Here is a 72,089-nt window from a genome sequence, read left to right as displayed (position 1 = left end):
AAATATTTATGGTATGGCTATCGTCGTGGTAGAAATTCCTATAGTGGCAGATGGTGAATTTGCCGTAGAATTGGAATTTAGTTCCAGGGAAGCTGTTATTATGACGATGAAAGATTATACCATCCAAAGAGGTGTAGACTATCGGGTATATTAGTCGGAGCCATTGATATTTTATGCCAAGTGTACACAGTATGGGTCAGGTTGTGATTGCCTGATCAGGGTTAGCATGATCAGTAGAAAATACTATTGGGTTATAAGGAGGTATAATGGTAGTCTCATGATGGTGAGCATCTTATACCCTTTTTCTAATTATTTTTATATTGTTTTTAGTTAGATTTTATTTACTTTTACTTAATTTTAGTGCAAAAATTACCTTTGGATGCTACTTTGAGTTTTTCTTGTGTTTTTATGATTTTAGGTAAAATTCAGAGCAGTTTGGAGAAGCCTGAAGTAAGAAAGGAAAATGCTAGCAGCACCCTCCCTAGGAACTGAACGCCAACCTGGCATTCAACGCCAGTAGGGGGCAAAGACCAGAAGCACGCTTGCCGCTATGGGTGTTCAACGCCCAATCCTAGAGTTGAACGCCAGCAAGCAGCCCGAATCATACTCAATTGGGCCTCCAAGTGGATTTAGCTCTTATTAGTTTTATCTTATTTTATCTTTGTAATCTTTATTTAAAAATAATATCTTTTAGGTTTAGCATTTATTATTAGGTTAGTATTTAAAGGAAGAGATCAATTAGATTTAGGATCTTCTTCCTTTCGCATTTTTTAGAACCTTGTTTTCCCTGTAAGTTATGAGCAACTAAACCTCCTGGTTAAGGTTAGGAGCTCTGTTTATTTCTATGGATTAGAACTATTATTCCTCTATTTTAATTAATGTTTGATTCAATTCTAAGGTGTTGTTTTCGTTCTTAATCTTATGAATCTGGGTGGAACAAGAGTATGATCCTTATTCTACATGAGCTCTTGTGATTCTCGAGAGAGCTATTTCGCTTGAGCTACAGCTCGAAAACACTCCTCCTAAATTGCTAATTACATAAACTAATTGGGATATGTGACAAATAATGCTGTTAGCTTTGGGTGATTAGGGTTTTTGTGGCTCTAAACTAGTTTTGTGAACTTAACCCTCTGATCTGAATTGAATGACCACAAGAGTGGCGTTTGATGAGGATTGGAGGAGATTAAATCACTAAGAGATTAGGGTTTAATCACTTATGGTTTGTCATGGAATGAACACTCATTGTTAAAATAGTTGGTAAGACGTTTTAACCTGGAAAGATAAACATCTCCGAGACCTTAACTATTTTCTCATCATTGTTTTACACCAAACCTTTCATTACTTTTCTTATTTATTTATTTTATGCATTTTCTACAACAACTCCTTTTACTGTTTGCCTGACTAAGTCCAACAGGATAACTATTGTTTGTTTAGTCCGACAATCCTCGTGGGATCTATCCTCACTCACCTGAGGTATTACTTGGATGACTCGGACACTTGCCGGTTAAGTTGTGCAAGTTCTAATTTCGCGCACCAAGTTTTTGGCGCCGCTGCCAGGGATTGTTTGTGATTGACAACTACCAGATGTCTTGTTGCTTAGATTAGGTATTTTTACTAGTTTTTGTTTAATTAATTTTCTTTTTAATTTTTGGTTCCTATTTTGTTTATTTTTCTTAATTTTCGAATATTATCTTATTTATCTTTCCCTATATTTTTGAATTTGTTCTAGTTATCTTATTTTTATTTAATTTCAGATTTTAAGTTTGATATCCCTTTAGATTTTGTCTTTTCCTTTTCAAAATTTTTTTGATTTATTCTAATTTATTTTCGAAATTCTCTTTAGGTTATTTGTTCACCTTTGTTTTCGAATTTTTTTTTAGTTAATTGCCTACTTTATTTTATTTTATTTCTTTTTAAGATATCTCACTCGGAGTTCTCTATACTATGACATAGAGAATCCCACTTTTTCTTTGTTTCTTGTTGTTTATAAGCAGGAACAAGGACAAAGAACCCCTTCTTGATTTTGATCCTGAGCCTGAGAGGACCTTAAGGCGGCGTTTGCAACAAACTAAAGCTTACAAAGCCGGAGAAAATCTCACAGAAACTTTTGAGAAGGAAGCTAAAGAGACCACTATGGCAGCTAATAGAGGGAATCCGAACGCTGAAGAGCAAGAAAGGAAGGTGCTTGGCTCATACACTGCAGCCACAGCTGAATTCTATGGGCGCAGTATATCTGTACCTGCCGTTGGTGCCAATAATTTCAAGCTCAAACCTCAACTGGTCACTCTGGTGCAACAGAACTGTTAGTTTCATGGACTCCTAGGAGGACCCCAACAAATTCATATCTGACTTCTTGTAGATCTGTGACACGGTCAAGACGAATGGAGTGAACCCTAAGTTTTACAAGCTCATGCTCTTTCCTTTTGCTGTAACAGATAGAGCAAAACTGTGGCTAAATTCTCAGCCCAAAGAGAGCCTGGACATATGGGAAAAGGTGGTCAATGAATTTCGGGCCAAGTTTTTTCCACCCCAAAAGCTAAGCAAGTTGAGATTGTATGTCCAGACATTCAAGCAGAAAGAGGGAGAGTCCCTCTATGAAGCATGGGAGAGATACATTTGATGATCCGGAGATGCCCTCCCGACATGGTTTCAGATTGGAGTAGGCTGGAGATCGTTTATGATGGCCTCTCTGAGATGGCTAAGATATCACTGGATCACTCTACAGGTGGTTCACAACACATGATAAAGATGCCTGAAGAGGCGAATGAGCTTATTGAGATGGTTGCCAACAACCAATACATGTACACTTCTGAGAGGAACCTTGTGAACACTGGGACTACTCAAAAGAAATGAGTCATTGAAGTGGGCACACTGGATGCCATTTTAGCACAGAATAAACTCATGTCCCAGCAGATAAGCATGATCTCTCAGCACTTAACCGGGATGCAAGTTTCAGCTATCAGCATCCAAGATGCATCATATGGCATAACTGAGGGTTACACTCAAGGGGACAAGTGTGATGTTGCTCAACCTACCATGGAGGAAGTAAATTACATGGAAAATTCCTTTAGAAATTCTAATAATGATCCCTATGCAAATAATTTTAATCAGGGATGGAGGAATCACCCTAATTTTGGGTAGAGGGAGCAATAGAGGCCTCAATAGGGCTTCAACAATAATCAGGGTAGAACCAATCAAAATAGGTTAAAAAACAAACAATTCTAACCCTCACAGCAGCAGATGGAAATACAAGTGGGTCAGTTGAGCAGTAGGATACGTGAGAGACCTCCCAACACTCTTCCAAGCAACACAGAGGTGAATCCAAGGGAAGAGTGCAAGGCTCTCACCATAGGCAAGAAGGCCGAACCCAAGGAGGAGCATGTTGCTGAGGATTCGAAAGAGAAAAAGGCTTAAGAGGAGACTACCAGTACGCTTGTACACGCCCCAGTGGTGATAGGAGAGCCTAAAGTACAACACCTTCAGAACATGCAAGAGGAGACCAAGGATGAGCAACTTGCTTAGTTCTTGGTAGCCTTCAAGAAGTTACAGATCAATATTCCTTTTGCTGAGGTGTTGGAAAAGAAACCTCCCTATATGGCCTGTTTGAAAAGTGTATTCTCTGAGAAGAAGGCCCTGAGGGGAGATGAAACTGTGGTGCTAACCAAGAAGTACAGTGCACTAGTGCAAAAGAAGCTACCGCAGAAATCGTCAGATCCCAGAAGCTTCTTGATTCCCTGCACTATAGGGACCATCACATTTGAAAAGGCATTATGCGACCTTGGATCAAGCATAAATCTGATGCCTCTCTCTGTAATGAAGAAGTTGGGAATCCAAGAGGTGCAGCTCACAAGGATCTCACTGGAGATGGTAGACAAGTCTCTAAAAAGGGCATATGGAGTGGTGGAGAACGTCCTTGTAAAGGTTGAAGACCTTTACCTCCCTGCAGACTTCTGATACTTGATACTGGAGAAGGAAAGGATGACACCATCATCTTAGGAAGGCCATTCCTAGCTACTGGGAGATCCTTGATTGATGTTGAGAGAGGAAAGCTAGTTCTGAGGTTATGGGAGGACCATATAATGTTTAAAATTCCCAAACCTCAACCTCTCTCAGATAAATGAGGTACTAGCATACAGCACTTAGTGTTTCAAACTTCTCTCTCAGTGACGAGCCATACAGAGCCCCCGGACATTAAACTTAAGTTTGGTGTTGGGCATTCACCACCCACCATTGAAGGAGGAGGTCCTAAAAAGAAATTATCCAAAGGCTGGAGGAACAAGAAGATTCCCACTGAAGACTTCTCACCTAGCATGAGAGTAGTCTTCACAAGAAGTTCAGTCATACCAGACACTGTGAACCGGATCCTGTCTTTGGAGCATGTTGAGTTAATTTGTGAGAGCACAGGGAGGAAGTTCACAATGAAGGGTGAAGATCTGAGCCCCTATGAACCTCCATAAAGGAGCTGTCCGTCAAGCTAATGACGATAAAGAAGTGCTTGTTGGGAGGCAACCCAACCATACGTATCCTATAGTTTACTTTTATTTTCTCTTATTCTATTTTGGTTTATTTTAGTTTGAGTTCATATTAATTTATTTCATATTAATTTTCATAGTTTTCCTCATTTTTCTAACATTTGTGATCATGTATAGCACTCATAATAGAAACAAAAAAGCACAGCAAAAAAAATAGCACACCCTGGAAGAGACCCCCTACTGGCATTGAACGCCAGGCTGACGTTCAGCGCCCAGGGGGAGTACAAGATTGGACGTTTAATGTCCAAATGGGAGCCACCTAAGACCAATTTTTGGTTCCCCTAGGGCGTTCAACGGCCATTCTTGCCGTTCAACGCTAAAAAAAAAGGATCCCCCTGGTGGCGTTCAATGCCAGCCCGGCATTCAACGCCCAGGGGGGAGGCAGAATGGGCAGATTTTTGAATTTTGAAGTTTTTTGGCCAATGGATAAAATCCAACCACCAACCACTTCCCCAATCAATCTTATCCATTCTCTCTCCCCTCTCACCCACTTTTCCATCCATATTCATCCATCCCATCACCCATCACTTCCATTGATTCTCTCAACCCACCTTTCACTCCACCCAATCACTCCTTATTAATCTCATCCATCTCTCTTTCCAACAACCCACATTCAACTTCAAATTTTCCCACCCTTCCCCCACCATAACCGAAACACCCACCTTTCCCCAACTATAAATACCCCTCATTTCGTCCACTTTCACCACACCTTCACTACTCTTCCCCTCTTACATACTCTTCACCGTACACTTTTCCTTTCTTCATTTTGCCCCCTTTCTTTCCCCAAAGGCCGAAGCCTATACCCCATCTCCTCTATCTCCTTCTTCTATTTTCTTATCTTTTTCTTTTCTTATATTTCTATTTTCTCGGGGACGAGCAAAGCTTTTAAGTTTAGTATTGGGCACTCAGCTTTTTGCTTCTTCATTCTTACCTCCATGGTACCAAATATAGCAGAATCCTCAAGGAAAAGAAAGGAGAAAGCCCTCACTTCTGAGCCATGGGATTTCACAAAATTCTTCACCAAGGCCCATCAAGACCATTTTAATGATGTGGTGAGGAAAAAGAAGGTGATTCCTAAGATCCCCTTCAAGCTGAAAGACGATGAGTACTCAGAGATCTTATACCAGATTCTGAGACGAGGTTGGAAAGTTCTGGCAAACCCCTTGATCGAGGTGGGAGTATTGATGGTGCAGGAGTCCTACGCCAATGCCTGGGTGACAAAAAAGCAAGATACAAGCGTGAACCTAGAGCCAAAGAATTGGCGCACCATGGTCAGGACACATCATGGATTTCAGCCCTGAGAATGTGAGGGTGGCACTATAGTTGCCAGAGCCACGAGATGACCCTCATTCATACACTCGAAGGGTCAACACTTATCAAAGGTTGGATCAAGTCCCTGGTGACATCTGCGTACCTGGATATCAGTGAAAGAGGGATGCTCAAGGTCAGCCTTACCAACTGGGTAGGCTTGAACTTAGGCCACTAGCTAGAGAATGGTTGGAGTTCATCCAATATTTTATCATCCCTACGAGTAACTGCTCTGAGATTACAATCGAGCAAGTAGTGATGATTCACTGTATTATGCTCGGCAATGAGGTGGAGGTGCATGAGGTGATCCCACAAGAGTTTTACAGAGTAGCTGATAAGCCCTCCACCTCTGCGAGGCTGGCATTCCCTCATCTCATTCACCGCTTATGTGCAGTAGTTGGAGCTCACATAGAGGGAGATACCCTGATCGAAAAGGAGAGGCTAATCACAAAGAAGGGTATGGAGCATGTTAGGGAGCCCATGCAAGAACCGCAGCGAAAGCCAATTCCACCACCTCCACAGGATATTCTAGAGATGCCTTAGGGGATGTACTTCCCTCTCCGTGACTACTGGGATCAGTTGACCACATCCTTAGGGGAGCTGACATCATTAGTTCATCAGCTGAGGCTGGAACATCAGGACTAGTCTACTCTCCTCCATCAGATGATGGAAGATCAAAGGAGAATGATGGAGGAGCAGAGGAGGCAGGGGCGTGACATTAAGGAGCTTAAATGTTCCAGAGGATTTCCCAGAGGGAGCAGCAGCCACCATTACTGAGGTGATCTAGTTTCACTCTCCCTATCTTTATTTAATCTCTATTTTTCTAGTATTTCATTATGTTATCTGTTTTCTATTCTAGTGTGCATGATCACTCTTAGGATTTCTTTACTTTCTAGCTTAGTAGTTTATTTTTGAAAATTTTTCAAGATGTCTTATGTATTACGCATCAAGCTTAAAAACAAAAATATATTGAAAAAGAAGTAGTAAAATGCATGAGATCTTTAATTATATTATGAGTTATTCTAATTACTTTGATGTGATGGCCTTATCTTCATTTTCTGAATGTATGAATCAATTGTGCATTTTTTATATTGGGGTTGAGTATATTGGTTCTTGAGCAACAGGAATTTAGAGAAATATTATTGATTCTCTGAAATATAAGAAAAAGATTGATTCTTGAGGCAAAAGAAACAGCAAAAAAATAATTGAAAAGAAAAGAAAAATCCAAAGAAAAAGGTCAAAGGCTTTGAGCATCAATGGTTAGGAGGGTCAAAAGTGATCTAAAGCTCAAAAGAGTAGTTTTCCTAACCATATGCTTGTGGTGTGAAAGTGTCAAGTAACCCTTGAGACTGAACACTTAAAGTCGTGACCCATTGCTGTACAGAGTATGCCTAAGGCTCAGAGCACCACTGTCTGGGAGAAATAAAAAAGAGAAAAATTCGAACCTAAAAGGTTCCCCCAGTTAAGTGCTTGTGGTATTTATGTTTTAGGTAAAACTTGAAAACAAAACACTTAGAGTCACGGCTAAGCTCAAAGGTGCAAAGCACCAAATAAAATAAAAGCTGTATTCAAGAATCAACTAGAGCCTAAAGAAGAGAATAAATAATATCATCCGAGTTATGGTTCTGAAGGACACCGATATTTCTGAGCTTCAAAGGATAGTGAAAAAAGAGTGTCATTAGCCCCATTCAGTAATCAGACCTGAGCTTAAGTGACAACTCAAGCCTTGTGTATTTTCTCTTCTTGATCTTATATTGTTTTGGTTGCTTGATGACAAGCAACAGTTTAAGTTTTGTATTGTGATCCGTGAGCATCTTATACCCTTTTTCTAGTTATTTTTATATTGTTTTTAGTTAGATTTTATTTATTTTTACTTAATTTTAGTGCAAAAATCACTTTTGGATGCTACTTTGAGTTTTTCTTGTGGTTTTATGATTTTAGGTAAAATCGGAGTAGTTTGGAGAACTCTGGAGCAAGAAAGGAAAATGATGGCAGCACACTCCCTGGGCACTGAACGCCAACCTGGCGTTCAACGCCAGTAGGGGGCAGAGACCAGAAGCGCGCTTCCCCCTATGGATGTTCAATGCCCAATCCTGGAGTTGAATGCCAGCAAGCAGCCTGAATCACACTCAAGTAGGCCTCCAAGTGGATTTAGCACTTATTAGTTTTATCTTATTTTATCTTTGTAATCTTTATTTAAAAATAATATCTTTTAGGTTTAGCATTTATTATTAGATTAGTATTTAAAGGAAGAGATCAATTAGGTTTAGGATCTTCTTCCTTCCGTATTTTTCAGAAATCTATTTTCTCTGTAAGTTATGAGCAACTAAACCTCCTAGTTAAGTTTAGGAGCTCTGTTTATTTCTATGGATTAGAACTATTATTCTTCTATTTTAATTAATGTTTGATTCAATTCTAAGGTGTTATTTTCATTCTTAATCTTATAAATCTGGCTGGAATGAGAGTATAACCCTTATTCTGCATGAGCTACAGCTTAAAAACACTCCTCCTAAATTGCTAATTACATGAACTAATTAGGATATGTGACATATAATCTTATTAGCTTTGGGTAATTAGGGTTTTTGTGGTGCTAAACTAGTTTTCTGAACTTAACCCTCTGATTTGAATTGAATGACCACGAGAATGGCGTTTGATAAGGATTGGAGGAGATTAAATCACTAAGATATTAGGGTTTAATCACTTATGGTTTGTCATGGAATAAATCACTCATTGTTAAAATAGTTTGTAAGGCGTTTTAATCCAAAAAGATAAACATCTTGGAGACCTTAACTATTTTCTCATCATTGTTTTACACCAGACCTTTCATTGCTTTTCTTATTTATTTGTTTTATGCATTTTCTACAATAACTCCTTTTACTATTTGCCTGACTAAGTTTAATAGGATACTGATGAGCGGATAATTTATACGCTTTTTGGCATTGTTTTTAGTATGTTTTTAGTAGGATCTAGTTACTTTTAGGGATGTTTTCATTAGTTTTTATGTTAAATTCATATTTCTAGACTTTACTATGAGTTTGTATGTTTTTCTGTGATTTCAGGTATTTTCTGGTTGAAATTGAGGGACTTGAGCAAAAATCACATTCAGAGGTTGAAGAAGGACTGCTGATGCTGTTGGATTCTGACCTCCCTGCACTCAAAGTGAATTTTCTGGAGCTACAAAACTCAAAATGGCGCACTTCTAATTGCGTTGGAAAGTAGACATACAGGGCTTTCCAGAAATATATAATAGTCCATACTTTGGCTGAGTTTGGACGACGTAAAAGGGCGTTGAACGCCAGTTCTACGCTGCTGTCTGGAGTTAAACGCCAGAAACAGGTCACAAACCAGAGTTGAACGCCAGAAACACGTTACAACCTGGCATTCAACTCCAAAAAGAGCCTCTGCACGTGTAACATTCAATCTCAGCCCAAGCACACACCAAGTGGGCCCCGGAAGTGGATTTATGCATCAATTACTTACTTCTGTAAACCCTAGTAGCTAGTTTATTATAAATAGAACTTTTTACTATTGTATTAGACATCTTATGATTTTGAGTTCATCTTCGGATCATATTGATCACGTTTGGGGGCTGGCCATTCAGCCATGCCTGAACCTTTCACTTATGTATTTTTAACGGTAGAGTTTCTACACTCCATAGATTAAGGTGTAGAGCTCTAATGTTCCTCATGAATTAATGCAAAGTACTACTATTTTTCTATTCAATTCAACTTATTCCGCTTCTAAGATATTCATTCGCACTTCAATATGAATGTGATGAACGTGACAATCATCATCATTCCCCCATGAACGCGTGCCTGACAACCACTTCCGTTCCACCTTAGATTGGATGAGTATCTCTTGGATCTCTTAATCAAAATCTTCGTGGTATAAGCTAGATTGATGGCGGCATTCATGAGAATCCGGAAAGTCTAAACCTTGTCTATGGTATTCCGAGTAGGATTCTGGGATTGAATGACTGTGACGAACTTCAAACTCGCGAGTGCTGGGCGTAGTGACAGACGCAAAAGGAGGGTGAATCCTATTCCAATATGATCGTGAACCTCAGATGATTAGCCGTGCTGTGACAGAGCATTTGGACCATTTTCACAAGAGGATAGGATGCAGCCATTGACACTGGTGATGCCTCCAGATTGATTGGATGAAGACAGCGGAAAAGCAGAGATTCAGAGGAACGAAAGCATCTCTATACGCTTATCTGAAATTCTCACCAATGAATTACATAAGTGTTTCTATCCTTATTTTCAATCTACTTATTATTTATTTTCGAAAACTCCATAATCAATTATTATCCGCCTAATTGAGATTTACAAGATGACCATAGCTTGCTTCATACCAACAATCTCCGTGGGATCGACCCTTACTCACGTAAGGTTTGTTACTTGGACGACCCAGTGCACTTGCTGGTTAGTTGTATCGAAGTTGTGAATGAAAAACGATTTATTAAGACATGCGTACAGAGTTTTTGGTGCCGTTGCCTGAGATCACAATTTCGTGCACCAAGTTTTTGGCGCCATTGCCGGGGATTGTTCGAGTTTGGACAACTGACGGTTCATCTTGTTGCTCAGATTAGGTAATTTTCTTTTTGTTTTATTTTCAAAAAAATTTTCAAAAAAAAAATCTTTCAAAATTTCTCATCTGTTTTCGAAAATTATTCTAAAATTTTTTAAGAATGAATTATAGTGTTTCATGAAGCATGTTGAAGCCTAACTGGCTGTAAAGCCATGTCTAAATTTATTTGGACTGAGGCCTCCACATGTTAGAGAATTGCTTGTACTGCTAAAGCTTGGCTGGCTATTAAGCCATGTCTAACCCTTGGATTGGAGCTTTAGGCTAATATTGAAAGATTCCTGGAATTCTTCTTAAAGATTTTGGATTTCTTATTTTTCTTTTTCCATATGTTTTTCGAAAAAAAAATTTAAAAGAAAATACAAAAAAATCATAAAATCATAAAAAAAATCAAAAATATTTTGTGTTTCTTGTTTGAGTCTTGAGTCAAATTTTAAGTTTGGTGTCAATTGCATACTCATCTTGCATTTTTTCGAAAATTGCATTCATGCATTCATAATGTTCTTCATGATCTTCAAGTTGTTCTTGGTAAATCTTCTTGTTTGATCTTGATGTTTTCTTGTTTTATGTCTTTTCTTGTTTCTCATGTGCATTTTTGCATCCATAGAGCCTAAGCATCAAAGATTTCTAAGTTTGGTGTCTTGCATGTTTTCTTTGCATCAAAAATTTTTCAAAAATATGTTCTTGATGTTCATCATGATCTTCAAAGTGTTCTTGGTGTTCATCTAGACATTCATAGCATTCTTGCATGCATTCATTATTTTGATCTAAAAATTTTCATACATTGCATCATTTTCATGTTTTTCTCTCTCATCATAAAAATTCAAAAAAATCAAAAAAAAATATCTTTCCCTTTTTTCTCTCATAAAATTCAAAAATTTGAGTTGACTTTTTCAAAAAATTTTAAAATCTAGTTGTTTTCTATGAGTCAAATCAAATTTTCAAAATCTTTTTCAAAAATCATATCTTTTTCACTTTTCTTATTTATTTTCGAAAATTTTTAAAATATTTTTCAAAAATCTTTTTCTTATCTTTATCTCCTAATTTTCGAAAATAACATCATCAATTAATGTTTTGATTCAAAAATTTCAAGTTTGTTACTTGCTTGTTAAGAAAGATTCAAACTTTAAATTCTAGAATCATATCTTGTGATTTCTTGTGAATCAAGTCATTAATTGTGATTTTAAAAATCAAATCTTTTTCAAAACTAATTTCAATCATATCTTTTCAAAAATATCTTTTTATCTTATCTTTTTCAAAAATTTGATTTTAAAATATCTTTTCTAACTTCTTATCTTCTTATCTTTTCAAAATTGATTTTCAAAATTTGTTTCAACTAACTAACTAAATTTTTGTTTGTTTCTTATCTTTTTCAAAACTACCTAACTAACCCTCTCTCTAATTTTCAAAAATATCTCCCTCTTTTTCAAAAATTCTTTTTAATTAACTAATTGTTTCAAAATTCAATTTTAATTTATTTCTTCTTTTAATTTTTGAAAATCACTAACCATTTTTCAAAAATAATTTTCGAAAATTCTCTTTCTCTCTCATCTCCTTCTATTTATTTATTCATCTACTAACACTTCTCTTCATCTCACATCTCTGCTCTCCTCACCCTTGTGTTTCTTTCTTTACATTACATTCTTTTCTTCTTCTTTTCTTCTACTCACACAGGGACCTCTATACTGTGGTAAAAAGGATCCCTATTATTATTTTTCTGTTCCCTCTTTTTCATATGAGCAGGAACAAGGACAAGAATATTCTTGTTGAAGCAGATCCAGAACCTGAAAGGACTCTGAAGAGGAAACTAAGAGAAGCTAAATTACAACCATCCAGCAAGCACCTTTCAGAAATTTTTGAACAGGAAGAGGAGATGGCAGCCAAAAATAATAATAATACAAGGAGAATGCTTGGTGACTTTACTGCACCTAATTCTAATTTACATGGAAGATGCATCTCCATCCCTACCATTGGAGCAAACAATTTTGAGCTGAAACCTCAATTAGTTTCTCTGATGCAGCAGAACTGCAAGTTCCATGGACTTCCATCTGAAGATCCTTTTCAGTTCTTAACTGAATTTTTGCAGATCTGTGATATTGTTAAGACTAATGGAGTAGATCCTGAAGTCTACAGGCTCATGCTTTTCCCCTTTGCTGTAAGAGACAGAGCTAGAGTGTGGTTGGACTCTCAACCCAAAGATAGCCTAAACTCTTGGGATAAGCTGGTCACGGCTTTCTTAGCCAAGTTCTTTCCTCCTCAAAAGCTGGGCAAGCTTAGAGTGGATGTTCAAACCTTCAGACAGAAAGAAGGTGAATTCCTCTATGAAGCTTGGGAGAGATACAAGCAACTGACCAAAAAGTGTCCCTCTGACATGCTTTCAGAATGGACCATCCTGGATATATTCTATGACGGTCTGTCTGAATTAGCTAAGATGTCATTGGATACTTCTGCAGGTGGATCCATTTACCTAAAGAAAACGCCTGCAGAAGCTCAAGAACTCATTGACATGGTTGCTAATAACCAGTTCATGTACACTTCTGAGAGGAATCCTGTGAGTAATGGGATGCCTCAGAAGAAGGGAGTTCTTGAAATTGATAATCTGAATGCCATATTGGCTCAGAACAAAATATTGACTCAACAAGTCAATATGATTTCTCAGAGTCTGAATGGAATGCAAGTTGCATCCAACAGTACTCAAGAGGCATCTGCTGAAGAAGAAGCTTATGATCCTGAAAACCCTGCAATAGCAGAGGTGAATTACATGGGTGAACCATATGGAAACACCTATAATCCCTCATGGAAAAATCACCCAAATCTCTCATGGAAGGATCAACAAAAGCCTCAACAAGGCTTTAATAATGGTGGAAGAAACAGGTTTAACAATAGTAAACCTTTTCCATCATCTACTCAGCAACAGACAGAGAACTCTGAACAAAATACCTCTAATTTAGCAAACTTAGTCTCTGATCTGTCCAAGGCCACTGTAAGTTTCATGAATGAAACAAGGTCCTCAATTAGAAATTTGGAGGCACAAGTGGGCCAGCTGAGTAAAAGGATCACTGAAATCCCTCCCAGTACTCTCCCAAGCAATACAAAAGAAAATCCAAAAGGAGAGTGCAAGGCCATTGACATAGTCAACACGGCCGAACCTAGAGAGGAAGGGGAGGACGTGAATCCCAAGGAGGAAGACCTCCTGGGACGTCCAATGATCAATAAGGAGCTTCCCTCTGAGGAACCAAAGGAATCTGAGACTCATCTAGAGACCATAGAGATTCCATTGAACCTCCTTATGCCATTCATGAGCTCTGATGAGTATTCCTCTTCTGAAGAGAATGAGGATGTTACTAAGGAGCAAGTTACCAAGTACCTTGGTGCAATCATGAAGCTGAATGCCAAATTATTTGGTATTGAGACTTGGGAAGATGAACCTCCCTTGTTCACCAATGAACTGAGTGATCTGGATCAACTGACATTGCCTCAGAAGAAATAGGATCCTGGAAAGTTCCTAATACCCTGTACCATAGGCACCATGTTCTGGGAATCTTTGGGGTGCAAGCTGCTAAAATCTCATTAGAGATGGCAGACAATTCAAGAAAACAGGCTTATGGACAAGTAGAGGACGTGTTAGTAAAGGTTGAAGGCCTTTACATCCCTACTGATTTCATAGTCCTAGATACTAGGAAGGATGAGGATGAATCCATCATCCTTGGAAGACCCTTCCTAGCCACAGCAAGAGCTGTGATTGATGTTTACAGAGGCGAATTAGTCCTTCAATTGAATGAGGACTCCCTTGAGTTTAAAACTCAAGGACATCCTTCTATAAACATAGAAAAGAGGCACAGTAAGCTTCTCTCAAAACAGAGTCAACCAGAGCCCCCACAGTCAAACTCTAAGTTTGGTGTTGGGAGGCCACAACCAAACTCTAAGTTTGGTGTTGAACTCCCATATCCAAACTCTAAGTTTGGTGTTGGGGAGTCTCAACAATGCTCTAAACATCTGTGAGGCTCCATGAGAGCCCACTGTCAAGCTATTGACATTAAAGAAGCACTTGTTGGGAGGCAACCCAATTTTTATTTATCTAATTTTTATTGTTATTTCATGTTTTATTAGGTTCATGATCATGTGGAGTCACAAAATAAATATAAAAATTGAAAACGGAATCAAAAATAGCAGAAGAAAAATCACACCCTAGAGGAGGATCTTATTGGCGTTTAAACGCTAGTAAGGAGCATCTGTCTGGCGTTCAACGCCAGAACAGAGTATGTTTCTGGCGTTGAACGCCAGAAACAAGCAGCATCCTGGCGTTCAAACGCCAGAAATGCACAGTGAGGAAAGCTGGCACTGAACGCCAGAAACAAGCATCTGGTTGGCGTTCAACGCCAGAAATATGCTGCATCTGGGCGCTGAACGCCCAGAACAAGCATCAATTCGGCGTTTAAACGCCAGAATTGTATACAAAGGCGTTTTACATGACTAATAGGTACAGGGATGTAAATCCTTGACACCTCAGGATCTGTGGACACCACAGGATCATCTCAGGATCTGTGAATCTCACAGGATCCCCACCCACCTCACCCTCTCTCTCTCTCCATTCATGGTCATCCCTTCTGTTTTCCATTCACCAACACATCCATACACACATCCCTCCATCTCCTCCATATCTTCTTCTTCTTCTTCTATTCTTTCTTCTTTTGCTCAAGAGCGAGCAATATTCTAAGTTTGGTGTGGTAAAAGCATAAGCTTTTTGTTTTTCCATTACCATTAATGGCACCTAAGACCGGAGAAACCTCCAGAAAAGGGAAAGGGAAGACAAAGGCTTCTACCTCCGAGTCATGGGAGATGGAAAGATTCATCTCAAAGGGTCTATAGCTCAGTGGTAGAACATGTGGCTGCAAATTAAGAGATCCCTGAGATACCTCAGGAGATACACTTCCCTCCACATAATTATTGGAAGCAACTGAGGATAGGAATATCAAAAATCACTAGGGATCAAGCCACAAAGGCAAGGAAGAGACATAGAAGAGCTCAAGGACATTATTGGTTCCTCAAGAAGGAAACGCCACCATCACTAGGGTGGACTCATTCCTTGTTCTTACATTCTCTGTTTTTCGTTTTCTATGTTAAATGTTATCCATGTTTGTGTCTTCATTACATGATCATTAGTATTTGAGTGTCTATGCCTTAAAGTAGTGAATATGAATCCATCACCTCTCTTAAATGAAAAATGTTTTAATTCAAAAGAACAAGAAGTACATGAGTTTCAAATTTATCCTTGAACTTAGTTTAATTATATTGATGTGGTGACAATACTTTTTGTTTTCTGAATGAATGCTTGAACAGTGCATATGTCTTTTGAAGTTGTTGTTTAAGAATGTTAAATATGTTGACTTTTGAAAGAATGATGACAAGGAGACATGTTATTTGATAATCTGAAAAATCATAAAAATGATTCTTGAAGCAAAAAAAAGCAGCAAAGAACAAAGCTTGCAGAAAAAAAAATAGCGAAAAAAAAATAGAAAGAAAAAGAAAAAGCAAGCAGAAAAAGCCAAAGCTCTTAAAACCAAAAGGCAAGAGCAAAAAGCCAATAGCCCTTAAAACCAAAAGGCAAGGGTAATAAAAAGGATCCCAAGGCTTTGAGCATCAGTGGATAGGAGGGCCTAAAGGAATAAAATCCTGGCCTAAGCGGCTAAACCAAGCTGTCCCTAACCATGTGCTTGTGGCGTGAAGGTGTCAAGTAAAAACTTGAGACTGAGCGGTTAAAGTCAAGGTCCAAAACAAAAACAGAGTGTGCTTAAGAACCCTGGACACCTCTAATTTGGGACTTTAGCAAAGCTGAGTCACAATCTGAAAAGGTTCACCCAATTATGTGTCTGTGGCATTTATGTATCCGGTGGTAATACTGGAAAACAAAGTGCTTAAGGCCACAGCCAAGACTCATAAAGTAGCTCTGTTCAAGAATCAACATACTGAACTAGGAGAATCAATAACACTATCTGAACTCTGAGTTCCTATAGATGCCAATCATTCTGAACCTCAATGGATAAATTGAGATGCCAAAACTATTCAAGAGGCAAGAAGCTACAAGTCCCGCTCATCCGATTGGAGCTATGTTTCATTGATAGTTTGGAATTTATAGTATATTCTCTTCTTTTTATCCTATTTGATTTTCAGTTGCTTGGAGACAAGCAACAATTTAAGTTTGGTGTTGTGATGAGCGGATAATTTATACGCTTTTTGGCATTATTTTTAGTATGTTTTTAGTAGGATCTAGTTACTTTTAGGGATGTTTTCATTAGTTTTTATGTTAAATTCATATTTCTGGACTTTACTATGAGTTTGTGTATTTTTCTGTGATTTCAGGTATTTTCTGGTTGAAATTGAGGGACTTGAGCAAAAATCATATTCAGAGGTTGAAGGACTGCTAATGCTGTTGGATTCTGACCTCCCTGCACTCAAAGTGGATTTTCTGGAGCTACAGAACTCAAAATGGCACGTTTCCAATTGCGTTGAAAAGTAGACATCCAGGGCTTTCCAGCAATATATAATAGTCCATACTTTGGCTGCGTTTAGACGACGTAAAAGGGCGTTGAACGCCAGTTCTACGCTGCTGTCTGGAGTTAAACGCCAGAAACACGTCACAAACCAGAGTTGAACGCCAGAAACACGTTACAACCTGGCGTTCAACTCCAGAAAGAGCCTCTGCACATGTAACATTCAAGCTCAGCCCAAGCACACACCAAGTGGGCCCCGAAAGTGGATTTATGCATCAATTACTTACTTCTGTAAATCCTAGTAGCTAGTTTATTATAAATAGAAGTTTTTACTATTGTATTAGACATCTTATGATTTTGAGTTCATCTTCGGATCATATTGATCACATTTGGGGGCTGGCCATTCGGCCATGCCTGAACCTTTCACTTATGTATTTTTAACGGTAGAGTTTCTACACTCCATAGATTAAGGTGTGGAGCTCTGCTGTTCCTCATGAATTAATGCAAAGTACTACTATTTTTCTATTCAATTCAACTTATTCCGCTTCTAAGATATTCATTCGCACTTCAATATGAATGTGATGAACATGACAATCATCATCATTCCCCCACGAACGCGTGCCTGACAACCACTTCCGTTCCACCTTAGATTGGATGAGTATCTCTTGGATCTCTTAATCAGAATCTTCGTGGTATAAGCTAGATTGATGGCGGCATTCATGAGAATCTGGAAAGTCTAAACCTTGTCTGTAGTATTCTGAGTAGGATTCTGGGATTGAATGACTGTGACGAACTTCAAACTCGCGAGTGCTGGGCGTAGTGACAGACGCAAAAGGAGGGTGAATCCTATTCCAGTATGATCGAGAACCTCAGATGATTAGCCATGCTGTGACAGAGCATTTGGACCATTTTCACAAGAGGATAGGATGCAGCCATTGACACTGGTGATGCCTCCAGATGATTAGCCATGCAGTGACAGCGCATCAGACCATTTTCCAGAGAGGATGAAAAGTAGCCATTGACAATGGTGATGTCCTTACATAAAGCCAGCCATGGAAAGGAGTAAGACTGATTGGATGAGATCACAATTTCGTGCATCAGATACTATTATTTGCACAGTCCAACAATCCTCGTGGGATCGATCTTCACTCACTTGTGGTGTTACTTGGATGACCTGGTGCACTTGCCGGTTAAGTAGTGCGAGTTCTAATTTCGCACACCATCTCACTTGTACTAGAGGCACTATTTCTCAAGATCATTTAAATCTGGATTCAAACACAATTACAGAAGCAATAAAGCCGTTGGTTGAGGCTGACCCTTCAATAAAGGTAAAATCAATTATTGTAGAAGTGCAGTCGAAGTTCAATTACACCATCAGCTATCGGAAAGCATGGTTGGCTAAGAAAAAGTCAGTGAAAAAAAAACATTTGGAGGTTGAAAATCATCGTACGAAGCTTTGTCCATATAATTTGAGGTCATGTTTCATAGACATAAGGAGCCATCAACAGTCGTCCATTTTGAAACTATGCCTGCATATCAAGGCGATGATTTGGTAACTGATATTCGGGTATTACATCGAGTTTTCTGGAGTTATTACCCCTACATTAGAGCATTCATACATTATAAACCGGTTGTCCAAGTAGATGGGACTCAGTTGTACAAAAGTATAAGGGTTGTTTGTTGGTTGTAATTTCACAGGATGGTGACTTAGGATGGTGTGGGACTGGTCTCTGACCGACACGAATCCATCAATGCAACTGTTGCCCATAGTAATGGAGTTTGGTCGCCTCATAGAGCTTTTCACATATTTTGCGTCAGCCATATAGAGTCGAATTTTTTGAAGAAGCTCAAAATACCGTACCTGCAAAAGCTTGTCGTCAATATAGGTAACGTAGAGTATGTCTAAGTTCATTATTAACAGGGTTACCTTTAAATAGTGTTTCTCATTTATTTTTTTCTCTTTGTTCTTTCTTATTGCGTAGGATATTGGAGGACAGTTCGCAAGTACAACATGCGTTATTAGCGTTTACGAGAACGGGGCAAGACATACACTAATTGGTTAAACAGAATACCCCGTGAACAGTATGCATTGGCATTCAATGGTGGTTACTGATGGGGTCACATGACCATGAACCCAGTGGAATGCATCAACTCAGTCTTGAAGGGTGTACGCAATCTCCCTATCACTACACTTGTCAAAGTAATATTCTACAGGCTTAATGAATCGACGCGGAGGCTCGGATTAATGCTGGACATGTTTTTTCTGAGCTTGTGACCTCAAAATTACATGCAAATTAACTTGCATCAGGAAACATCCAAGTTAATTGCTTCGATAGACAGAATGAAATCTTTGAAGTACGTGAGATGCCAAGTGGAATGGAGTATGTCGTTGATCTCTATCGACAACGATTTGACTATGGCGAGTTTCAGGTGAATCGAATTCCTTGTCGACATGTGTTTGCATGTTGTGCGAATCAACGGCTAGATTGGCATGTGTATGTTCATGATATTTATAAGATGGACCAAATTCGAAGGGTTTACTGAGCTAGGTTTAGGCCACTGGAGAATTCTACTACATGGCCTGCTTACAACGGGCCTCGATTCATACCAAATCCGTTCCTGAGACGAGTTACCAAAGGTCACCCAAGAATGACGCATTTCTTGAACGAGATAGACACACGAATGTTATGTGGTCCTAGGCGATGTAGGTAATGTGGGGCCGACGGCCACAGCCGTAGTAGATGGTGTCAGTTAGGTGGTGCAAGTGCCGGCAATAATGCTCAGTAGATTTATATATTTTACAGGTGCAAGATATGGTAGACTGACGAACAGATTTCTACTAGTAAAGAATTCACAAATAAGTTCTCGTTGCAAGTATAGTTTCTAAACTAACAATAATCCTTTCGTACCAAAATTTGGTTGTCAGAAGTAACAAACCCCTAATAAAATTGATAACCGAAGTATTCAAACCTCGGGTCATCTCTCAAGGAATTGTAGGGAGGTGTATCTATTATTGGTTATGGGTTTTTCTGAGAAGATTTTGAGTTTGAGAACAGAAAAATAAATAATTGTAATTTAAAGCAGTGCAAATTAACCAGAGAATTTATATAATCAAAATAAAAAGCCTTGGCTAGGAGAAGATCAATCAGAAGTTATATCCTTGTTGGATTTTCCAAGATTAATAGTAATAGACTGTTGTTTCTACTTAGTTATCCTTTACTAAATAAAGGAAAGTCAAGTTGGGAGCCAACTTCTATTCACAAGTCCTAATCCTCTCCCTTGGGAAGGATTAGCGTTAGTGGCCAGAAAGCCAATCACAAATTAACTCTTGAGTCTTCCAACTCAAGGGTCTCCAAATATTAATCAACTCCAAGGCCAAGTTGGAAAAATCTAACTTAAATTGAAAGCATCAATAAATTGAAGAAAGCAATCATAAATATGAAATACCTCAAATTGCATTAAATAGAAAATCAAATTAAACATGAGAATTCATAATCCAAATTGGGAAAATAAATAAACTAGAATACTAGAACAAATAAAAGTAGAAGAGAAACTAAATCAAAAGAACATTGAACCTGAACCAAAGGGAAAATTGAAAGAAGAAATCCTAAATCCTAAAACCTAAGAGAGAAGAGAGAGCCTCTGTCTCTAGAAACTACATCTAAAACCTAAAATTGTAAATAATGGGTAGTCTCAATGTCTCCTTGATTCCCCAACTTTGTAGCCTCTAATCTGTGTTTTCTGGGTCGAGAACTGGGTCAAAAACAGCCCAAAAATCGCTGGGGGCGAATTCTGCTATGCTGGATTTTTGCAGAAGCGACGCATGCGCGTGATGCACGCGTGCGCGTCGCTTATCTTCAAGGCAACTATGGCAAATTATATATCATTTTTGAAGCCCCGAATGTTATCTTTCCAACGCAACTAGAACCGCCTCATTTGGACCTCTGTAGCTCAAGTTATGGTCAGTTAAGTACGAAGAGGGCAAGCTGGACAGCTTAGCAATTCCTTCAACTTCTTGTATTCCTTCCACTTTTGCATGCTTCCTTTCCATCCTCTAAGCCATTCCTACCCTATAAACCCTGAAATCACTTAACACACATATCAAGGTATCGAATGGTAATAAGAGAGGATTAAAATTAGTAAATTTAAGGCCAAAGAAGCATGTTTTCAATCATGGCACAAAATTAGGAAGGAAAATGTAAAACATGCAATTAGTATGAATAAGTGTACAAAGACTTGATAAAAACCACTCAATTGAGTATAAGATAAACCAAAAAATAGTAGTTTATCAATCTCCCCACACTTAAACATTAACATGTCCTCATGCTAAGTTCAAGAGAAGCTATAAAGGAGTGAAGAGGAATGGTAAAACTTATGAAATGCAACCTATCTATATGAATGCAACTGAATGTAAAAATACTTCTACCTACTTGGTTAAAAGTAAACAAATTCTCCAAGACAAATATAAATCAGATTCTATTAATTCAAATCATACAGTAAATACAAGTAAATTTGTAAGAAGACAGCTCATGAAAGCAGGGAGCATAGAAGCAAGCATTGAACCCTCACTGGTAGTGTATGTGCACTCTAATCACTCAAGTGTATGGGGTACTCTAGTCTCCTCTAGTCATGCTTTCTAAACTTTGTTCTTCACCTAACCAATCAACAAATATTTAATGTACCAATGCAAACATCATGAGGTCTTTTCAAGGTTGTAATGGGGTTAAAGTAAGGGTGAGGATATATGTATGGCCAAGTGAGCTATAAATTGAATCTTTGACTAACTTGAACTTTCACCTAATACACACACACACTCTATGTAATTCTAATTCATGCCTAGCTACCCATAATTCCCACTTTTGTATCACATACTCATGTACTAAATATTTCTTTAGTTTCACCACATATGCATTGATCTTTTATTAAACTTAGCATTAGGGTAATTTTGTCCCCTTTTTTTATTTATTTACTTAATTAATTGAAATTTTTTTCTCTTTTTTTTTTAAATTATAAAAGTAAACATAACTTATCAATGCACATGGATTTTTAATTTTTCTGGTCTCACATGAGTAGGTACCCAAATTTCCAATATTTTTATCAATGAAACACTTTCTTATCAACCCAAGTTCCCACAGTTCTCCACACTTAATTGGTACACAATCTCTATCTTAAGCTAACCAAAGATTCAATTTGGGATAATTAACTTGTTTTTCCACTTAAGGCTAGTGATGTGGTAAAATATAGAACAAATGGGGATTAAAAGGCTCAAGGTGGCTAACAAGGGTAATTGAAAGGGTAGGCTATTTGGGATAAGTGAGTTAATGACAAATAATGGCCTCAATCATATGTATGCATATAAATACACCAAACATTGGACATATAGAGTGGAACAAAATATAGATTACAATTATAGAGAAGAAAACACACAAAAATAAAATGTTATGGTTAAATAGTGTAACCATGTAACTAAGCCCAAATCTCACAGGTTGTGTGTTCTTAGCTATAATTCATGTTCCAATTTATAGTCTTCAAACAAGTTTAACATAATTTTTTTTTTCAATTTAAATTAGTGAAATATTATAAAATAGAGTCTTAAAAAGAAATTTATTACTTTAACCAAGCAAACATACATGCAAACAATTACTACCATGCAATCTATCCTATCTAACAAAAGAAAAAAGAAACCTATTGGTGTTAAGAAAAAGTAATTACCTCCGGAAGTCAGGTACTAACCGACCTCCTCACACTTAAAGCTTGGCACCGTCCTCGGTGCCATCAGTCAGTAACAAAGGGAGGTTGGTGACAGCATTTCCATACTCGGGGTCGTCATGGCTCCCGGTGCCGGTAGGTGAGGTGGAGTCTGGAGTTTTTGGATCTTTCTTAGGTGGGTGGTTGCCAACAATCAGCTCCTTGAGGTATGTAAATCGGTGCTTATGCTCTTTTCGTCCCCCTCCTCGCCGATGCCTTGTTAGAGGCTTTCTCTTTACCCTTCCTGGTGGCCATCCTGAAAAGGGAGAAAAGAAAGGGACATGAAATCGAAACGCTAGAACCGGGGGGAGGAAAATACAAGTGATAATCAATGCGAAGGTAAAGAAGAATGTCGTAAACACATGGTCGCGATTCCATATAATTAGGACATCAATGGAAATATAGCATGATATATTGAGGCAATTAGATGCAAGATGTTTATCAGCAAGCCGGCAAAGGCATGAGTAGCATAGATCAAGCATTAATAGCTCAATTTGATTATCAAATGTAACAAACTAACAACCACGTTTGTGTTGACAATTATATTCAATCAATAAAAGATTGCAAGGGTTTTGTGAAAAACAAGCAGTAGAGTAGAGGAATAGAATAATAAAGAATTCACAATGCCATACGAGCTTTTCACAAACACTTGGTATGCATGTAAAATATGTTAAGGAAGGTAGGAACTCCAACATGCATGCAATCCAAAAATTAATATTAATTGTCAAATCACTCTTGATGATATCCACAAGCTCAAGTATAATAATATAAGACCCAAATAAAGTTCCAACAACAATCATAAAAAAATGCATGAAAAAGGAATGAAAAAGAAACCATAAATAACTAAGCTGAAAGAAAAATTGAAAAGGAAGAAGAATAGTAAATTAAAAGAGGAGAAGAGTAGAGGAGGAGAAGAAAAGAAGTAGGAATGAAAAAGAATTAGGATTGTGGGAGGGGAGATTTAAAATCTGGCGGTGTGCTAATTGAATTGTGCGTCGCATGCGACGCGTACGCGTACAGCACGCGTACGTGTGGGTCGCATAAATTTCAAGTGACGCGTACGCGTCAGGCACGCGCACGCGTGGATTACCATATATTGAACCTAATTCCTACCAAGATAACTGGAAATTCCAACTAATAAGAACCCCAATGAACCTAAAAAAAGGATAAAGGCCCAGCAGAAAATTGCTAGTTTTTCGAGACCCCACTATAAGTTCTACCCATATACATTCTGATCGACAACTCATATTAGATCCAGTTCTGTTTTATTGGAATTGTTAGAATAAATAAACTAAAGAACAAGGCTTTTTTCAAATAAGCCAATTCATTTGGGACCCTGCGGATCCACTCTTTTTCCTATTGAAAGATCAGCCTTTTGTCTCTGTCGCTGTGTTTTCACATCGACAATTCTTTGCAGATGAAGAGATATCAAAGGGGCTTCTTACTTCCCCAACAGATCTTCCTACATCTATATATAAACGCTGATTTATCAAGAATACACAAGAAAAGCATTTCGAATTGTTGATTCATTGCCAGAGATGGCTTGAATTTATGCCTGTAGCACAAGTCCAACGGGGGGCAGCACAACTCTCTGTTTAGCACGCTATTTGACGCCAATTTTCATACCCACGCGTACACGTCGCTGATGCTTACACATGGGTTGAACTTTTTGCAGGGGACGCGTACGCATGAGGTACGCGTACGCATGGCGTGGCTTGTGCGCCATGCACCCTTTCTGCGCGTCTCTCGGGCAACTCTCTGTTAAGGTGCGCATACGCAAATGACGTGCGCGTGTCATGGATGCTTGCGCGTCGATTCCCCTTTTTTTTATGCAGAATGCAGCATGCAGATGAATATGCATAAATTATGAATGAAAAACTTGTGAAAAAATAAAATAAAATAAAATAGAATAAAACTAGGAATAAAATGGATGATTATACCATGGTGGTTTGTCTCCCACCTAGCACTTTTAGTTAAAGTCCTTAAGTTGGACATTTGGTGAGCTCCTTGTCATGGTGGCTTGTGCTTGAACTCATCCAGGAATCCCCACCAGTGTTTGTAATTCCAATAGCCTTTGGGATCCCAAACTAGGCACATAAAGCCTTTGAGCAAGTTAAAGCAAGTGACATGGCTCTGGGAGTGTTGATTGTTGGAATGAATTCTGGGGTCCCAAACTTTGCTTTTGCACCCGTCTTCTTGTTGACCATCTCTGTTCCAACCGGGTGGTAAGCAATCCGAATTCTCACTAAGGCATCCAAACAGCTTCCTAGACCCATACAATTTAATATTCTTCCAACCATGATAATTCATCCGTGAGCTTCCTACCACAATGAATCTAGGATTGTGTTGCCAACCACTAACCATCTCCCTCTTACTCTTAAAGCCACAAAGATCTCTAAGCTGACCATTTGTCTCAAGTAGCCCATATTCAAGTGGAAAAGTAAAGGTTAAGAATAAGTATTTTACCCACTTGAATGTTGTATTGGATGGTAATGGCTTTGGGGGCAAGGTTTCCAATAGCTTTGGCAAGGTGATTTCAAGCTCCATTCCCTCGAGCTCTTCCTTGACAACTTCCACCTCTTTGCAAGCTTTTTTAATTTAAACATCTTCCTCTTGGTAGCTTTCTTCTAATTCAGTCTCTTCTTCATTGCTTACCAAGGGCATGAGAGGTTGTGCTTCTTCTTCTTGAATCTCCATCTCTTGATCAACCTCTGCAAAGTCTTCAACCATGATATGCCTTGGAGGTTGTATGCCCTCCTCAACATCAACATCAAACATCTTGGAAGGAGGCTCTATGACTGGACTTTCCCATGGAGGTTCAGCATCTCCTAAGTCTGCAACCACTTCTTCCTCTTTAATAATTGCTGCTTTGTCCAGTTGTTTTAGTATAAAATCGTACTCCTCCTTGATGATTTCCTTTCTATGACAACTCCTTTCAACTATTCTTTCATCTTCAAGGGTCTCTCCTACCGCTACCTTTAGGGCCTCCTCTAGCTTCTTATGAAGTATGGATTCGCGAAGATGATTCCTTCTCTCTTGTTCCATGTCAATAGCATAACTGGAATCATCTTGCTCTTGGATTGATGGATATGGGCATTCTTGCACAGAGGGTGGTGGTGTGCTAAAGCTTGAGGGTTGAATATTGGAGGTAGAGGATTGGTTCATGCGGGATATAAGATTTTAGACTGTAGAGGTGAGACCAATGATATTAGAGATGAGTGTGTTGTTATCCAATGAAGGTTGGGGTGGATATGAGGATTCATTTGTTGGGAGAAAGGGCTCATAATACAGAGGTGGTTCTTCTTGATAAGGATATGGAGATGGTGAATATTGAGGTGGTGGTTCTGGGTGTGGTTCATATGGTGGTTGGTGTGGTGGATAAGGATTATGGTCATATGGAGGTGAATGGTGGAAAGGGGCTTGTGAGTGTGGTGGTTCAAAGTTATGTTGAGGAGGGGGCTCATAGGCATATGGTGGGACTTGTTGGTAACTACAAGGGGTCCACCATATTTATCATCTTGGTACGCACCCTGGAATGGCTCTTGACCATAGTAATTTGGTGGAGGATGGTAGTCACGAAGAGGTCCACCATAACTATTGTCTTGGTATGCATCATGGAATGGTTGTTGGTGATAGCGCATTGGAGGGGGTTGTTGCCAAGAGGGTTGATCAAATCCTTGTGGCTCCTCCCATTATTCCAACCTTGATGCATGTTCTCATTATAGCTTCCATTCCCTACAACAACATTGGAACCAAACTCATAACGACAGGGGTGAGAATTCATAGTGGCTAATAAAAATTAAAAACAAAAACAAATAAACAAGCAAAAGCAAATATTTACAATAACCAATAATAAGGCACACGTTTGCAATTCTCCAGCAATGGCACCATTTTGACGAACGGATTTCTGCTAGTAAAGAATTCACAAATAAGTTCTCGTTGCAAGTATAGTTTCTAAACTAACAATAATCCTTTCGTACAAAAATTTGGTTGTCACAAGTAACAAACTCCTAATAAAATTGATAACCGAAGTATTCAAACCTTGGGTCGTCTCTCAAGGAATTGCAGGGAGGTGTATCTATTATTGGTTATGGGTTTTTCTGAGAAGATTTTGAGTTTGAGAACAGAAAAATAAATAATTGTAATTTAAAGCAGTGCAAATTAACCAGAGAATTTATATAATCAAAATAAAAAGCCTTGGCTAGGAGAATATTAATCGAAAGTTCTATCCTTGTTGGATTTCCCAAGATTAATAGTAATAGGCTGTTGTTTCTACTTAGTTATCCTTTACTAAATAAAGGAAAGTCAAGTTGGGAGCCAACTTCTATTCACAAGTCCTAATTCTCTCCCTTGGGAAGGATTAGCGTCAGTGGCCAGAAAGCCAATCACAAATTAACTCTTGAGTCTTCCAACTCAAGGGTCTCCAAATATTAATTAACTCCAAGGCCAAGTTGGAAAAATCTAACTTAAATTGAAAGCATAAATAAATTGAAGAAAGCAATCATAAATATGAAATACCTCAAATTGTACTAAATAGAAAATCAAATAAAAATGAGAATTCATAAACCAAATTAGAAAAATAAATAAACTAGAATACTAGAATAAATAAAATTAGAAAAGAAACTAAATTAAAAGAACATTGAACCTGAACCAAAGGGGAAATTGAAAGAAGAAATCCTAAATCCTAAAACCTAAGAGAGAGGAGAGAGCCTCTCTCTCTAGAAACTACATCTAAAATCTAAAATTGTGAATAATGGGCAGTCTCAATGTCTCTTTGATTCCCCCACTTTGTAGCCTCTAATCTGTGTTTTCTGGACTGAGAACTGGGTCAAAAACAGCCCAGTAATCGCTGGGGGCAAATTCTGCTACGCTGGATTTTCGCAGAAGCGACGTGTGCGCGTGATGCACGCGCACGCGTTGCTTATCTTCAAAGCCACTATGGCAAATTATATATCATTTTGAAGCCCTGGATGTTAGCTTTCCAACCCAACTAGAACTGCCTCATTTGGACATCTGTAGCTCAAGTTATGGTCAGTTAAGTAAGAAGAGGTTAGGTTGGACAGCTTAGCAATTCCTTCAACTTTTTGTATTCCTTCCACTTTTGCATGCTTCCTTTCCATTCTCTAAGCCATTCATGCCCTATAAACCCTGAAATCACTTAACACACATATCAAGACATCGAATGGTAATAAGAGAGGATTAAAATTAGTAAATTTAAGGCCAAAGAAGCATGTTTTCAATCATGGCACAAAATTAGGAAGGAAAATGTAAAACATGCAATTAGTATGAATAAGTGTGCAAAGACTTGATAAAAACCACTCGATTGAGCATAAGATAAATCATAAAATAGTGGTTTATCATAGACGAATCCAAGCCCAAGTTAGCAGAAGTGTTAGTAGGCCATCGATTTCCTTGCAGTCAATACGAAATGCCCTATATAACACCCTGTACAGGTGTGCTAGGCATGTCGATCCCCAACTATACTGTCCGATACTGCCAAAATCACGAAGAAAAGGCAGAAACTTCCAGTGAACAGATACCCCAGACTTGTCTCCAAACGAGATTGTACCAAATAACAATATAATGTGGCACTCCACGTACCTCTGAATACTATTTTCGTCAATCAACTGTAAACATTCTTTTAAATCCCAAAGCCACGTCAATTTTATGAAGCTTCCTCTACAGTCTGACTTTCTCGGTGCAACCCCAAATTGGTGCAAACACTCAACCTCTAAGACTTCAAAACTATGGCTTCAAAACTACTCATAGTCATTCCTGTCACTGGAAGACCGTTCGTCGGAAGACCAAGAATAATAGCCACATCTTCCAGTGTTATAGCACACTCACCAACCGGAAGGTGAAATGTGTGTGTTTGTGTGTCACCTTTCGACTAGAATATTTACCAGTGCTTTCTGATATTGAATTATTCCAATCTGAGAAACATGATAAAAACTAATAAACCGTAAATACTCCTTCACACTATGATTGTACCAATCCGGAGGCAATAGGTGATTACATGTCAAATTTCATGAACTCTATAAAAACATAGCAAACTGTTAGTCAAATTATTAATAATTACTAATTTACTACTAAAAGTTAATAATTTTCTAATAATAGTAACTAATTTATTAAACTAATGCTAAACTTACTATTAATTAGCTAATTTAGTAACTAGCATGTATGCATAAATACAATTAACCTACCCATTAGTTAACTATCATTATTAAAAAATTTCCACATTTAACTACACAAAACATATTAATTAAATACCTAACAGTTATCATTAATTATTAAAAATACCAAAAGAATAATTAATTTTACTACATCCAATTTACTAAACTCCAAAATAATAATAATTTAACTTCTAAATTTTATTAATAATATTAGAAATTATTTCGAATGCTTTTTAATTTTTAAAAATTATGATATTATTATACATATTAAATATTTTAGTCATACTATTTCCTAAAGTGAGCATTGAATTGTTTCTTACATAATTATTTATTTATTTATTCATAAATAATTTTCTAGATAATAATTCCTATTTCACTAATAATAAATACTAACTTACTATTAATAATAATAACTAATAAATAAATCCAATTCTTATTAACTAACAATGTTTCACTTTATTAAAACCTCAACTACAATAATATATTTATGTTAATTAAATATCTAACAATAAATAAATAATTATTATCGGAGTAAAAACTATATTATATTTTACAAAACCTAATTATTAATCATAACTAGCAACCGGCCTGCGCATACACGCGGGTGGGTAAGTACTCTCACTACATTTTTGCAGACCAAGTATTTTTATTTTCATGTAATTTCATATTTTTTGTTATTATTTGGTAGCATTTTTAATTTGATTTGAGTTGGTTCAATATTTGTTGCAATCTGCTGAAGCCATTAAAAAAAATTATCTCAATGAAAATTTGTTACATTTTATTACACTCCTCCATGATACATTAACTTGGATATTATTTTTAATTTTTTTTTGTATAAGCTTTGCTAAAAGTGTAATTAAAAATCTTCATCATAAACATACATATTTTTTATTTCTTTTAATATGGTGAATTCTGCTTGCTTGGATATTTTGGATTCCATTATACATGAAAACTAAGCTTCTCTTGTTTACTAAAAGAAATATCTTATTTTAGACCTACAGAAATTTACAAATGATAATTAATTTATTTCAGATTTTAGAAAGATTCTTTTCCTTTCGCAATTTGGTAAAATTTCTCAATGAGCTGTTATTGGTGAGCATTTCTTTTTTTAATATTTCAAGAGGTTTTTTGATAGGTTTTTTTTTTTTGTTAGCAGAAAATGCTAAAATATCATAGAAAAAAGGTAGTTTATGTGTTATTTTTTCAGCTGCTCTTTTCTGAAACTATACAATTGACATTGAGAAAGTAGTAATTAAAATTGTCCAAAATAAATAGTAATTTTTTTATTATTAGAAAGTTAAACAAACTTAAGCATTTTTGATGAATATTATTGAATGAGGTGACTTATTTGAGAGTGAGAAAAGGAGATGGGAGAGGAAAAGGTGGTGAATAAGTACTACTAGATCTGTTGAACTATATATTGGTAATATGAAATGAATTTAATTTCATTGGTATCATCTTAAACCCATTCAATTTTTCAAATGATGTAAAATAAAAATAAGTCATTGAGTTTGGGGTTTAATTTGAAGTATTTTGGTTATTGATATATTTTTTGAGAAGTGTGTATCAAATATGTGAATGTCTTTTAGATATTTAATTTGTTTTTGTCCTTAATTTTTAAATACTGAATAGTATCTAAAAACTTGATGTCTGGCATCTATATTATTTTTGTCACCACCTTAACATTTAATATAAACAAAAAAATTGTGGGATCAAAATCGATATTCTTAAATTGATTTTGTATCAAAATCTAAATAAATATGATAAATCACATGAGCTATAAATGAATTTTAAGAGAACCAAAAAATTATTTAACATTTTTTGCATTTTGGTGAACTTAAATAAGTATGTTAAACTATAGAATTTGAAACTTTTTAAGTTTGAAGTTTGATCTTAACAAGCTTAAACTCTTAAGATATTATGACTACAGTTGCTCCACTAGCACCAGAAGTCTTTCATGTCTTCAAATAAAAGTTTTTTGGTGGTGTTGTCGAAGAGGTAAATACATTATCTTTTTTCTACAATGTTGCTATTTCATTACTTGAGGGACAATGAGTTCTCAATCTATTGTTTACCTTAATCATCCAATCAGAAGCTAACATTTTCGTTTTCTTTTTCTAAATTGTGGTTTGAGATTGCTGTCAGATTAACTCTCTTCAATCCATTGGACAAAGATCTTTTTCGATAACCTTTCACTAGGTAAGAAGATTTTGGCTTTTTGCTAAGGAGCAAAATACAAAAGAAAGAAAAAATTTGGGAGACACCTGTCATTCTCTTAAAATTCATCTAACAATGCTAAATAGTGTGTAATTTTACTGTTTAGCTAGTTAACCATTATATATTAATAGATTTTTAAAATTATTTATACAACAATTAACTTAACTCTAATAATAATTAATTGTAATTTTTAAAATTATTACAAAAAATTCTAAACATATATTTTTTACTAATTTATTACATTAGTCTAATTCAAACATTATCATTGATTAAAATGTTCACTAACTAAATTTAAACATATATATTTGTAACTATTATTTAAACATATATTCCTAAATTTCTAATAATAAAAATAATTCTGTAACATATATTTCTAAATTTTTAATAATAATAATAATAATTCTATAACATATATCATCTAAATATATATTCCTAAATTTCTAACAATAATAATAATAATAATTCTGTTATATGAAAAAATGTTAAAAAAAATTTTACAAAATCAAAATGGCAGATATAATTGATAATATGAAGTTCAGGACGATAGGGCTGCTGGGTGGGTTCAAGAAAGAGACTTCAAAAGAAGAGATTGGATTCAGAAAAGAGAAAGAGGGTATGTTGGTATAAGGGACACCATTGTTGGGACGCAATGTATGTGCGACATGTAGCTTCATAGACTCAAATTACCGTTCGATTTCTTTTATCCGTGTAAAGCAGTCATGTACTTCATAACCGTGTTCTACACCATTTTTCTTTCTATATTTAAATGTATTGAATATATATATAATTTTACAATAACTTTTATAAAATATTTTTATCTATACCAATATATAAAGCCAATACCAGAGTTTGGTGTCCAATTTTTATAGACACTATTTGCCCTCAAATAATTTATTTTACAAATCAAATTTATGGACAAAAAAGTAATAATACATTTTTGTTTATAATTAAAAAAAAGTCATTAACACATTAAATAACTGCTGCAATCGTGAGGAAATTAAATAACTGCTCCACTTACAAATATTTCTCACAGTACTAAAATATATTCTATAGTACTAAAATTTATCTATAAATATATTCTATATTTATTAAAATTTATCAATATTTTTTTTGCATTGTTTGATACGTATTATTAAAGTCTATGTTTATTAATTGATACATATTATTAAAGTCTATGTTTATAATTTCCTAAACTATCTAAACTATTAATTATGTAGAGTATTGAATTTGACATTTATTTATAAAGAGTATTAAAATTGACATTTACTAATTTTTTAAATTATTGCAAAAAGATTAATTAATTTAATATTATTCATCTGTCATATGATTGGCATATAAAAGATGTAAAAAAATTTATACTTACCAATGGTAGAGTGAAAAATCTCTACGTATATTTTGTTAATTTTTTTCTTTATTTTTAATATGTTCTATATTAAAAAATATTATTTTTTATTAATTATTAGATTGACATATAACACAATAAATATAATAAATATAGTAAAATACGAACTTTGTTAATTAATTTTTTAAATATTCTGGCAACTTAGGATAAGAATTTTGTTAATTGATTTTGTTAATCTCTTTCTTATTTTTAATCTATTTTACATTGGATAATATTATTTTTTATTAATTATTAGATTGACATATAACATTTAAATGTGTTAAGATAAGAACTGTGTTATATATTTTTCGTTATTTCAACTTTCATGATTATTTAGTTCTCTTTATTTTTCTATGTCATAGGCCAAGTAAGTTTTAATTTATTATTTTTCTTTTATATATATATATATATATATATATATATATATATATATATATATTCTATTTTAAAAATTATTTTATTTTTTTAGGTTTTTGAATATGTTTTATTGTATTTTTCTTTTACTTTAAAAATTTTATGGTCGAAGATATTCTGTTAAACGATTCTAACCATATGATCAAGGAAGAAGTTCAAGATAATAAGTTTGAATTTTGGTAATTTATTGAGTCTAATTGAAATAAACACATTGAAATACAATAAGCAGAATCGTTAATGCAACATTTATTAATGAATAATTACTAAAAGAAATATTAGCTATACCAATATATAATGGGGATATGGAATTATGGTATCCAATTTTTTCTTCTTATTTTATCCTTATTTTCTTTTTATTAAAAATTGGCTTTATCCCATGATAGAACTTAAAAACAGATTTCAATAAAAAAAACTGCTACTACGTATTCAATTCTTTTTATTTTATTTTATTTTTTCAAAAACTGGCTTTAACCCACGACAGATTTAAAACTGATTCACTTTCAACCCACGACAGAATTTAAAGCTAATTCAGTTTCAATTAAAAAAAACTATTAATACCTACTCAATTTAAATACGATTCACTTTCAATAATAGAAACTTCTGCACCTTCAATCGTACTTTACTCAAGAGAGTTAAATATCTGTTTCACTTTCAATGGTGCTCTTGCAATCGTTTTTCTTCTTTGCGTCTTGCTACCTTATGTTCTGACAAATATAATTGAAAAATTCAACGAATCAGCAATCATATTATATCAACTAATATAATTTCTATCCCAAATCCATTGCCAAGCACAGGATTAACTACAATTAGACAAATGGTAAGAGCCATCCATCATCATCATCATTTTGTTTCAGGTAACATAAAACTTAACATGTATTATGATAATTTAATTTTTTCGGCTATAAATTCAATTTTTTGCTTAATATCTGTATTCTACTCTTTGAAAAATCTAAAATTGAAAGCGCATGATAATGGAGTTGGTCCAAATAACAGACGACGTCATAGTAACATAATTGGTTGGTATTCTATAACAAAATTAATTAAATTAATATACACTATTTATATATTTCTGATGCTTATTATTTAACTTAAAAAAAATTATATATAATAGAGCACTCCTTAATAAAAAATACAAAAAGTTACTAGAATTTGGTGTCCAATTTTTTTTAGACTTCGTATATCCTTACATAATTTATTTCATAAAATAAATTTAGTGGACAAAATAATAATTTTTTTTAATATTCCATCTTTATCATATAGTATATAAATAATTAAAAAATTAAAATAAATAATGTATTCATAAAACTAATAATAACAAATAGAATAAAGAGAAAAAAATTAACATATCGCCTATTTTTTGCCACGTGTATTTTTAAATCTGAGTGATTAAATATATTTTACAAAGTAATAAGTATAAAATGAAAATAAATTTGTTTCTTTAAATTATTAATTTAATAATATTAAATATATAATAAATTTCTAATGTGAAATGTTAACATATTAACACAAAAAATAAAGATAAATTAGAGTATAACAAATAAACTATTTTTTAAAAAATATTTCTGCAATTTTAACGGACAAAATACTCATCATATTATTAATTTATCATAATAAATTAAAAAAATAAATTTAAAAATGTCACAAATTAATGGACGATATTCAAACTTTGAAAAAAATCAATAAAAAAATTATAATAGAAGAATATTATTTTTAAAATATTCTCTATTTTAGAATAAAATTAAACAAATTTAAAATAATTAAAATCACCTTTATACGTGACATAAAAGTTAACTTTAATCATGATAACTAATTTTACTCTTATGAATTCAAATTATGCTTATTATCTGTATTGCTCTTTAAAAATATATGTCTGGAATCATATTATAATGAAGTTGTTCAAGTAAAAGATGTGGTGATGTCCTAACTGGTTAGTACCCTATATATTTAAAACATGTAATAACGTCGTTTTAAGTCATTTTGCCTATACATTAAATCTTAGTATAGAAGATTAACAAAATTAATTAACTTAATTTACGCGATTTGATTTGATTTCTGAGAACTAATTTTTAATTCTTTTAAGATAATCTACAACATATTAAGTTTGTATTTTTTTTTTGTATTAGTATAGGTCGAGACATACACCACTGCTACTAATTCAATGCCTCAATCAATCTCTTATAATGAACCAGTTACAAACAATGCTAAAAGTCATGCAAATATGAAGTTAGTACTCACTTACTCTACTTATATTTTTAATATTTTATCTTCATCGCATAATATTCATTTAAAATATTTTTTGTATTGAATAAATTAAGAGGTTTGATATTGTACACTACTATATAAAATGCCTAATGTTAAACAAAATTATGAATTCTATAATAAAAAAAATAAAACAAATAATTAACAAATACTATAAAGTTTAAATTGGCAATACATTCATAAAACTAATAATAACAATAACTTTGTAATAAAATTTTGGTAACAACATATATCTTTTAAAATTAAATAGTAAAATTAGAAAAGATCTACCTTAAACACAAAATAACAACTATTGAAAAATAGTACAAAAATATGTCTTATTTTATCTCATGTATTTATTAATGTATTGTATAAATTATATGGATCCTTTTTATTATAGAATCTTTACCCAATTAAAAATTTAATAGATAGTAAAAATTGGTCATGAAAAAATGTGTTCTAATTTTTTAAAAAATATCAAAATACTATATTAAATATTATAAGTCAATAGCTAACTAAATTAAAAATATAGATAACATTGTATATATTTTTATGAGTTACCGGACAAATTTTTATTGAATAACTAATTTAAGTACAAACTAAAAAAATGCTACTACAAATATATTATTTAATGGCAATAACCCAATACACATAACATCATTTAGTGATAAAAAATAAATCTTAATTAAATTACAGTAACTAAATAATAAGTCCTTGATGATAAAAAAAAATTATCAAATTAAAATTTAATAATGTATGAAATATAACATAAACACAAAAAAAAAACAAAATAAAATACAATGAATAAACTAATTTTTAAAAATATTTTCGCAATTTTAGCGGACAAAATCTTCATCATATCGTTATTTTGTCATAATAAATTAAAAAAATTAAATTAAAAATATTATAAATTAATAGACGACATTCAAAACTTTTAAAGAAATACAATAGAAGCATTATCATTCTGAAAATACTTTTTGTATATTTTAGAATAGTTGAGAATAAAAATTTACTCTATCGAATATTTCACCTTATATATTACCTAGAACTTTAAACTATGGCGATTTTATATTACCTCTTTGTTATGTGGTTTTATAATTTAACATTTTAAAGTGTTTTATAGTAATTTTAATTTCAACAAAATATGATATAAATAAGATCACGCCAATATTAAAATAAAAAATATTTATCTAATAAATTTAAAAAATAAATAATATATTAATAAAAAAATAAAATTAATTTCTTAAAAATAATAGAAAAGCAGGCTAAATTCGTGCCTGTTGAGCCGCTAGTATATATTAATTTGATTATTAACCCTGGTTAATTGCTTACTAGAAAGAGACGAACTAAGATTAAAGCGTTACACAGAAGAATGGATAAAAAGAAGATCCTCAAGAGGAAGCAGCATCAGCTGCAAGTGGAGGCGGAGCTCCACCGCCTCCCTAATCCGCAACCAAAATCAAAATCAGTTCGTGTTTCTTCTAAATCAGCCACCACTACCGCCACCGCCACCGCCACCGCCACGAATCCATACTCTTCTCACAGTGGCCCCACTCCACAAGAATGCCTCTCCCTACGAGACACCCTCTTAGCCCTCCACGGTTTCCCTCCCGAATTCGCCAAGTACCGCAACCGACAACACGATGACGACAACCACCACCACGCCGCTACCATCCCGCCGGAAACCGTGCTCGACGGTTTGGTCCGAACAGTGCTCTCTCAGAACACCACCGAGTCCAATTCCCAAAAGGCCTTCGATTCCCTCAAATCATCCTTCCCCACCTGGGAACATGTACGTAATTCCATTTCTATTTGTGCCCTAATAATTCACATTGGGGGTTTTTAGTGTAGTTATAAAATTACTTATCTGCTGTTCCAATTCGTTCCTCTTTTTTTTGGGTGGAAGGTGCTTGGTGCGGATTCGAAGGAGTTGGAGAATGCGATTCGATGCGGGGGTTTGGCACCCACAAAGGCCTCGTGTATTAAGAACATGTTGCGTTGCTTGCTGGAGAAGAGAGGCAAGTTGTGCTTGGAGTATTTGCGAGACTTGTCCATTGATGAAGTTAAGGCTGAGCTTTCTCTTTTCAAGGGAATTGGTCCCAAAACTGTAAATCTTCTTTTCCCTTTTGTCTTTTGTTTTCAGCTTATTGATTGCTAATGTTTCTCAATGCAGCATATTGTAGGAACATGTTTTAATTAATGCAGCATATCTTAGTTAGAAGTATTTCCTGGTAGTTTGAGCAAGATTGCATCTGTATATTGCATTAGAAACTTTGTTCTAGCAATGTGTGGTATTTGGCTTGGTTAAATAAATGGAATAGGACTTGATCAATCTGTTAACACAGAGGAGCTTGGAATAGAGGAGGCAGTTTATATTCTATCCTACAGTCCTACCAAGATTCATTTGTTATAGGGATTTGGGATCATTTGGTAGATTGGCTTCTAGGAACAACTTTTGAATAGTAGTGAAGTCCTGAGTCTTGACTAAGTACGGTCAGCTACATGGATTGACATATTTTAAGGAAAAACTTAATTACAAAACAACTAGAAAAGGAGGCTGATGGGCATGTGTCTTTATTGGGATCTTGTGTTCTGTAATTGCTGTGACTGATCACAGCACAATATTGTAGGGTTAAAATCTTGCTCTGACCATCCTTTTTAATGCATGTTGGATTTTCTTATCCAAATATGGTTTGGAAATAATCAGCTTTTCTGTCATCATATTGCTTATGTTATAAGACACTGTTATCTTCATTAATCTTTTGACTAATAGGAGGAGAATTTTCTATTCATGTCTTAATTAAGAAAGACTTCTGTTTTCGGGATATATTGGATACACATTCATTTTCCTCGATTCGTAATAGTAATGGAAATTGCTTCCTTTTTTACAACCAAGAAAAAAATAATGACTGCCTCTCATGGTATGTGTTTAATAGTTTATTGTGCTAATAATCCTTAAAACATGAAGCTAATAACAGTGATGATTCCATTTCTTCCCAGTAGTTAGTATTATCATGCTGAAATTCTAAAATTTCTCCCTCTACTCCCTTTTATTTATCACCATTTCATTTTGGTACATCTTTGAATCAATTGATTTTGATACAAATTGTATTAAGATATGTTGTTCAACTTAAACAAACAGTTAACCAATAACAAAGCTTTATCCCACTAGGTGGGATCAGCTATATGTTTCAAATGACGCCATTGCACTTTGTCATAAATCATGTCTGGAGTCAACCCATTAAGATACATTGTTCAAATAACGCACCAAAAAGTAACAGCAATAGATACAAAAGGAATAGAGGGAGTAGGATTCGATCAAACACAGATGTGTCTTCCATTTCTGGTTTATGTTGGGTTTGCTAAAGTATGGAATTGATAATAGGTGGCTTGTGTGTTGATGTTCAATCTTCAGCTAGATGATTTTCCCGTTGACACTCACGTAAGTATTATGACTTAATCATTCTTTGTACAGAACATGAATTCGTTTTTCTATTCCTAACACAGTTGAATATTTATGCAGATTTTTGAGATAGCAAAAACAATTGGTTGGGTGCCAGCTGCTGCTGACAGAAACAAGACATATCTTCATCTAAACGAAAGGATCCCAAATGAACTTAAATTTGACCTGAATTGTCTCATGTATACACATGGGAAGCTTTGCCGTAAATGCACAAGTAAAAAGGGTAACAAGCAACGAGAGAAATGTGATGATAATAACTCCTGTCCTATATTGAATTATTGTAAAGAACCAGTTTGAACTTTGATGCTCAGAACTTGTATTGTATAGAACTAACTAGTGGTAATAACGTAGGTTGGAGACTATTTTAAAGTGTTAGTTGAATTGAAAGAGAAGCTCACAATTATGTGTGGTAAGTGAGTCGGTCTCACCGTCTCAGTCAACACCAAGTGACGTCTACTAGTATTCTCAAAGGTTGCAGTTGGTTAGGAAAACAAAGAATATTAAAAACATCACAGAGAGACATTAAAATTAATATTTTTATATTTTAGTGATAAAACTAAATATATAAACATAAATTATAAAAAAATAATTTACTCATTTTTTTATAAAAGAAATTTAGAAACAAATACAATGATAAAAAATATAATTATAAAAGATTGATATGAATAATGAAAGAAAAATAAAAGAATAAGGTGTATTTTTTATAGTATTTTTGTGTTTTTTTTAATTAAAAAAATATAAAATATATTTAGTATTTTAAAATACAATGTTTGTGATTATATTTTAGAAAAATTTTCCATGTACAAGCGTTTTCTTATACAAATCTTTACAGGTGTACCTTCCTCCTTTTCTTGCGCACATTCTTCTTCCTCTTCTTCTTTTCTTTTCTTTCGTTTTTTGCTTTCTATTTCTCCTTCTTCAACCATTACTCTTCTTCTTTTCTTTCGTTTCTTGCTTTTTATTTCTCCTTCTTCAACTATTACTGCACGTTTTTCTTGCACATTCTTCTTCCTCTTCTTTTTTTTCTTCTTCTTTTTCGTTTTTTGTCTTCTCTTTCTCCTTCTTCATTTAGGTGCTTTTCTCTCTGTTTTCTTTCTTCGTTATTCTCGATTTCCATTGTTGTTTGACATCAAGCTCTGAAATCGTTTTTGAAGAAGAAGAAGAAGCAGAAGATGAGGAGGAGAAAGAGAAAGAGTTCTGAATTATGCATAAGGTGTACTTCAACGAATTTTGAGTGTATTTCTTAAATCCTTTGGGTGTAGTTTTTGTAATCCTTTGGGTGTATTTCTGTAATCTTTTAGGTTTATTTCTATAATCGTTTGGGTGTATTTCTGTAATCCTTTGGATGTATTTCTGTAATTGTTTGAGTGTATTTCTGTAATCGTTTGGGTGTCTGAAGTTCCATTATCTTCAAATTTAGAAAGAAACTCGTTTTCATGGAGGAAGAAGTAGAAGAGTCGTTTATAATGCATGGTAAGTAGTGCGCTTTGGAAGTAGGAAGTGGTTGAATAACGTGCGTTTATTTACTCTTGAATGTGGAAGTGTAATGCGTGTTTTTTGTTGAACTTGTGCCAACTTATAAGACTTGTAAACCAAAAAGACTTGTATGTGTAGCAGAACTCTATATTTTATTGGTTAAACATAATTTTGTGTTTTTATATTCATATTTTAATGTTCGTGTCCTGTAAACATGCAGGCAAAGCGATGCCTACTAGGTGGCTGCTAGCGAACTACTTAATAGAAAGTGCCAGGGTTTTTTTTTTTTTTTCGGTTTTTGGTTTACAAAAGTGGTAGTTAACAAGTTAGCAATTAGCAAAGCATATGAGCCTGATGTTTTCGTTTCGGGCTTTAGTCTAACATTGACCATCCACTATCTTACTTGACTCCATATGGTTGTTACGTTTTTGGTACATGTAAACTTATCTTTTTTTTTTTTCTGAGTTACGTATATAATCTGATTACATTTAGTACGTTGTTCAAAGATAAAATGGTAACACGTCCAAAAAAAAAAAGGGGATAAAATGGTTATGCATCATCATGAAAAATGATTTTGGATTTTATCACATTCAAATTAAATATTATGGCAAACAATAAAAAAGACCAACATATTGACGCAAACAATAAAAAAGACCAACATATTGACGAAGAATAACAGAACAAACCAGGCCATTTCATTTAGATAAAATTAAAATGAAATACCATACCAAAAAAATTAAAATGAAATAAAATAACATTGCATAAACTTTATAAATAATATTTGCAACCAAATGAAATTTTCAAAGTGAACACTTAATTACTTATATTTCTATGCTTGCCTTTTTTCAAAATAATATTTCACTATTGTTAAACCACCCCCTTTACTTTTCTTTTGCCAATTTTATTTTTATTTTTTTAATGACTGCCTTCGATTTAGCATTCATATTTTTTAATGAAAAAAAATTATTTAATTAATAGAATTTATTCTAAGACTGGTTAATCCAAAAACTAAATTTGTTTTTTGGTTAACCAAAAATTTAATCATAATTAATTAACTAAATTAATTTTTATATGATAAAATTAATTATTAATCGGTTAAAAAATTTAAAAAATAACTGATTTTTGAAAAAATAAAACGGATTTTTGAATAAAAACAGGTTTTTGGGTAAAAAAAAATCAATTTTTGGATAAAAACTGATTTTTTACAAAAAAAAAATCAATGTGATTTAGGTCTGAATGTGAGGTTTAAGTTCTTTTTTGGTGGAATACTCTGATGTCTCCTCCGGCGAAGTGATGCTATCCGAATTCTTCAAAGAGGTTAGGAGTGGTACCTATGATGGACTTTGATACTTAAATTAGCAAGTGTTTTAAGTAAATTTTTTAGTAAATTAGAGTTGAGCAATACCCAAGTTTAATGTGGTATTTATATAGTAGGAAAGATAAGTTATTATCTTCCTGTAACTTATCCACTTATAATGGTGGGTGGTTATTTTTTCTTTTATTTTAATATTTTTGAGATCTCATATTTAAATATATGAGTGTGTTTATAGGTGTAGTTAAGACTCTGCATACTAAATCAGACAAATGAGGTTGGATGCGCGCGTAAAGAGAATGGTTTTGGACTCTAAAATGAACTTTAGTCATTTTGAATTTAAATTTGAGTTGTTAAGATATGAACAAAACATAAAAATAAAAATTTATATGTAATTATATATTTATATAAAATTAATAATTAAAATTATTAAATAATATTATAGTCAAACATATGTCTAATTATCTCACGATTTTCAATTACCAATTTAACTTAAAAAGTGCAGACAGGTGCACATGAGGCCTCACCAAACTTAAAAGCATAGACCTAAAAAGAAAATGGTAGTAACAAACGATAGTTAAGAGACTAGAGAGATTTTTGTTGCGTAGAATCCACGCAGTGAATAAACAAGCCATTAGCAATATACATAACAATGTGAGACTCTCTTCTCAATATCACTTCACAATTTGGATGTGCTTTCATTATATGTGGTTCTTGCTCCTCTTAAAGTTATCTCTCTGTTGCCAGGTATTTTTTGTTGCTTCACATAACGGTTCTTTATAAAGATGGTTTTTTGTTTGCAAATCTTTTCTATTATAAAAATATTTTTAGTCCAAGAAAATTGTTTGCTTCTTATTGTCGGCGTTACTTTTTTATTATCTTAGGGATGAAATGGTTTTGCAAATTTTGCTATTTTTTAAAAAAGTGTTCCAGTTATTTCTCTGACCATTGATAAAGTTTTGTGATCTTGATAAGTTTGGAATGCACTATTTTTTCTCTTTTATTGTAGATGATTTGAAAATTGCATGTGACTTTGGAGTTCTATTTCAATTCAACCTGATGCAATTCTTATTTGAGCCTCTGAAAAAAAAAAAGGTGACAGAATGATATATGTTTGACTTTTGCAGCCTGATGAACTTAGTTGCAATGACTCTAAACAAATTATTTTGCTATGATGGTTTTTGGTTCATTTGCTAAGTGGATCAAACAAAAAAGTTGTCCCTTGAAAAAGTTTCTAATGATTTGTTGATGGTAAAGTTGTGGGACAATGTTCCTAATTCTTGTAACCCAAGAAAATTGAAATGTGATGATTTATTTGATTCTTTATTTTTATAAAATTCAAGTATAACGAAAAATGATATACTTGCCTAAAATGATTATATCGTGATGTATATTGACTCTTGCCTCCATAAATGAAAAATTTTTGGAAGCGTAATTTGTTGGAGCCAATATGATCTTGCAAAATCAAATTTTGGTGAAGGATTTTAGTCCATATGACACTTTTTAATTTAAATATGGAAGTGGGAATGGGATAGAACGCGGTTATGAAGCGTATAGGTGCTTTACGTGAGTGTGGTGTCAGGATCGAAAAAATCAGACGATCCGAGTTCAAGGTAAATAATCGGACGGTCGATATAAGGTGCACAAATAAAATCATCCAATGTGTGTCCTCCCTATCACGTGTCACACATGCGTTTCTCCCTGGGACGGTGATTCCCTTATACCCAAGGTAGTCAAAATCGCGACTTAACTCGCGAAATCGCACACTTTTGTGATTTTGCAACTCCTCTCCGTTTCGATTTTATTGTTCGAGTGACAGCAGTGTTGTTTGCGTGGAATCGCCGAGAAAAGTCGCAAAATCACTGGAATAATGATTTTGTTGGCGATCCCGTGTGTGAGGAAGAATACTCATCCATAAGCGGTGTTCTATTGTTCCCTAACCTAATTTGAAATTCACCCAAATCCAGCCCAGCACGTATAGAAGAAAGCTGAAAAGGAACCCCTAGAATGGAGTAAAGTTCTTGTAATAGGGGCATTCTTCAAACCAAAAGCAGAGAAAAGCAAAGGCATTACATACAGTGCGACTGGCGCTGTCTTCCTCCTCCGTGGAGGAGGGCTAATCGGGAGCTTGAACAGAAAAGCGAGGAAGGCGAAAGAAAATGCAACACCAACATCTCCTTCATGCGGCGGTTTCACAGTGTCTCTTCATGGAAATTGAGTGACCCAAAACCTAGGAGGAAATTGCGGAGTAGATATTCCAGAGGAATTTTATGGACAATATGCTCAACATGCCAAAGGAGATGGATTTGCCATTGGAAGGAGCTTCGTAAGCGCAGTCATGGGATATTTGGGTTGCAGTGAGTGTTATGGATCTAGGTTGGGGAAAAACGGGTTGGAAAAGGGTGCCTGATGGTGATGGGGATGAGGATGGGTAACTTATGTTGGGTCGGGTCCAATTGTGGACCTGGACCTATGTCAATAAAAACAAAAAAAGAAAGAAAAAGGAACACTAATAAATTTGTTTGTTCTGAAACATTATTAGTGAATTTGCTAATGCGTGGTTTGAATGTGCAACTCTTTTCTTTTTATGAATATATAAATATTTTGAATGTGATTATATTTTTAAATTGTTAAATAAATATCTTTTTTGAATTATTTAATGAAGCTTCTTTAATTAGTGTTATATTCAATTATGTGTAATTTTGTTATATTTTTTATATTTTTCAGATTTTATTATTTATGAATTAGATTTACGTTTTGTCTAACAATTTTACGAATTACGATTTTGCATTAGCTTTTTGAGTCGAAGTAAAAACTATTATTTTACTACCTTGCTTATACTAACATACCCCTCTCCTGAAGCTCTACTTTCCTCGTGTGTCCTTTTCTTCAACTTTTCTCTAGCCACCATTTTCCTTCTTCTTCATCACATTTTTCAAACTTTGAAAAAAAATTAATTACAATGTCAAAGAAGCATAAATGTAAAGATGTTGATTGTCCTGAACTTCATATTATCAATTATCTCTGTCATTCTGATTATGTAAGTTTGTTTTTAAATTTTTTTATATAACTGAAATATTATAAATAATGTTAAAAATTAAGATTGTTAATAATAATTACTGTAATAGTTAGAAATATATATTTGAATTTAGTTAGTGAATATATATATATATATATATATATATATATATATATATATATATATATATATATATATATTTTGAAGTAAGGAGCTCAACACAACAAGGTGGAGCAACAAAAGAACCAAGAACTAAACAGTAATAATAAACAATCCATAGTCATCTCCGGCATTGCCATCAACAACCATTTGGATCAACTCTTTCCAAACAATAGCAAAAAATCTAATTAGCCACCTATTACGTTCCTCCTTCCTTACGGTCACTCCCGTCCAGCTTTCAAAATGTTGTTTAATTATCCCTGGAACAACCCACAATCTGCCATAGTCAAACAACCATGCACACCACACCTGCCAAGTAAACTGACAACGAAGAAACAAGTGGTGGAGGTCCTCAACATCTTTTTTGCATAAAACACACATGCTATCCAGCTGATCAATAATGCCTAGCCTTCGTAATCTTTCCTTAGTATTGACTCTACCAACTAGTACAAACCAGGTGAATAACTCAATACGTGGAGGTACTAAATCTCTCCAAATGGAACTAGTGAAACTATAGCTCGTAATTTTCTTCGGAAGTGTTTTCGCCTGCAAAACCTGCACAAAGGAGTTAGTAGTATAAACGCCAGATTTATCAAATTTTCACACCAGTTGGTCCTCTCTCTCAGTTGTTAACTTGATTGATCGTAGAATTTTATGAATTTGGTTAACTAGTTCCAACTCCCATTGGGATAGTTCCTGTCTCCACTGAAAGTTCTATATCCATTCTAGCCCATCCCAAAAACCACAATTCCTATAACAGATCCGTTCTGATTTGAAACTGAGAAAAGCCTTGGGAAAGTGTCCTTTAACATACCAGTCGGCAACCAACTGTCCTCCCAAAAACGTACTTGTCTACCATTACCTACTTTCAGAGATAAACCCCGAATCATCTTCTCCCTTACCTCCTGCTCCTTGATTTGTAACTGGCAAATATCCTTCCATGGTCCCCCTTTGAAAAATACAGACTGATGACAAAGCAACACATTAGGATTTAAGTTATTACAAGAGCACACAATCTTCTTCCATAATGGAAAATTTTGCTTAGAAAATCGCCACCACCATTTGAATAACAGTGCGGTATTTTGAAGTACTGCATCCCCCACTCCCTAACCTTCTAACTTTTTCGGGACTTGTACTATTTTCCATTTCACTAAAGGTATTCCATGCTTTCTATCTTCGTTTCTCCACAAAAATCTCCTCTGCAGTGAAATTAACTTATCTGCTACTGCTTTTGGCATTTTGTACAAGTTCGGATAGTACACTGGCAAACTATTAAGTACTGATTTAATAAGCACCAATTTACCAGCTTTATTTAACGTTTTTGCTTTCCACAAACTGAGTTTGTCTTCCACTTTATGTATAATTGGTTTCCATGTCTTGACAAGTCTTGGGTTCGCTCCAAGTGGAATACCAAGGTATTTAATAGGCAAGGATGCTTTCTTACACCCTAATAAACCGCACATTCTTTGCGACCACTCCCTATCACAATTAACTAGAATTAAGCTGGATTTATCAAAATTAATACTCAATCCAGACATCACCTCAAAACAGCGCAAAAACCTCTTGTAATTTCTGATAGTAACCTCATCCTGTGAACAGAACAATATGGTGTCATCCGCAAACTGTAAGTGACACAATTCGATGTTGTCCCGTCCGACCAACAATAGAGAAATCCTACTATTCCTCACAACTTCAGCTACCATCCTATGGAGTACATCCACCACAAGTACAAAGAGAAAAGGGGAGAGCGGATCACCTTGCCTTAGACCTCGTTCCATCTTAAAGGATTTAGATGGCGACTCATTTATTAGAATCGACATAGACGCCGAGCAAATACACTTATTGACCCAGCTTCGCCATTTAGTACCAAAATCTATCTTTTGAAGGACGATATCCACAAAACTCCATTTGACTCTGTCATATGCTTTTTGAAAATCCAACTTGATTATCGCTGCACTTTTCTTTCTCGTTTTCAGCCACTGCACAGTCTCACAAGCAATCAAGGCTTTATTATGTATCTTCCTCCCTTTCACAAAAGTAATTTGTGTCTCTCCTACTAATTCAAACATTACACTCCTCATTTTTCGTACTAATATTTTTGATATGACCTTATGTTAATCAATGATAATGTTTGAATTAGACTAATGTAGTAGATTAATAAAAAATATATGTTTAGAATTGCTCGTAATAATTTAGAGAATTATAGTTAATTATTATTAGAGTTACGCTATCACTACAGCACATCCGCTTCTTAGCAGCGGTTTGCAGGATGACTAGCGGCGGTTTCTAACCGCCGGGAAACAAATTGCCAGCGGTTCAAAAACCGTTTCTGTATAGGGTGTGGTCATTGGATTTTGCAGCGGTTTTGTTGAACCGCTGGCACAACCGCAGGGAAACCACCTGATTGGCGTCGATTGACTTAGCGGCGGTTTCAAACCGCCGCTATTTGGCCAACCGGATTTTCGAATACATTTTCTAGCGGTTTTGAACCGCTGCTGTTTCTATTGACCGTTATGTTGTTATATATGTATTTTGCGGCGGTTTCAAACCGCCGCTATTCGATTTTCTCAAAAATTTAAATTTATCTTCGGCCATTTGATAACCGCCGCTATTGTTCCGTCTAAATGGCCGCAAAATGACTGTATTTTGCACCAGCGATCAACGCTATTTTAATTACAGAATTAATTTTTTTTAATATTTGAATTTTTTAAAATAATAGAGAACTTAATTATTTTGTAACTGAATGAATAAATTGATCGGTGAACGAATAAAAACCAAAACTGATAAAATTAATCATTAATCCAAATATCAATAAAGTGTATTCCTTACTAAGAGTTGCATAATCAACAATAAAAAAGTGTATATTTAACTTAAAGAAGACATTTCAAATCCTTAGATCTACTCTCTACTCTGTCCCTCCAATGAATTCATCCATGCAGCCACGTTTGGTGGCAGCTCCCCACCTTGCCCTCGAACTAGACACATAAGAGCACTCTCCATTGCCTTCCTTTTTAATTTCTCAGCCGCCAGCTCTGCTTGCAGTTCAAGCAACACCCTTTGGGTCTCCTCCCTTTGAGTTCCAATGCTCGATTGAGATGAGTTCGTACCGAACACTTGACTAGTAGTCGGTCCGATTCCCATGCCACGCACTCTACCTGGGTGCTCCTTTCCAAGAGCTTGAGCAAGTGAATCATTCTGAGATAACAGTCTAGATGATTCATCATGTTGCTCAATCTCCGCAATTTTTTCCTACACAGTTAGATAAGCAAACAGAAGCATTTATTAGCTAATTGCTAACCAAACAAACTCTGAACACAATTTTAACAACATAAACCTATGAGTAACAACATAGCAATTCTCAACACATTACTTACACCAATAGCCCGAGCTGCATCATGGAGATAGGATCCATTAGGTCGTTTGTGTGTTAAGACAAACAACTCCCCCCTACTAACTGGACGCCCCAGTCGTTCTGACTGCAACAACATAGCTTAAATAGTGAATAGGTCTACATAGAGAAGGTTCAATGAGTAAGTGAATCCTAAATTACCTCTTCTTCTTCGAGCCTTGCCAAGCTTTTCGATCCGCCAGTATGAGTGTATAACTGCTTCGATCGATTCTCAGCATTTTTCTTACACTTCTCCTGTTATCCCACGAAACATAAGAGCTACTAGACACTATTTTTTACTAACTCAATATGACATAAATAGATTTTTTAAAATATTAGATAAAAATAAATTACCTTTGTGTCTTCACTATTGCGATAATCGAGGAACCATCTCCAATGATCCGCAGTAATTCCCGGTGGACGGCGTCTAATATTTTCTTCAAGGGTCCGATCTGCTTTGTAAAAGTAATGATACAAATGGCTCCTCGTATCCTTCCAAGCCCTTCCTAGCATTTTTAAAATCGTACGCTTGATAATTCCTCGACTATCTTCTTCAAAATGGAACAATTCCTGCAAGAGTAGAATTAAATTGTTGATAGGCGTCGAATTAAGTTAAAATGACTTTACAAAAATATAACAATTTACCTTTACACATTCATTATATATCTTGTCCCTAGAGCGAACCTTTCTCCAATCCTTCTCACAGATTGGAAATTTGGTGTAGTCAGATCCCAGCATTCCGATAACGCCGCTTAGTATACCAGCTTCATTTCCAACTGGTTGCAGTCTATCATTGAACCTCAGAACGATCTTTCTACCGTTAGGTGGCTTCATAGCCTCTCTCACACTTAAATGAAGTTGCTTGATTGTCCCATCAGACTCTGTTTATCATAGTTAGTCTTTGTGAGTAACTACTGTGACCAAGATGCAATGAAATCATAAAGAAATTTCTCATAAAAAAATACATGGGATAAATTATTGTATACCAATCGTTTTAACATCCCAAAATTCGGTGGTCTTGCGTCTCTTGCGCTTCAGAGCCTCTGCTGCAGCAAATTGGTTGTCAATGTGTTGCTCAAAGGAATCTACCTCATCTGCCTCTTGGTCTAAGTCTTCATCAGGCGGTTCCGAGTGTTGAGCACCATTCGTAGGAGGCTCTGGAGCAGGCAGTGGTTCGGTACGGGGTGGTCGAAAGGGGCGTAAAGATGAGGTCGGAGCGGCACCAGTACCACCAGACGGGGGAATTAGGCCATCCACTTGGGACACGGATGAAGCCGCAGCAGATCCTGTTTGCATTTGCTGACATAACGAGTCTACATTTGATTTCTTCGTGAAACGACCTATCCTAGGCATCTTAATAAACTTGGTACCACCAAAAGTATCACTTAATACTATTATCAAAATGTAAACAACAAAAAAAATTCAAACAGAATTAAACATGATCATACAATTTAGACACGCTTATCAATAATATATATATGTTATAGCTCCTAAAAGAAATAGCAATAGGCTTAAAATGAGTTAATCGGAAGCAACGTGCCTTTTCAATATCAATGTTATGGGTATAATTTTCTCATAGACCAAACAAGTGCTGTATAAAATAATAATAATGCATGCGGTTCAGAATAGGAATTTTATATGTTCGGACAAATTTAATACATATAGAATAAGGTAAAAGCTCATTCGGACATATATAAAACATATACAATCAGGAGATAATAAGCAATTATATAGCTTTATATAATAAGGAGATAATAAGCAATTATATAAGCAATTATAATAAGTAATTATATATTTCTTTTCACATTTGAATGTACATTCAAATGCATGAATTACAACTTGGCTGCATTAGCATTATAAACCCATTACCTGAAATCAAATCACGTAAAAAAAATTTACGTACTCTGTGTAAGTCATGAAAATATGCATTCTACAATTCACCAAGAAATCTTATTCTAAAATAAATTAAAAACATATCGTGCTTATTCTTTCAATTAGTTAAAATACTCACTATCTTTTTCTTATCCTTGTGCCTTATTTCATAACCTGAGATATGAATGTATAAATAAACTCCTCTCCTTGACCTATATTTACATATCTTATCAATGGATTAATTATCTTTTTTCTACCTACATTAAAGTGAAAATTTATATATGGATTGACTTTGTAAATGTTAACTGAGAAAAAGAAAGGTTTTCACTTTTTTTGCGCTTCTCATAGTTAAAGTCATTACCAAACCAACTAAAATAAACTGGATAAAGATTTGTAAATTCAAAATTCTGGATAATAGAAAGCCATGAACAAATTGAATAGCTCAGTTACTTCCATCACAGTTAAAGCTATGAACTGACTAAAGAAGTAGGAGAGAAACATGACAACGATATATGACCTTATTATTAGTATTATTGTATAATTTTTGTAAAGTAGAATTTATGAAAGATTATATTTTGATCGGGTAATAATTATTTATTTATTGTGAGATATTAAATTAACATAAATATATTATAATAATATTATTGTAGTTGAATTAGATTCGTCATACGGTAGGGTTAGTTAGTTATTAACTTATTATTAATAGTAAGTTAGTATTTATTATTAGTGAAATAGGAATAATTATTACTCGATTTATTTATGAATAAATAAATAAATAATTATGTAAAAAATAATTTAATAAAGATTTAAGAAATAGTTGACTAAAATATTTAATATGAATAATAATATCATAATTTTTGAAAATTAAAAACTATTGGAAATAATTTTTAGTACTATTAATAAAATTTAAAAGTTAAATTATTATTATTATTCTAGAGTTTAGTAAATTGGATCTAGTAAAATCAATTTTTTAGGTGTTTTTAATAATTAATGATTTTTGTTAGATATTTAATTAATATTTTTTGTGTAGTTAAATTTGCAAATTTTTTAATAATGATAGTTAAATAATTGGTAGGTTAGTTGTATTTATGCATATATGCTAGTTACTAAATTAGCTAATTAATAGTAAGTTTAGTATTAGTTTAATAATTTAGTTACTATGATTAGAAAATTATTAACTTTTAGTAGTAAATTAATAATTATTAATTATTTGACTAATAGTTTGCTATGTTTTTGTAGAGTTCATGAAATTTGACATGTAATCACCTATTGTCTTTGAATTGGTACAATCAAAATGTGGAGGAGCATTTACGGTTTACTGGTTTTTATCACGTTTCTCAAATTGGAATAGTTTAATGTCAGAAAGTACTGCTCTAGTCGAGAGGTGGCACCCAGACACACACACATTTCACCTTTCGATTGGTGAGTGTGCTGTGACACTGGAAGATGTGGCTGTTATTCTTGGTCTTTCGACAAATGGTCTTCCAGTGACAGGAGTGACTATGAGTAGTCACGAAGCCTTAAAGGCTGAGTGTTTACACCAATTTGCGGTTGTACCAAGAAAGTCAGACTGTAGAGGAAGCTTCATAAAATTGATATGGCTTCGGAATTTAAAAGAACGTTTACAGTTTATTAACAAAAACAGCATTTAGAGGTACATGAGGTGCCACATTATGTTGATATTTTGTATGATCTTATTTATAGACAAGTCTGGGGCAGCTGTGCATTGGAAGTTTCTGTCTTTGTTTCATAATTTTGGCAGTATCGAACAGCATAGTTGGGGATCAGCATGCCTAGCACACCTGTACAGGGCGTTATGTAGGGAATCTCATTTTGACTGCAAGAAAATCGATGGTCCATGAAGAGCTGAGGATTGATGGTTCAGAGGTTATAATAAACTCTCGTTGTAAGTATAGTTACTAAACCACGCAATCAACCTTTCTTACAAACGTTTTGGTTGTCACAAGTAACAAACCCCTTTAAAATTGATAACCGAGTATTTAAACCTCGGGTCGTCTTCTCAAGGAAGTGCAAGGAAGTATGTTCTTATTATTGGCTATAAAGGTTGTAATCGGGGTTTAGAAGGTGAGAAGCAAGTGATTTAAATGACAGGTGAAGTAGATGGCAATTAAAGTAAATAAATACTCTAAAGTAAACTTCTGGCAAGATAAGAGAAATTGGAAGTCCAACTTAGTTATCTCTCTCAACAATAATGAAAGTTGAATCTAAATCCCACTTAGTTAACCTTTACTAAAGTAAAGGAAAGTCAAGGGACTAATTAGTTTGACCTTCGAATCCTATTTATTTCCTAAGAAAAAGTTAGGATTATTGAAGTTCAGTTCAATTAGCAAGATAACGATTATTAATTATGCTGAGTTTAATAATGTTGAGTTACTGATTTCTTAACCAAGACCAAAAGGAAAAAAAGTAAAATTGTTGGAATAAAAATGTCCTTTAAATGGAAAGCAATGGTAACACAAATTAAGGAGAAAGCAATCAATAACTGAAATACCTCAAATAATCATTAATTCAAATCATAACATGGAAAGGTTTCATAAGTCAAGTTGGCAACATTTATAAGTACGAATAAAAGCATTAAAGTAAATATTAAACCTGGATCGAGAGTCACTCTTACAAACTAAGAGAAGTCCTAAATCTTAATCCTAATCCTAAGAGAGAGAGGAGAGAACCTCTCTCAAACTAAATCTAAATCATGGAAAGTGAAAATTGGCGAGCTCTCCCTGAATGGATGCGTTCCCCCACTTTGTAACCTCTCGTCTATGCCTTATGGACTTGGATTTGGGCCAAAAAGGGCTTCAGAATTCGCTATGAGCGTTTTCTGCAATTTCTGATGCGTGGCCTCTGTCACGCGACCGCGTGACCGTCATACGACTGCGTCATTCGGAGCATTTCTTTGCCACGCGGTTGCGTCAGTCATGCGGCCGCGTCGCTGCTGATTCGCGCTTGGCGCGCGATCGTTTCGTTCATGCGATCGCGTGGATGCCAGCTTCTTCAGAAGCTCCGTTTTGTGCTTTCCTTCCATTTTTGTATGTTTCCTTTCCATCCTTTAAGTCATTCCTATCTTAGAAGATCTGAAACTACTCAACACACTAATCACAGCATCGAATGGAAATAAAGGTAATTAAAACAATTAATATTAAAGCATAGGAAACATGTTTTTCACATACATCACATAATAAGGAAGAGAAAGTAAAACCATGAAATTAATATGAATAAGTGGGTGAAGGATTGAATAAATCACTCAAATTAAGCACAAAATATATAATAAAATATGGGTTTATCAGTGCACTAACACTTCTTTTAGCTTGGGCTTTGATCCGTGTACCATTTCTTGCGCCGGTTCCTAGGAAACCCCATAGTGTTTCGCTTACAAACAGAAAACATTATCGACTGACATCGTATCTTCGTATTTAGAATCCAGGTGTGTTAATGAAATAAATCATATTAGGTGGCTAACTGGGAGCGTGCAGACCGACGCTATAGATATCTTAGTCTTGCTCACTTTAGGAAGTCATTGGATGATCTTCAGGAAGGTTAGGTATGTTTTCAATAAAGAAGTATTTGTTTCGGGTGTAGTCTTATTATTATTTGGCATGTAATTATCTGTTTCTTTTATTGTGTGCAGTTTGTGTGGGTTGCCTATGGTGTTGATCGCATTGAGCCAAATATAATTCCTATAGACATCTACATGCACTCAGTTGTGTGGAGCGCTACGGTGCCATTGGTATCATTTGAATGCATTGAGTGGCATGCAACTGATAGGTTTAGGCGACAGTTTGGTTTCATTCAGGGAGTTCCTCATCAGGAACAGAGTCTGGATAAGGCACACAGGGAAGTCTTGACTGGTCCTAAGAATCTTGACTGGTTCACAACCACGACTCATTCATTTTGGGTGATGCAGTAGACAAACAGGTATAATCACATTCTTACTGAGCTTCCTGTGCCTCCACAGCAACCCTTAGAGATTTACAAGTATTGGTACCGAACAAAGTATGACAACCACTTGAACTTGTCGGATCTTGTGGTGCAAGAGAATGATGAGGGTAATCCAGTTAGGGATTATAACAATCAAGAACAAGAGCCACAATTACCACCACCTCCACTTCCACAAGAACAACCACAGTCCTCGATCCTATATGTACCTGAAAGAGCGAAACTCTCGCGCGATCTAGAATTTTCTAAAAATAAATTCCCATTGTAAGTATAGCTTCTAGACCGACAAGAATTCCTTCTTTACAAAAGTTTTGATTGTCACAAGTAACAAACCCCTTTAAAATTGATAACCGAAGTATTTAAACCTCGGGTCGTCTTCTCAAGGAATTGCAAGGAGGTATGTTCTTATTATTGGTTATGAGTTTTGTAAATTGGGGGTTTTTGAAATAAGGAGCAAGTAATTTAAATGACAAGGAAAATAAATTAATAATAATAAAATCTCTTGGCAAGGTATAAGAATTTGGAATTTCTATCCTAGTTATCCTTATCAGGTGTGATGAGAATTGGATTTTTATCCCACTTAGTTAAGTCAAGTGGACTAATTAGCTTGATCCTCAAGTCCTAGTCAATCCCTGTGGGAAGACTAGCTTTAGAGTGATCTAGATTAATTAGGAATCTGCCAATTTCAACCACTGCTGAGTTTGACAACTCAAGTGTTACCAATTACTTAACCAAAGCCAAAAGGAAGAAAATATCTAAATTAAATTAAAAGCATTCATAAATAGAATAAAATAATCATAAATTGAAATACCTCAAATAACATTAATTAAGAAAATCATACGTAACATAGAAAATTTCATAAATTAAATTGGGAAAATAAATAAAGGAAAATTGAACCTAATAAAAAGAAACAATCCTGATAGCAAGAGGAATCCTAATCCTAAATCCTAAGAGAGAGGAGAGAACCTCTCCCTCTAAAAACTACATCTAAAATTATGAATTATGAGCTTTCCCTTGTGAATGGATGCATTCTCTCACTTTATAGCCTCTAATATGTGTTTTCTGGGCCGAGAACTGGGTCAGAAACAACCCAGAATTCGCTGGTTTCGAATTCAAACACGCTGGTTTTTTTCGCCACTGCGACGCGTCCGCGTAGACCACGCGTTCGCGTCACTTATCGTCAGAAAAACTATGGAAAATTATATATCAAATCGAAGCCCCGAACGTTAGTTTCCAACGCAACTAGAACCGCATCATTTGGACCTCTGTAGCTAAAGTTATAGCCATTTGAGTGCGAAGAAGTCAGGCTGATAGCTTTGCAATTCCTTCCACTTCTTGTATTTCTTCCATTTTTGTATGCTTCCTTTCCATCCTCCAAGCCATTCCTGCCCTATAAACTTTGAAATCACTTAACACACATATCAAGGCATCTAATGGTAATAAGAGAGGATTAATATTAGCAATTTAAAGGCTCAGGAAACATGTTTTCAATCATAGCCCAAAATTAGGAAGGAAAACGTAAAACCATGCAAATAGTATGAATAAGTGGGTAAAGAGTTGATAAAAATCACTCAATTGAGCACAAGATAAACCATAAAATAGTGATTTATCAATACCTCAAACACAATTTATCCCGTCATACCCATTACATCAGCAATATTGGAGTACTCCACAGTTTGACACAGGAGACGGAGCTTCATTTAGTCAGTTACTTAAGTTCATAGCTACAGATCTAAGCCAATCACAATCTAGCCATCAGCTTGATATGATGACGGGTAAGTATTCCTTGGACGCGAGGAATCCATGCCGCACTTTCTCGGGTACTTCTGGAGGGTTAGTATCTATAAACTATAGTAGGAGTGACAGTGGCCGAGAAATTCTTAACAGACAAAACCCACGACGTGTTTCAATGGGTCTAATTGAAGAAAAAACTAAGGCGGATTAAGCAAGAGATTGATGACTATCTAGTAGAGCAACCAGATAATAAGGATGACGAGGAGGATGAAGATGAGGATCAAGAATTCCACAATGATGATTCTGATCATGGTGATGATGTAGGTCTGAGTACAGGTTTACTTTTTTGTTGTTTGATTATGTTATATTCATATTTAGATATTCTGTTGTTTGATTATATTATATTCATATTTAGAGGTTCTGTTGATTGCAAATATTATATTCATATTTGGATGGTCTGTTTGATTAAATTATATACAGGTGGGGCACGAACTCCAAATGAGACAGGTAAAGGGTAAAATCTTAGAGTTGATCCACCACAACGTAGCGCTAATCGATTCATCCCGTCTGTGTTCAAAAGGGCCACCAAGAAGTGCAAGAGTTTTATGAAAGATGTAAAGTGGGCAATGAAAAAGTAGTTGTTGTGTACTTAACTTTTTATGTATCATTTAACTTTTCTATGTATCATTACTATGCTCATAAAGTATTTGGATAAATTGTAAAGTTTCAAATATTATAGAGTGTTTGAATAAAACATAAAGTCGCAAATGTCATAGAGTAATTTGATTAAATAGAATGTTTTAAATATCATAGTGTTTGGATAAAACATAAAGTCGCAAATGTCGTAAAGTAATTTGATAAAACGAAAGTTACAAATGTCATAGAGTACTTGCATAGAATGTAAAATATATAACTCTACCAAGCATTATTGCCGGCACTTGCATCACTGACGGAGGAAAAATGTCGATGAAGAATTTCACAAAAATATCGCGTTGCAAGTATAGTTCTAAACCAACAAATCATCCCTGGTCAACATTTAAATTGTTTGTCACTTAAGCAAACCCAATAAAATTAACCAAAGTATTTAAACTTCGGGTCGTCTCTCAAGGAATTGCAGGGAAGTGTAGTTTGTTATTAGCTATGGAAAAGTATATTTTTGGGTTTTGTAATAAGAAACAAGAAAGTAAAATGGCAAGAAAATAAACTAATAACTAAGAAAGCTCTTAGCAAGGAAAGAGAATTAGAAGTCCTATCCTCATTATCATCGTCAATTGTGATGGTAAATGTAAATTTCTTTCATTTAGTTAACCTCTAACCAATGAAGGAAAGTCAAGTGCATACAATCAACTTGAGTTCACAAGTCCTAGTCAACTCATAGGGAGAGACTAGATTTAGTGAAGTTCAAGCTAACCGGCAATCTTCAATTACCAATCAACAAGAGACTTTGACAATCAAGAGTCTCTAATTAATCAATCCAAGTCAAGAACATAAAAATCTAAATTAAAATCCACCCAAACATTTTATCAAAACTTGGAAGGCATAAAATAAAAACAGAGAAAATTGACAAGACATAGGAAATTCTAAGACTAACCAAAGCAAAGAAATAACAATAACAAAGCAATTGAACAATAAGAAACATGAAACATAAATTGCATTAATAAAAATTGAGAGTAACAAATGAACTCATAAACTAAATTAGCAAAATAAAGGAATCAATAAGAGAAGTAGATAACTAAAGTGCTAGAACAAATAAAAGTAAGAGAAAACTAAATTAAAATAAGACTGAAACCTAAATCTAAGAAGAAAGTGAAAGAAGAAACCCTAAACCTAGAGAGAGGAGAGAGCCTCTCTCTCTAGAATTCTACATCTAAAACCTAAAGTGTGTATGAATGAAAAGTGTGAATGAATGATTCCTCCAGCTTCACTCTAGAGCCTCTTGTCCTCATTTTTGGGTTTGAAACTGGGTAAAAAGAATCCCAGAAATCACCCCCAGCATTTTCTCATAATTGAGGCACATGACGCTCGTCACACGTATGCGTCAGTCATGCGTATGCATCACTTGAACTCTACACTGGCCACGCGTACATGTCACCAATAGCTTTTCAAATCTCTAAATTTTTGTGTTCCTTCCACTTTTGTATGCTTCCTTTCCATCCTCTAAGCCATACCTGCCCTATAAAACCTGAAAACACTTAACACACATATCACGGCATCGAATGGTAATAAGAGAAGATTAAAAATTAGCAATTTTAAGGCCAAAGAAGCATGTTTCAATTATAGCACAAATTCGGAAGGATTTATAAAACCATGCAATTTATATGAATAAGTGTAAGAATAGTTGATAAAATCCACTCAATTCAATACAAAATAAACCGTAAAATAGTGATTTATCAATCACCCGACTGACGGCATCTACTACGGCTGTGGCCCTCGGCCCCACATTGCCTACATCGCCTAGGACCACGTAAGTGTTCATCTCATTCAAGAAACACGTCATCCTTGGGCGATCTTTGGTAACTCGTCTCAGGAATGGATTTGGTACGAATAGAGACTCATTGTAAGCAAGCCATGAAGTATGATTCCCCAGTGGCCTAAACCTAGCTCGGTAAACCCTTCAAACTTGGTCCATCTTATAAACATCATGAACATATACTTGCCAATCTAGCCGTTGATTCGCACAACATGCAAACACATGTCGACATGGAATTCGGTCTACCTGGAACTTGCCACAGTCATATTGTTGTCGATGGAGGTCGACGGCATACTCCGATCCATTTTCCATCTCACGCACTTCAAAGACCTCATTCTTCCCGTCGAAGCAATTAACCTGAATGTTTCCTGATGCAAGTTGATTTGCATGCAACTTTGAGGTCACAGGCTCAGAAAAAACATGTCCAACTTTAATTCGAGCCTCTGCCTCGGCTCTTTTTCAGGTGAACAACTCATTAAGCTTGTAGAATATTGCTTTGACAAGTGTAGTGATAGGAAGATTGCGTGCACCATTCAAGACTGAGTTGATGCATTCCACTAGGTTACGGGCACCATCACCCTACAGGACGTCGCATACCACCTCGGCTTACAGGTGCATATAGAGCTAGTATGTGGGTGTTTTTGTGATTTCCACACATGGTATGGGATGGAGACTTGGGATTTAGTGGAGTGGCTACTTGGTGCTAGGCCTCTCGTGGTTCAGCAGCAGCGCACACAGAGGAAGGAGTCTTTCTCTCTCAAGTTGACATGGCTTCGGGAGCAACTCCGGCAGATGCCCGTTATGGATGACCCAGCTACCCTCGGATAGTACACTAGGTGCTACATTATATTGTTGATTTGGGGTTATCTGATGACTGATAAGTCAAACAATCAGGTCCATCTCCGGTGGTTACCACTCCTTGATGACTTTCAGCGGTGTCATTCTTTGTCTTAGGGTTCTATGGTGCTTGCATGGACGTACCACTCCTTATGCTCTACATCACATTGGACGACCATGGACATTGTAGGATGTACTCTGCTACTAGTCTCTTGGATATACCAGAGATTTTTCTAATGGTGTCCACTAGAGCGATGGCTTTATACATATCTCATGGCTGCAAGGTAAATGTGAGTTATAGTTTTCTTATTCGTCATTTATGTAATACGATATGATAGGCAATAAATTGATGCTTTATCATTCTTGCGAGTATCCACAGGTTGATAGGTATGGCGTAGCAGAGTTGGGACCAACACGAGTAGAGAATCCTCCGATGGCGTCATGAGTTGGAATAGTTACAGTTGGATGAGGTAAACTCTATTTTTTTTAATTTAATTACTAAAAAAGTAAATTACTTATAGTGTGTTGGAAAATGATACTGATCATTATCGTATATATTCTGTTGTAGTTCTTGGGGACCTGTACGACGACCTAGCTATATGATAGAGACTAAATTGTTGGTTAGGAGTTTCAAAAAAATATATTTTTCATTGCCAGTATAGCTCCGAACCAACATTTAACCCTAATGAAATTTTAATTCAAGAAATTGTCACAATCCAAAGCAAATATAAAACAAGTGTATTTAGACTCCCGGTTCGTCTTTGTAAAACCCGGTCAAACCGTAATTAATTAAATAATAAATTAAATAGGAGCGAATATGGTTAAAAAATTTAGCAGACAGAATTTGATAATTTAATATGATATTTGAACTCAGTGAATTTTTCTGAGTTGGAAAACATAGTTTTCTGAATAAAAATGCGCACTGAAAATTTGACCGGCAGTACCGGCTACAATCTGTCCGGTACTGTGGCTGAGAAAATTAATTAGGAGTGAATAATTTTAAGAAATAAGAATTTATAATCTGGGAAGATAGAAATATTTAAAATATGATTTAAAATTCTAATCTTAAAAATGGGTTAAACCAAGTGAACCGGGCCTAAGTGGGCCCAAGACCCAACATATATAAATATTAGTTATGAGTATTTCATCTCATTTACCCTAAAGAAGGAGATTTGGGGTGCTGAAATGGAGAAGGGAGGAAGAAGAGAGAAAATCATATCTCCATCAAACTTCAAATCACTATAACTTTTGATCCGGAACTCCGATTGATGAGCCATTTATAGCCACGCGTTGCTCTTTTCATTCTATACATTTCTATTTAATTTTTGTGGTGAGTAATCTACTTTCCTCTGCCCATTTTTCGTTTTTCTCTTTAAATTCAAATTTGGTTTAGGTTTTGAAGAAATCTTGTGATTTTGGTTGTTTAGGAGTGCTCTAGTATGAGCCATTGGTGAGTCCCATCAACTAATTTCGTGGGTTAAGGTAAGGAGCCCTCTAACCCTTGTAATTTATCAATTTTATGAATCCTAGGTTGATTATAAGTGTGAAAATTGATTATGTTAGAGTATTGGGTGATTTTGGTGCACAATTGGAAGACTGATATTGCTTGTGGCACCTTGGTGAGGCTTGGAACTAAGGGTTGGTGGAGATTCTCAAGAAGAAGCTCAATTATTTTGGCTACAAGAGGTACGATTTAAGTTTCATTTAAGTACCATATGGTGTGATGAGAATTCCTAGGCTAGATGCCCCTAGGATTAAGTTTGGATTATGTAAATGATTGGTTCTAATATGCATAGTTGATATGTCATGTGAATTATGATTGAGTTGAGAATTGTATGGATTTGTATGTTTGGTATGTTGAGAATTTGACGAATTGGATAATGAATATTGGTTTGTGGAATATACATTTAAATTGTGAATTTGGGTCGGAGGCCGTGAATTTTGGGCCAGAGGCTGGAAAGAGGTAAGGAAGGTAAGTTGATGTGTGTATTGTATGATGATATAAGAGATTAGATGGATTTTAGACATTGAATGTGTGAATAATTGGTTTGGTTATTGAATAATAAGGTTTGAGGAATTAAGGTGTGGAATTTGATAGTTTTGAGCGAAATTGTATAGATGAGGTAGGCTTGGTTATGGTTGAGTGTAATTATATGAATGTGGTTCGGTTGTGGTTATTTGGATGAGTGAAAATGAATTTGGCTTGTGAACATTGGAAAAATTGGTGATTTCTATGTTTGGGTAAAAACTTATTTTTGACCAACTTTGGCGGTCCGTAACTCGGTTCACGGAGTTCAGAATTCTTCAAAAAATGGATTTTTGTGAAAGTTTATTCAAAGATCTTTCCAACGGTCCAGAAATGGTTGAAAAAGAAAATTTGTAGAAGAATTTATGTGCGGTGGAAGTTTGAGGTTTAAAAATGAAATTCTGTAGCTTTTTAACTTAGTAAAATTTTTGGTAAAACGTACTCCGACGCGCACGCATGGCCGACGCGCACGCGTCACTCACGATTTTTACCCTCTCACGCGTGCGCCTGGCTGACGCGTACGTGTCGATGTACTGATTCAAGTGCCTAGCCAAAGTTCCCGAGAGTTGTGCGGGTATTGTGCTGGTTTTGTGCAAGGGGCACAAAACGTACCCACGCGTACGCGTGGCTGATGCGCAGGCGTCACTTTACTTTTCTCCCATCCACGCGTAAGCATGGGCAATGCATACGTGTCACTGTAACTTTTCTACTTTCCACGCGTGCACAGAAAAGCTGATTTTGAGTTTTCGAAGCCGAATTTCAGACTTCTAAGTCTCCATTCTCACCCTTTATGTCCTAAATCTTTATAGTATGCCTATTAATGAAAAGAAGATAGGACATGTGGTAACTTGTGGATGAAGTAAAGTGAAAATCAATGATGAATGATGAGTAATGATGATTGTATGAGTTACTGAGGGTGATAATGGAAGTGCGGTGTATACCGTGAGCTGGAGGGCTATATTTAATAATGATTATTGGCTGGTTATGGGTTATGTTATGAGCCAGATGGCTAAGATAAATATTGATTTATGGCTAAAAATGAAAATATGACTTTGAATGATTGTTTTATCTTGAGCTCTCTTTCTCGAAAGTGCGACCCGAGAGAAATGAAGGAAGGTGAGGATCCCCTTCCCTGTTCCTCCTGGTATTGTAAAATCACCCCCAGTGAGATGGTGGGAGGTTAGGATCCCCTCCTTGGTTCCTCCTGGACATATGAGAACGTACCTCCTGGGTAGATGCAAGGGTTGTGGTTGCGCCCCACTTGCTCCAGGTTGGTTAGTATAGAGGCTCCCCAGGTGGACACAAGGGTTGTGGTTCGTCCCACTTGCTCCGGATCAGAGATTGTGATGCCTGGGTAGTAGCGGCAATAGTGGTGATTCCACTCGCTCCAGGTTGAACTTTAGACACCTGCCTGGGTAGATGCAGTGGCATTAATCTACTTTCTCCGGGATGTGGTGAGATATACCTGCCTGGATAGATGCAGTGGAGTGATTCCACTTACTCCGGGTTTGGTTTTGAGACTCCTGGGGTAGATGCAGTGGTTAGCCCCCACTTGCTCCCAGTCGAGTGTGATTTGAGATTGAAACTATCTGAGTCTTGGATTTCCTTGGGTAGATGCAGTAGGTCGGCTCCACTTGCTCCAGTTGAGATCCGAGATTCTACTGACCCTACGTCATAAGTGTGGCCGGACACTGTGAAAGTTCCAAATGAGCTCGCCCCTGTGAATAAACACCAGTGTGGGTGTTCTGTGATTATGATTATGATTGTGAATATATAACTTGAGTTAGGGATGCACGATAGAGGGACAGCCCAATGATTAGCTACCAGGACTTGTCGAGTTGGCTTTATAACCGACAAATGAGACTCATCAGCCATAGGGCAGGCATACATCATTTGTATATGTTTGAATTGTTTGGGTTTGCCTATTTGTTTGGATTGCTATATCATATATGCTATGTTACCTGACTATATGCTATCTGTTCTACTTGTACCTTAATTGTGTATTACTTGTCTGTATTGCTTGTGCTTGTACAACTGAGAGGTCCCTCATGCTAGTGTTGGTTGACACTGAGGGCTATTCTTGATGAGATGAGTTGATGATGTAATTGAATAATGATGATGATTATTGGATGAGGTAATTGAGCTCCCTGTGTAGATGCAGTGAAGTGATTTCACTTGCTCCAGGTAGAGAATGAGTTAATTTGAGTTCCCTGGGTAGACGCAGTGAAGTGATTTCACTGCTCCAGGTTGATAGAGATAATTTGAGCTCCCTGGGTAGACGCAGTGAAGTGATTTCACTTGCTCCAGGTGAGGATATGAGGTATTGATATAGAATTGCTGAGACAGAATAACTGGTGATGGTTTTGCTTATGATACTGATTCTGATTTGTTAGAGAGTTAGAAGGTTGGGAAACATGAGGAAGATGAATTAGATTTAGCATTTCCTATAACAGTTGCCTATTTATGGATTAGCAATAACATATGATGAATATTTGGTGAAAGGAAGTTTAGGATGCTTAGTGAGTTTTTATTACAATGCATTGTATTTATTTGGCACTTTTACCGTACTGGGAACCCATGGGTCGGGGGTTCTCATTCCGTATATATCTCTTATTTTTCAGACATAGGTCCAGGTGCTCAGAAGTGAGCTGTGGTTCATCTAAGAGATGGAGAAGATCTTTATATTCTCTACATTATATTTTTCTTAGAATCTCTCCACTTTTATTTTGAAAAGCTTATATTATGTATTGAACTCTTTTGAACTTGCCTATAGAGGCTCTTATGTTTCTTTTGGGAGAGATTAGGAGATACTGTTGTCAACTACTTTCATACTGTACCCTAGCCAGCCTAAACTTTGCGGGTCGCGACTAGTGGCTATTTACTTATGTTATATATTTATATATTGTCCTTCTCTTATTCTCCTTTATGCCTTTATCTGTATATCGTTTTCGACTTCACGCTTTATCTTTTAGTTGCCGATGCGTGAGTGATATATCTTCGCAATTTTATTTTTACTCTTTTTCAGGTTTCTTGTTTAATATTTTCTTTCAATATATATATGATTACTTATTATAATCCACCTTGAGAGTCGTACCACCTTATTATCATTGACTTATGACTCGAGCATAAGGATTTGCATATTAGGGTGTTACAATCTTCCTTAGGAGTTGCAATTAAATGCTCAATCATTGGCTGATGAGCGGGTATTTTATACGCTTTTTGGGGATAATTTCATATAGTTTAGAGTATGTTTTAGTTAGTTTTTAGTCTATTTCTAGTAGTTTTTAGGAAAAATTTATATTTCTGGACTTTACTATGAGTTGTGTGTTTTTCTGTAATTTCAGGTATTTTTCTGGCTGAAATTGAAGGAGCTGAGCAAAAATCTGATTCAGGCTGAAAAAGGACTGCTGATGCTGTTGGATTCTGACCTCCCTGCACTCAAAGTGGATTTTCTGGAGCTACAGAACTCAAAATGGCATGCTTCCAATTGCGTTGGAAAGTAGACATCCAGGGCTTTCCAGCAATATATAATAGTCTATACTTTGCACAAGGATAGACGACGTAAACTGGCGTTCAACGCCAGTTCTCTGCCCAATTCTGGCGTTCAGCGCCAGAAAAGGATCAAAAACTGGAGTTGAACGCCCAAACTGGCACAAAAACTGGCGTTCAACTCCACAAATGGCCTCTGCACGTGGATTGCTTAAAGTCTCAGCCCCAGCACACACCAAGTGGGTCCCAGCACACCAAGTGGGCCCAGAAGTGGATCTCTGCATCATCCATCATAGTCCACTCATATTTTGTAACCCTAGGCTACTAGTTTAGTATTTAAACAACTTTTAGAAACTTATTTTGTACCTCATGACATTTCAGATCTAAACTTTGTATTCTCTGACGGCATGAGTCTCTAAACCCCATTGTTGGGGGTGAGGAGCTCTGCTGTGTCTCAATGAATTAATGCAAGTATTTCTGTTTTCCATTCAAACACGCTTGTTCCTATCTAAGATGTTCATTCGCGCTTAACTGTGATGAAGGTGATGATCCGTGACATTCATCACCTTCCTCAAACCATGAACGTGTGCCTGACAACCACCTCCATTCTATATCCGATTGAATGAGTATCTCTTAGATTCTTTAATCAGAATCTCCGTGGTATAAGCTAGAACTGATGGCAGCATTCATGAGAATCCGGAAAGTCTAAACCTTGTCTGTGGTATTCCGAGTATGATTCAAGGATTGAATGACTGTGACGAGCTTCAAACTCCTGAAGGCTGGGCGTTAGTGACAGATGCAAAAGGATAGTAAATCCTATTCCAACCGGATCGAGAACCAACCGGTGATTAGCCGTGCTGTGACAGAGCGCGTGAGCGTAGTTTTTACTGGAAGGATGGAAGGTAGCCATTGACAACAGTGATCCACCAACACACAGCTTGCCATAGGAGGACGTGCGTGCGTGAATCAGAAGACATAGGAAAGCAGAGATTCAGAAGACAAAGCATCTCCAAAACTCCAACATATTCTCCATTACTACACAACAAGTAACGTTTAATTTATGCTCTATTGGTTATTCATAATTCAACTGATAAACATAATTGACTTCCTGACTAAGATTTACAAGATAACCATAGATTGCTTCAAACCAACAATCTCTGTGGGATTCGACCCTTACGCACGTAAGGTATTACTTGGACGACCCAGTGCACTTGCTGGTTAGTGGTACGCGTTGTGAAAAGTGTGATTCGCAATTTGTGCTACCAAGTTTTTGGCGCCGTTGCCGGGGATTGTTCGTGTTTGAACAACTGACGGATTATTTTGTTGCTTAGATTAGGAAAAATCTTCTCTTTTTTTGGTTTAGAGTCTTTTATTATTTATCCCTTGTTAAAACACTTTAAATTTATAGCTCAGTTAATTAGAACGTGGTGTTTATGTTCATAGTAATTGGCTATCATATTTTAAAAAAAAAAACCTTTTTCAAAAATAATTTTTCTATTAATAAGGTCCCATAACTCATTTGGCTAGGACATTAATTTGATTGGGTTAGAATCTTTTATACTCTTTTTAAAACCTTCTTTTTCAAAAATAATTTTTCTATTAAATCCTGTGCCAAACTTTAAGTTTGGTGTTTTCTTGTTGATTCCCCTTTGATTTTCGAAAATTTTGGTTTGGTTTTCTACATGTTCTTGTGTTCTTGTGAGTCTTCAAAGTGTTCTTGAGTTTTCCTTGTGTCTTGATCTTAAAATTTTTAAGTTTGGTGTTCCTTGGTGTTTTCCCTCCAAATTTTTCGAAAACAAGGAGCATTAGATCTAAAAATTTTAAATCTTGTACTATCTTATTGTTCTTCTCTCTCCTCACTAAATTCAAAAATATCTTTTCAAAATATCTCTTCTAACTTCCTAACTTCTTATCTTTTCAAATTTGTTTCAACTAACTAACTAACTTTTTGTTTGTTTCTTAACTTTTTCAAAACTACCTAACTAACTCTCTCTCTCTAATTTTCGAAAATATCTTCCCCCTTTTTCAAAAAAAATTTCGTTTTTTTTAACTAATTATTTTTAATTTTTTTAAAAAAAAAAAAATTTCAAAATTCAAATTCTTTTTAGTTATTTTATTTTATTTAAGTATTTACTTCTTATAAAATAAAATAAATAAAAAAAGATAAATCAGTCCAAGTTATATCCATAGAAATCCATCATGGACATAAGTGGAAATGAACAGTCCAGGAGGACTCTGGGGTCATATTCTAACCCCTCTACTGCTTCATATGGGAGTAGCATATGCATACCCTCCATTGGAGTTAGTAGCTTTGAGTTGAATCCTCAGCTCATTATCATGGTGCAGCAAAGTTGCCAGTATTCCGGTCTTCCACAGGAAGAACCTACAGAGTTTCTGGCACAATTTTTACAAATTGCTGACACAGTACATGATAAGGAAATAGATCAGGATGTCTACAGACTATTACTGTTTCCATTTGCTGTAAAAGATCAAGCCAAGAGGTGGTTAAATAACCAACCTAAGGCCAGCATAAGAACATGGAAACAGCTGACAGAAAAATTCCTGAATCAATATTTCCCTCCAAAAAGGATGACACAGCTAAGGCTGGACATCCAAGGCTTTAAACAAGGAGATAATGAATCTCTTTATGATGCTTGGGAGAGATACAGAGAGATGCTACGAAAATGCCCCTCTGAAATGTTTTCAGAGTGGGTTCAGTTAGACATCTTCTACTATGGGCTTGCAGAAGGAGCTCAGATGTCTTTAGATTACTCAGCTGGTGGATCTATCCATATGAGAAAGACAATCGAAGAGGCTCAAGAGCTCATTGATACAGTTGCCAGGAATCAGCATCTGTATCTAAGCAGCAACCCTTCCATGAATGAAGAGGTTAAAATAGTAACTGCTGAATTCAGTACTGTAAAACAAGCTGCTGAATTCAATCAGCAATTAGATTTTCTAACAAAGCAGCTAGCTGAATTCAAAGACAGGTTACAGGAGACAAGGATAGCTAATATACATATGGAAGAACAGTTTAAGCAAACAAAGCAGCAGCTATCAAAGCAAATAGCAGAAGAATGCCAAGCAGTTCAATTAAGAAGTGGGAAAACATTAAATACCCCACCTCAAGGCATCAAAAATCCAAGAAATAAGCAACCCACCAAAGATTCCCCTGAGGACAGTAAGAGCCCAGGGAAAAATAATTCTGGCACTAAAACGCCAGAAAATGGGTGGAAGGCTGGCGCTGAACGCCCAGACCATGCCCAAAACTGGCGTTCAGCGCCAGAAACAAGGCAGGGGTGGCGTTCAACGCCAGAAATGGGCAAGAATCTGGCGCTGAATGCCCAACAGGGGCACATTTCTGGCGTTCAGGCGCCAGGAACAGACAGTGAGCTGGCGTCTAACGTCACTCCAGCTTCTGACTCTGGTACGCAATTGCCAGTGAGGGATCAGACACACATAAGTGCTGACAACAACCCCTCTAAAAAGGCTTCTTTAACCACTAAGGTTGAGGAATATAAAGCCAAGATACCTTATCCTCAAAAACTCCGGAAAGAGGAGCAGGATAAGCAATTTGCTCGCTTTGCAGATTATCTAAGGACTCTTGAAATAAAGATTCCATTTGCAGAGGCACTTGAGCAAATACCTTCTTATGCCAAGTTCATGAAAGAGATCTTGAGTCATAAAAAGGAGTGGAGAGAAACAGAAAGAGTTCTCCTCACTGAAGAATGCAGTGCAGTCATTCTGAAAAGCTTTCCTGAAAAGCTTAAAGACCCTGGGAGTTTTCTGATACCATGCATATTAGAAGGTGATTGCACCAAGACAGCTTTATGCGATCTTGGGGCAAGCATCAACCTAATACCTGCATCCACTATCAGGAAGCTTGGCTTAACTGAGGAAGTTAAACCAACCCGGATATGTCTCCAACTTGCTGATGGTTCTACTAAATACCCATCAGGCGTGATTGAGGACATGATTGTCAGAGTTGGGCCATTCGCCTTTCCCACTGACTTTGTTGTGCTGGAAATGGAGGAGCACAAGAGTGCTACTCTCATTCTAGGAAGACCCTTCCTAGCAACTGGACGATCCCTCATTGACGTCCAGCAGGGGGAAATAACCCTGAGAGTCAACGATGACGAGTTCAAGTTGAACGCTGTCAAAGCCATGCAGCATCCAGACACATCAACAGACTGCATGAAAGTTGACCTTATTGACTCTTTGGTAGAAGAGATCAACATGGCTGAGAGTCTCGAATCAGAGTTGGAAGACATCTTTAAAGATGTTCAGCCTGATTTGGAGGATTCAGGGGACATGAAAGAGCCTCTGAACTTTCTTCTGAAAGAGGAAAAACCTCCTAAACCAGAGCTCAAGCCACTGCCACCATCCTTGAAATATGCATTTCTAGGAGAAGGTGACACCTTTCCAATGATCATAAGCTCTGCTTTAAATTCACTGGAAGAGGAAGCACTTATTCAAGTGCTAAGGACACACAAGACAGCTCTTGGGTGGTCCATAGGTGACCTTAAGGGCATAAGCCCAGCCAGATGCATGCACAAAATCCTATTGGAGGATAATGCCAAACCAGTGGTTCAACCACAGAGGCGGCTAAATCCAGCCATGAAGGAAGTGGTGCAGAAAGAGGTCACCAAATTACTAGAGGCTGGGATTATTTATCCCATTTCTGATAGCCCCTGGGTGAGCCCTGTTCAAGTCGTCCCAAAAAAGGGAGGCATGACAGTGATTCATAATGAAAAAAATGAACTGGTTCCTACAAGAACAGTTACAGGGTGGCGCATGTGTATTGACTACAGAAGGCTCAATACAGCCACCAGAAAGGATCATTTTCCTTTACCATTCATAGACCAGATGCTAGAGAGACTAGCAGGTCATGATTATTACTGCTTTTTGGATGGCTACTCAGGCTATAACCAGATTGCAGTAGATCCCCAGGATCAAGAGAAAACAGCATTCACATGTCCATCCGGAGTGTTTGCTTATAGAAGGATGCCCTTTGGGCTATGCAATGCACCTGCAACCTTCCAGAGATGCATGCTCTCTATTTTCTCTAACATGGTGGAAAAATTTCTGGAAGTCTTCATGGATGACTTCTCAGTATATGGAGACTCATTCAGCTCCTGTCTTGATCACCTGAAACTTGTTCTGAAAAGATGCCAAGAAACCAACCTAGTTTTAAACTGGGAAAAGTGTCACTTCATGGTGACTGAAGGAATTGTTCTTGGGCATAAAATCTCAAACAAGGGAATAGAGGTAGATCAAGCAAAAATAGAGGTAATTGAAAAATTACCACCACCTGCCAATGTTAAGGCAATCAGAAGCTTTCTGGGGCATGCAGGATTCTATAGGAGGTTTATAAAGGATTTTTCAAAAATTGCAAAACCCCTAAGCAATCTGCTAGCTGCTGACACGCCATTTGTGTTTGACACAGCATGCCTACAGGCGTTTGAAACGCTGAAAGCTAAGCTGGTCACAGCACCAGTCATTTCTGCACCAGACTGGACATTGCCATTTGAGTTAATGTGTGATGCCAGTGATCATGCCATTGGTGCAGTACTGGGACAGAGGCATGACAAGCTTCTGCATGTCATTTATTATGCCAGTCGCGTTTTAAATGATGCCCAGAAAAATTACACAACCACAGAAAAGGAATTACTTGCAGTGGTTTACGCCATTGACAAGTTCAGATCCTACTTAGTAGGATCAAAGGTGATTGTGTACACTGACCATGCTGCTCTTAAGTATCTACTCACAAAGCAGGATTCAAAACCCAGGCTCATCAGATGGGTATTGCTTCTGCAAGAGTTTGATATAGAAATAAGAGACAGAAAAGGGACAGAGAACCAAGTGGCTGATCATCTGTCCCGGATAGAGCCAGTGAAAGGGACGTCCCTCCCCTTTCTTGAGATCTCTGAGACGTTCCCTGATGAGCATCTATTTGCCATTCAAGAAGCACCATGGTTTGCCGATATTGCAAACTATAAAGCTGCAAGGTTCATACCCAAGGAGTACAATAGAATACAAAAGAAGAAATTAGTTACTGATGCAAAGTACTACTTGTGGGATGAACCTTATCTCTTTAAGAGATGTGCAGACGGAATTATCCGTAGGTGTGTCCCCAGAGAGGAAGCACAGAGAATCCTATGGCATTGCCACGGATCTCAATATGGAGGCCATTTCGGAGGTGAGCGAACAGCCACCAAGGTCCTCCAATGTGGCTTCTATTGGCCCACACTCTATAAAGATTCCCGAGAGTTTGTACGTAATTGTGACAGTTGCCAAAGAGCTGGTAATCTGCCTCATGGTTACGCCATGCCTCAACAAGGAATCTTGGAAATAGAGTTGTTTGATGTATGGGGAATTGACTTCATGGGACCTTTCCCACCATCATACTCAAACACTTATATTCTGGTGGCAGTTGACTATGTATCAAAATGGGTTGAGGCTATTGCCACACCCACCAATGATACTAAAACAGTGCTGAAGTTCCTCCAGAAACATATCTTTAGCAGGTTTGGTGTCCCTAGAGTGTTAATCAGTGATGGGGGCACTCACTTCTGCAATAAACAGCTTTACTCTGCCATGGTTCGGTATGGAATTCGCCACAAGGTGGCCACTCCATATCATCCACAAACCAATGGGCAGGCTGAAGTCTCTAACAGAGAATTAAAGAGAATCCTGGAACGGACAGTAAATACCCGTAGAAAGGATTGGGCAAGGAGCTTGGATGATGCTCTGTGGGCTTACAGAACAGCATTCAAGACCCCTATAGGGACCTCTCCATACCAACTTGTGTATGGTAAGGCATGTCACCTGCCCGTGGAACTGGAACATAAAGCTTATTGGGCAACCAGATTCCTAAACTTAGATGCCAAATTAGCAGGAGAAAAACGATTGCTCCAGCTAAATGAGCTAGAGGAATTCAGATTCACAGCTTTCGAAAATGCCAAGCTTTATAAAGAAAAATAAAAAAAATGGCATAACAGAAAGCTATCATCTAGAATCTTTGAACCAGGACAGAAGGTCCTGTTGTTTAACTCTAGACTCAGGCTATTCCCCGGGAAACTGAAATCCCGGTGGAGGGGACCATACGTGATTACAAGTGTGTCACCATATGGTTATGTGGAGCTTCAAGATATTGATTCTGATAAGAAGTTCATTGTCAATGGACAGCGAATCAAGCATTATCTTGAAGGCAACACTGAGCAAGAATGCTCAAGGCTGAAGCTAGATTAAAAGCTCAGCAAGGTCCAGCTAAAGACAATAAAGAAGCGCTTGCTGGGAGGCAACCCAGCCATGGGGCAACAATCCTCTAAGCATTTTGCCCTATTTTTATTTTTATTTGTTTATATAAAGTTCACTGACACTAAGGTAAAGAATCATTTGCATAAGTTTACAGGGTTACAGAAGGAATCTACACACAAAACAAAGATAAGAAGCTTACTGGCAAGAAAACGCCAGTGAAGGCCATTTTGGGCGTTCAGCGCCTAAAATGGGCATCCAGTGGGCACTGAACGCCAGTAAGGATAGCTATCTGGCGTTCAACGCCAGAAAAGGGCAACAACTGGGCGTTGAACGCCCAGGAGAGCAGCATTTGGGCGTTGAACGCCCAAAACAGGCAGTGTTTGGGCGTTCAAACGCCAGGATGGTGGGGAGGAGCTCTCCTTCTACCCATCTCCTTCTTTTTCTTTTGCTTGAGGACAAGCAAAGCTCTAAGTTTGGTGTGCTTATCCGTGATCACTAAGATCATGGCCCCTAAAGGAAAACAACCCACTCCAAGAGGAGC

At 35.9% G+C, this 72,089-nt stretch overlaps 3 protein-coding genes, 1 long non-coding RNA gene and 1 other non-coding gene across 5 annotated transcripts; 3 read left to right on the top strand and 2 right to left on the bottom strand.

Moving 5' to 3' along the window:
• The first annotated feature begins 3,594 nt into the window (after positions 1-3,594).
• LOC107609953 (uncharacterized) lies at positions 3,595-3,954 on the top strand. The gene has a single exon (XM_016312021.1). The coding sequence runs from the start codon at positions 3,595-3,597 to the stop codon at positions 3,952-3,954; it is 360 nt and encodes a 119-aa protein (XP_016167507.1).
• Positions 3,955-12,696: 8,742 nt separating this feature from the next.
• LOC148578061 (small nucleolar RNA R71) lies at positions 12,697-12,804 on the bottom strand. Its single transcript, XR_015903827.1, has one exon. It is a non-coding gene; the product is annotated as a small nucleolar RNA R71 (small nucleolar RNA).
• Positions 12,805-36,423: 23,619 nt separating this feature from the next.
• On the top strand, positions 36,424-38,939 carry LOC107632626 (DNA glycosylase superfamily protein). Its single transcript, XM_016336297.3, has 4 exons — positions 36,424-36,881; positions 36,996-37,196; positions 38,475-38,531; positions 38,613-38,939. The coding sequence occupies exons 1-4, from the start codon at positions 36,462-36,464 to the stop codon at positions 38,847-38,849; spliced, it is 915 nt and encodes a 304-aa protein (XP_016191783.1). The 5' UTR covers positions 36,424-36,461; the 3' UTR covers positions 38,850-38,939.
• Positions 38,940-41,928: 2,989 nt separating this feature from the next.
• Positions 41,929-56,170, top strand: LOC110271751 (uncharacterized). Its single transcript, XR_002362381.2, has 3 exons — positions 41,929-42,087; positions 42,350-42,435; positions 55,947-56,170. It is a non-coding gene; the product is annotated as an uncharacterized LOC110271751 (long non-coding RNA).
• On the bottom strand, positions 47,417-48,419 carry LOC110271748 (uncharacterized). The gene is made up of 4 exons (XM_088499505.1): positions 48,261-48,419; positions 48,069-48,161; positions 47,893-47,994; positions 47,417-47,767 (listed from the first exon to the last, which is right to left on the bottom strand). The coding sequence occupies exons 1-4, from the start codon at positions 48,417-48,419 to the stop codon at positions 47,417-47,419; spliced, it is 705 nt and encodes a 234-aa protein (XP_088355631.1).
• Positions 56,171-72,089: the final 15,919 nt, after the last annotated feature.

This window comes from Arachis ipaensis, chromosome B1 (genome assembly GCF_059453495.1).
Source record: "Arachis ipaensis isolate K30076 ecotype BB chromosome B1, ASM5945349v1, whole genome shotgun sequence".
NCBI classification, from domain to species: domain Eukaryota; kingdom Viridiplantae; phylum Streptophyta; class Magnoliopsida; order Fabales; family Fabaceae; genus Arachis; species Arachis ipaensis.
This window is presented reverse-complemented; position numbering and strand designations above follow the sequence as displayed.

Excerpts from the sequence above, each read along its gene's own strand:
- LOC107609953 (XM_016312021.1), top strand. The coding sequence starts at position 3,595 with ATGGCCTGTTTGAAAAGTGTATTCTCTGAGAAGAAGGCCCTGAGGGGA.
- LOC107632626 (XM_016336297.3), top strand. The coding sequence starts at position 36,462 with ATGGATAAAAAGAAGATCCTCAAGAGGAAGCAGCATCAGCTGCAAGTG. Across the intron at positions 36,882-36,995 it reads CCTTCCCCACCTGGGAACAT|GTGCTTGGTGCGGATTCGAA; the intron begins GTACGTAATTCC and ends TTTGGGTGGAAG. Across the intron at positions 38,532-38,612 it reads ATTTTCCCGTTGACACTCAC|ATTTTTGAGATAGCAAAAAC; the intron begins GTAAGTATTATG and ends ATATTTATGCAG.
- LOC110271748 (XM_088499505.1), bottom strand. The coding sequence starts at position 48,419 with ATGCTAGGAAGGGCTTGGAAGGATACGAGGAGCCATTTGTATCATTAC. Across the intron at positions 48,162-48,260 it reads GCAATAGTGAAGACACAAAG|GAGAAGTGTAAGAAAAATGC; the intron begins GTAATTTATTTT and ends GTGGGATAACAG. Across the intron at positions 47,768-47,892 it reads ATGCAGCTCGGGCTATTGGT|GAAAAAATTGCGGAGATTGA; the intron begins GTAAGTAATGTG and ends CTAACTGTGTAG.